This window comes from Pan paniscus, chromosome 3, assembly GCF_029289425.2.
Source record: "Pan paniscus chromosome 3, NHGRI_mPanPan1-v2.0_pri, whole genome shotgun sequence".
In the NCBI taxonomy this organism is placed as follows: Eukaryota; Metazoa; Chordata; class Mammalia; order Primates; family Hominidae; genus Pan; species Pan paniscus.
Window position 1 is genome coordinate 181,208,443 of NC_073252.2, and position 71,815 is coordinate 181,280,257.

Here is a 71,815-nt window from a genome sequence, read left to right on the forward strand (position 1 = left end):
AACACCTGACCTCAGGTGATCCGCCCACCTCGGCCTCCCAAACTGCCTTCCTCTTTAAGACTGATTAATATTCCTTTTTATGTACATACCACATTTTGTTTATCCACTCATCTGTTGATGGACACTGTAAGACTTTCTTAGTATACACCTATAATCCCAGCTACTTGGGAGGCTAAGGCAGGAGAATTGCTTGAACCCGGAAGGCAGAGGTTGCAGTGAGCTGAGATCACACTACTGCACTCCAGCCCGGGTGACAGTGCAAGACTCCGTCTCAAAAAATAATAATAATGATAAGAATAAGAATAATCTTGGGGCAGGGTGCGGTGGCTCACGCCTGTAATCCCAGCACTTTGGGAGGCCAAGGAGGGCGGATCATTTGAGGTCAGGAGTTCGAGACCAGCGTGGCCAACATGGTGAAACTCTGTCTCTACTAAAAATGCAAAAATTAGCTGGGCATAGTGGCGCATGCCTGTAATCCCAGCTACTTGGGAGGCTGAGGCAGGAGAATCGCTTGAACCCGAAAGGTGGAGGTTGCAGTGAGCTGAGATCATGCCACTGCACTCCAGCCTAGGCAATAGAGCGAGACTCTTGTCTCAAAAAAAAAAAAAAAATCTTGGCCAGGTGCAGTGGCTCACACCTGTAATCTCACTTTGGGATTAGCACTTTGGGAGGCTGACCTAGGAGGCTTGTGTGAGCACAGGAGTTTGAGACCAGCCTGGGCAACACAGTGGGACCCTATCTCTACAAAAAAAAAAAAAAAAAAGCTTTTTTTAATTAGCTGGTGTTCTACAAGGGTGTACCAACAATAAACAGAAAATAAAGAATACATAAAATAAATAAATAAATATATAAATTAGCTGGGTGCAGTGGCACGTACCTGTGGTCCCAACTACTCAGGAGACTGAGGAGGGAGGATTGCCTGAGCCCAAGAGATGGAGGCTACAGTGAACCATGATGACAACACTGCACTCTGGCCTGGGCGAAGGAGTAAGACCCTGTTTCAAAATAATAATAATAACAAATATCTTATCAATTGTCAACATTCCCTGGGGCTTTTAAATGCCATTTGGCTTAACTGAGTTTTACAATTACAATCAATGTTCAGTTAGTATATGCTTAATTTCTTAATTTTCACGCCTGTAATCCCAGCACTTTGGGAGGCCGAGGTGGGCGGATCATTTGAGGTCAGGAGTTCGAGACCAGCCTGGCCAACATGGTGAAACTCTGTCTCTACTACAAATGCAAAATACCTACTCACTAGCAAAACAAAGGGAGTAATAACAAATACCAGGTACATTACATATCTTAATGAGAGAGACTTTAAAAGCATTTGGGTGGACAGCTTTTTTTTTTAACTTTGAAATTATGGAGTATATCAAATATACATATATAATATAATACATCAAATCCCCATATAATCATCACCCAGCTTAACAACTATCAGCTCATTGTGAAGCAAATCACATCATGTTGTCTGTATTTCAAATGCCTTCCTGACAGATTAGTAAATGGTTTGAATGTCTTAGCATTTTATGAAGAAGATTTTTTCAGCTGAATTTGGTATCAGATTCATATCTGCAAATCTGTGATATAATATGGTAGAAAGCATTTCATTAATACAAATTTCAAATTGAATATTTTAGAAGGATTTTTACATGCCTGATTATTTCAAGAATGCAAATTTTGAAGGAAAATATTTGTCAACAATTAGTCACTAACAAAGATAAAAATTGTTGGACTACAAGGTGACTATACTTCTTTCAGTAACTGGTGGGGGCTCAGAGACTACGTCCATGGTTCTCCACTTGGTGAAAGAGTCACAGGGAACTCAGTGTGCTTGTTTGTTTTTGAGACAGAGTCTCCTTCTGTCACCCAGGCTGGAGTGCAGCCGCTTTCTGGGCTCAAACGAATCTCCCACCTCAGCCTCCTGAGTAGCTAGCACTACAGGTGCACACCACACATGGCTAATCTTTGGATTTTTTTTGTAGAGATGGGGTTTCACCATGTTGCCTGGGCTGGTCTCGAACTCCCGGGCTTAAGTAATCTTCCTGCCTCAGCCTCCCAAAGTGCTGGGATTACAACAGGCATGAGCCACCATGCCAGGCCCGGAAAGAACTTGTTTAAAACGTAGGTTCCGGGGCCTCATTTTTGGAGATTTCAGGTTAGGTCTGGGCTGAGGTCCAGAAACATGCACTTCTAGTAAGTGCCGACGGTGATTCTGATGGAGGTGGTCTGAGACCCCATTAAGGGCAACACTGGGTGAAAACCCTTTTGCTAAGTTTGGCAGTAATTTGCTCCCTGGCTTTGGCCATTTAAAATTTGGCCTTTTAGTATTCTCTTCAGTGAAGATTTTCATGTACCAACCAGATAAATATACCACAACCCAGCACAGCCTTTCTTTCCATTCTCTGCTTTGAATGATGCACACTCTTCCCACAGCTTTCATGATCATATATTGTCTCACTTGTGAGTATGATTCATTTTCATGGTCTTTGTAAATTCTGATTTGATTTCTTTGTCGGTTTCCAGGAGCAACGAACGGTATCATTAAAATTAGATGGCATTGGCCTGAGCAATTTATAATATAGTGAATATTTAATACTACTGAGGATGAGGAAAAATGTAAGAAAAGATTATCCATTTTGGTAATAGTCATTTCTTTTGCATCAGCTTGTTTACTGTTGGAACACAAAAACAATTTGCCTGAATCTTCTTAATTTAAAAACAGGCCAGGTGCGGTGGCTCTCACCTGTAATCCCAGCACTTTGGGAGGCCAAGGCAGGCGGATCATGAGGTCAGGAGATGGAGACCACCTGGCTAACACAGTGAAACCCTGTCTCTACTAAAAATACAAAAAATTAGCCGGGTGTGGTGGCCCGCACCTGTAATCCCAGCTGCTCAGGAGACTGAGGGAGGAGAATCCCTTGAACCCGGGAGGCAGAGGTTGCAGTGAGCTGAGATTGTGCCACTGCACTCCAGCCTGGGTGACAGAGCAAGACTTCATCTCAAAACAAAAGCAAAAACAAAAACAAAAGCAAACAAACAAACAAAAAAACCCAGAACCTAAATCAGCAATGCTTTTTATTAATTAACAGCAACTAATAGCAATCAACAGCAATCTTCTTAGAAAATAATTTTATGCTACCAATTAAAGTTCCAATTTCACAGCAATAGAGCTAAAGCTAAAGGGAAAACCTCAGGAATAAGTGGCCTGAACATGAGGAAAATGTAATAGAAGAAAGCAAAGAATAAGAGGAAACTGGATCTGAGTTATTTATCGAAGCACATTAAAGAACAACCATAGGCCGGACGCGGTGGCTCACGCCTGCAGTCCCAACACTTCCAGAGGCCGAGGCAGGTGGATCACCTAAGGTCAGGAGTTCCAGACCTGCCTGGCCAACATGGCGAAACCCCGTCTCTACTAAAAATACAAAATGTAAAAATACAAAAGTTAGCCAGGCATGGTGACAAGCACCTATAGTCCCAGCTACTCAGTAGGCTGAGGCAGGAGAATTGCTTGAACCCAGGAGGCGGAGGTTGCAGTGAGCCGAGATCGTGGCATTGCACTCCAGCCTGGGTGACAAGAGAGAGAGACTCTGTCTCAAAAAAAAAAAAAAAAAAAAAAAAAAGCCATAAATTTAAGAAGCTCAGAATTGGCACCCCAAAATATGCCACTTTGCTAAAGCATTATTTTAAACTGAAGGCAACTGTGAAATAGCAGGTGCAGGAAACACTCTCTGTCCTCCCCTTTTCTACCTAAAAGCAGGATACTTTTCCCTTTGTGAAAGTATCCCCCACTCTTGTACCAGGAAGGGAAAAACAGCCTTTATCTCTGGAGATGGAGGTGTACCGGGATGCGGCTGCAGGAATTAACCTTATCTTCCCATGAGTTTCCCCCATATTTTACCTTCCCAGAATTTGCCACCCTAGAAGCTCCACTGCCCTCTCCTTGGTCTTATCACTTCTCTACGTTTTGTTGCCCTTTTTAAGATGGTATTTAAGTGCCCCGAGTTTAACCACTTCTTTGGGTCTTTACTTCGTATGAACGATTTTGAGCACATAAAAAACAATTAAAATATTAACATCAAATACGTTTGTATGCCTTTGTCTTTTGCCAGTTTAATTCACAGGCTCCAGTCACTGAGCTTAAGAGAACACAGGAAAGTTTTTCCTCCCCTACAATATTATTTGGGAACTTAATCCACTGGGCATTTGCTCACAGCCTTCCCTCCCTCCCTCCCTTCCGTTCCCTCCCTTCCTCCCTCCCTCCTTCCTTCCTTCTCTCCCTCTTTTCCTGCTTTCCTTCCTTCCTTCCCTCCTTTCTTTTCCCTCTCGTCTCCTCTCCTCTACTTTTCTCTTCTCTTCTCTTTTTTCTTTCCTTTTCTTTCCCAAGATCTTGCTGTGTCACTCAGGCTGCAGTGCAGTGCAATCAGAGCTCACTGCAGCTTCAATCTCCCTGGCTTAAGCAATCCTTCTGCCTCAGCCTCCCGAGTAGCTGGGACTACACATACATGTCACCATGCCCGGCTAATTTTTTTAAAAAATTTTTTGTAGAGATGGGGATCCCACTATGTTGCTCAGGCTAGTCTCAAACTCCTGAGCTCAAACAATCCTCCTGCCTCGGCCTCTCAAAATGCTGGGATTACAGGCGTGAGCTATTGCCCCCAACCACAGTTTTCTTTTAACTATGAAGGGATACTGGCGTAGGAGAAAGAACTTTGAAGTTAGACAAACCTGGATTGAAATCTCGAACCTATTAGTTAGTGCAAGTTATTTAAATCTGTGCCTCAATTTCTGCATCTATAAAACAAGGATGAGACCTATTTAATCTAACAGCTATTGAAGGTTCAATAAAATGAAACATGTAAAATACTTAGCACAAGGTAGAAGATTGGTAACATTTAGTCCCTGAATTCTGATGTGTATCTCTGTGGCTAAGATTGCTAGAAAGAGATGCATTTAGAAAGCTGGATGGATAAAATGTAAGTCCTGCGTTTTTCTCTTTTCTTTTAGGTGGGGCTGTCATAGCTATATGCAGGGGTCCCCTTGTGCTAGCTGGCAGGCTTTGCACAAGATTTTGCAGCTGAAAGAGGAATTTGAGAAAAATACAAGATCCCAATGAGTATAAAATAAAAGCACAGAAGGACACAATTACCATTGTGGATATTGCCAAATGATTCACAGGGCAGCAAGTGGGAAGGGAAGGAGCAGAATCTGCCCGATTCTTAATATGTAGCAAGAGCTTCTACTCAATAATTCTGCTTTAAGGGGCCTCTGTTAAGGAAATAATCCTAAATACATAAAAACAAGCACATAGGTGGTCATGGGATATTACTTAGCCATTATAAATAATACAACTTAGTATATACATTATCAACTCAATTATGTTTTCTGAAAAGGATACAGATGAACAAAGACTAGAAAGAAATACAAAACAGTACTATAAGTACTTAATTTTTGTATGGTGAATTATGACTGTGGAATTTCAATATTCATTTTAGTTCCTATTTTGAAAATTTCTACCCTTAACAATGTCATTTTTATAATCTCTCTACCCCAAAAAAAACCCACAACAAAAAAATGATCACCATAACACAAAAGTTTTTCAAAAAATAAATGCATGGAAATTATCTGTATTGATTAAAAAAAGATCCAATCACTTCAGGTTTCAGATTTGTAGGTGGCAAGATGAAAATTTCTTTCTTTTTTTTTGAGACAGAGTTTCGCTCTTGTCTCCCAGGCTGGAGAGCAATGGCACGATCTTGGCTCACTGCAACCTCCACCTCCTGGGTTCAAGCGATTCTCCTGCCGCAGCCTCCCCAGTAGCCAGGATTACAGGCACACACCACCACGCCCCGCTAATTTTTGTATTTTTAGTACAGACAGCGTTTCACCATGTTGGCCAGGATGGTCTCGAACTCCTGACCTCAGGTAATCCACTCGCCTCGGCCTCCCAAAGTGCTGGGATTACAGGTGTGAGCTACCGCACCTGGCCGGAAATTTCTTTATGCAAATTAAAGGGCCTGAAATTTGTGTTTCCTATAGGGTGGAAGGCCTCCATGGCTCCACATGGAAGAAGACTGCAGAGGGATCGCAAAAGAGAGTCAACATCTTTTTTTTTTTTTTTTTTGAGATAGTCGCTCTGTCGCCCAAGCTGGAGTGCAGTGGCATGATCTTGGCTCACTGCAACCTCCGTCTCCTGGGTTCAAATGATTCTCATACCTCAGCCTCCCAAGTAGCTGGGAATACAGGCATGTGCCGCCATGGCTGGCTAATTCTTGTATTTTTAGTAGAGATGGGGTTTCGCCATGTTGGCCAGGCTGGTCTTGAACTCCTAGGCTCAAGGGATCCACCTTCTTGGCCTCCCAAAGTACTGGGATTACAGGCGTGAGCCACCGCACCCAGCCATACTTTCAATAGTAGGTTTAGATCTATTGTATTGAGCAAAAAAAGTTCTCAACTACAGCCTCGACATTTTGTACTTGACAGGTGTGGTGGCTCACACCTGTAATCCCAGCACTTTGGGAAGCTGAAGAGGGAGGATGGATTGAGGCCAGGAGTTTGAGACCCGCCTGGGCAACATAGTGAAGCCCCCATCTCAACATAAAATTTAAAAATTCTGCACGTGTGGTGGCCTGTGCCTCTAGTCCTAGCTACTTGGAAGGCTAAGGCAAAAGATTGCTTGAGCCCAGGAGTTGGGGGCTGCAGTGAGCTATGATTGCGCCACTGCATTCCAGCCTGGGCATCAGAGACAGACCCTGTAACAAATAAAAATATGAAAGTTCTATACCTTACAGCATGGTAGAGAAAACCATGGCTTGGATTTTGAGGACTATTGTTTTTTGGGACAGAGTCTCACTCTGTCACCCAGACTAGAGTGCAGTGGCACGCTCATGGCTCACTGTAGCCTTAACCTCCAGGGCTCAAGTGATCTTCCCACCTCAACCTCCTGAGTAGGTGGGACTACAGCTGCGAGCTACCATTCCTGGCTAATTTTATTGTATTTTTTGTGGAAACAGAGTTTCGCCATGTTGCCCAGACTGGTCTCGAACTCCTGGGCTCAAGCAGTCTGCCTGAGTCAGCCTCCTAAAGTGGTAGATTACAGGCATGAGCCACCGCGTCTGGCCCTATTGTTACTAATACTCCACATTACCATAAAAAGACTTTGATATGACTATTAGAGAATGATTCTTAAACAGGACTGTGTTCATATGATTGATCATTAGGGATTTAAATCTGAAAACTAAAATGACTTCTCATTCCTTGGGCCTGGCAGGAGTTTAAAAGTGTTTCTATAGTAAATGCTTTTGTCCTTCAAAGGCCTCTACTAGGAATCTATAAGTGTATTTCCCATGACTGAGACAATGTATTTTCCTCTTGATGACATTTCCACCACTAATAGGATTTTCCATGGCCCACTCCACATGGACATTTTTCTCGTGGAGTCCCATTGTGCCTCTTGGTCAGGATTTTAAATGGCTCCGGACTCTGGGGCCTTCATGTGATCTGCAGGAAATACTCAAGCAACATTGGGCCTGACAAACTCAGGAATGTAGGCTGATCCCAAAATATCGACGACCCCTTCTTCATGCCTGCCTTTTCAGGAGCTAGTCATCTCTTCTTTGTCTTTCTTGATTTCTAGGTGAGATTCGGTTAATGCACTGCCTTTTTAATTACCGGTGAACATATTAGATTTTCTGAAAGGTCCCACTAAGTCCTCCCCTCCCAACCTGAGGTTTTCTGCCCCCTCTTTCCCTGGAAGACTCCACCGCACAGCCATCTCTATAGTCATCTTCACTATCTATTTACCTTTTAAAATACTTAATGGAGACTAGGGGCTCAAGACACATGTATTGGCCAGGCTCTGTGGCTCATGCTAGGTCCGGAATTGGGGGGTTCTTGGTTTCACTGCCTTCAAGAATGAAGCCGCAGATCCTCTCGGTGAGTGTTACAGTTCTTAAGGTGGCACATCTGGAGTTTGTTCCTTCTGACGTTCAGATGTGTTCGGAGTTTCTTTCTTCTGGTGGGTTCGTGGTCTCACTGGCTCAGGAGTGAAGCTACAGACCTTCGCAGTGAGTGTTACAGCTCTTAAGGCAGCGCGTCTGGAGTTGTTAGTTCCTCCCGGTGGGCTCGTGGTCTCACTGGCTTCAGGAGTGAAGCTGCAGACTTTCGCGGTGAGTGTTACAGCTCATGAAAGCAGTGTAGACCCAAAGAGTGAGCAGTAGCAAGTTACTGCAAAGAGCGAAAGAACAAAGCTTCCACAGTGGGGAAGCGGACCCCAGCGGGTTGCCAATGCTGGCTGGGGCAGCCTGCTTTTATTCTCTTATCTGGCCCCACCCACGTCCTGCTGATTGGTAGAGCCCAGTGGTCTGTTTTGATAGGGCACTGATTGGTGCGTTTACAATCCCTGAGCTAGACACAAAGGTTCTCCACGTCCCCACCAGATTAGTTAGATACAGAGTGTCTACACAAAGGTTCTCCAAGACCCCACCAGAGTAGCTAGATACAGAGTGTCGTTTGGTGCATTCACAAACCCTGAGCTAGACACAGGGTGCTGATTGGTGTGTTTACAAACCTTGAGCTAGATACAGAGTGCCGATTGGTGTATTTACAATCCCTGAGCTAGACATAAAGATTCTCCAGTCCCCACCAGACTCAGGAGCCCAGCTGGCTTCACCCAGTGGATCCCCCACCGGGGCTGCAGATGGAGCTGCCTGTCAGTCCCGGGTCCGTGCGCCTGCAGCACTCCTCCGCCCTTGGGTGGTCATGGGACTGGGCGCCCTGGAGCAGGGGGTGGAGCTCGTCAGGGACGCTGGGGCCGCACGGGAGCCCATGGAGGGGGTGGGAGGCTCAGGCATGGCGGGCTGCAGGTCCCGAGCCCTGCCCCTCGGGAAGGCAGCTAAGACTCGGTGAGAAATCCAGCGCAGCGCCGGTGGGCTGGCACTGCTGGGGGACCCAGTACACCCTCCGCAGCCGCTGGCCCGGGCGCTAAGCCCCTCATTGCCCGGGGCCGGGGCCGGCAGGGCCAAGCCCACGCCCACCCGGAACTCCAGCTGGCCCGCAAGCGCAGCGCGCAGCCCCGGTTCCCGCTCGCGCCTCTCCCTCCACACCTCCCTGCAAGCTGAGGGAGCGGGCTCCGGCCTTGGCCAGCCCAGAAAGGGGCTCCCACAGTGCAGTGGTGGGCTGAAGGGCTCCTCAAGTGCCGCCAAAGTGGGAGCCCAGGCAGAGGAGGCGCCGAGAGCGAGCGAGGATTGTGAGGACTTGCCAGCACGCTGTCACCTCTCAATGCCTGTAATCCTAGCACTTTAGGAGGCCGGAGTAGGCAGATAACTTGAGGTCAGGAGTTCGAGACCAGCCTGACCAACATGGTGAAACCCTGTCTCTACTAAAAATACAAAAAAATAGCGCCCCGGAAGAGCCTCGTCCTGGGCAGCGGTGGCGCGGCGGTCGCTGTGATAGCCACGGGGCTGGGCGGCTGACCGCTGGGCTAGGAGAGGGCCCAGCGCCCCGAATCTTGGTGGCCGCTGCTGGAGCGCGGCCTGCGCCATGGCCACCTCCGCCGCCTCCTCCGAGCGTTTCAAGAAGCTGCACGAAATCTTCCGCGGCCTCCACGAAGACCTACAAGGGGTGCCCGAGCAGCTGCTGGGGACGGCGGGGACCGAAGAGAATAAGTCGATCAGGGATTTTGATGAAAAGCAACAGGAAGCAAATGAAATGCTGGCAGGGATGGAGGAGGAGCTACGTTATGCACCCCTGTCTTTCCGTAACCCCATGACGTCTAAGCTTCGAAACTACCGGAAGGACCTTGCCAAACTCCATCGGGAGGTGAGAAGCACGCCTTTGACAGCCACACCAGGAGGGCGAGGAGACATGAAATATGACATATATGCTGTAGAGAATGAGCATATGAATCGGTTACAGTCTCAAAGGGCAATGCTTCTGCAAGGTCCTGAAAGCCTGAACCGGGCCACCCAAAGTATTGAACGTTCTCATCAGATTGCCACGGAGACTGACCAGATTGGCTCAGAAACCATAGAAGAGCTGGGGGAACAACGAGACCATTTAGAACGCACCAAGAGTAGACTGATAAACACAACTGAAAACTTGAGCAAAAGTCGAAAGATTCTACGTTCAATGTCCAGAAAAGCGACAACCAACAAGCTGCTGCTTTCCGTCATCATCTTACTGGAGCTCGCCGTCCTGGGAGGCCTGGTTTACTACAGATTCTTTCGCAACCATTGAACTTCCTGTAGGGAAGGGTTTGTGGACCAGAACTTTCACCTTGTGAATGCATGAGGTTAGGGATGTGGATGGAATAAGCATATTGCTGCTGAGGGCTAACAGTTCAGGCATGCACTGTGTAACCAGGCTGTGGGAGGAGGCAGGAAAGATGGAAAGCCACTTAGATGTGAAGGAACAGCAAGAAGACCAGTATGATATACCAAGGTAATAAATGCTGTTTATGACTTCTTTTAAAAAAAATACAAAAACTAGCTGGGCAAGGTGGCACAGGCCTGTAAGCCCAACTACTTGGGAGGCTGAGGCAGGAGAATCACTTGAACCCAGGAGGTGGAGGTTGCAGTGAGCCGAGATCGCACCACTGCACTCCAGCCTGGGTGACAGAGCAAGACTCTGTTTCAAAATAAAAAATAAAAAAAAGACGCATGTACCTATGCTAAGGTTTTTGCATGATGGTTTATTTGGAAATGACATATACAGACTCATTGCCTCTACTGAAATTTTGACAGGAAGCCTCCCAACTAACATCCTATAACATCCATAAACGCCTGCATATGCGCAGCAAATCTCTGGCTTCTTTTGGGAAGAAACTGGCTCTTCCTCTGGGAAGAGAAGCTGCGGGGGCTGAGGTCAGGGGCAGAACTATATTTATTTTATTGATATCCCTTTTTACTGTTTGCATGTACTATGCGCATGTACTACTTTAAAAAAATTCAAATAAATTAAACAGAAAAATATATAAATAAGGAGAAGATAACTTCTGCATAAATGGATATTAATATTGTGCTCTTGGTTGGGACAATTTGTCATTGTAGAATTGTTCAGTCCTCCAAAGTTAATCTATAAATGTGGTGCAATACTAATAAAAATCCTATCAAGATTTTTTGCAAGAATTTGACAAATAAATGAATAAATAAACCTCTACACACTAGCTAATATAATCGAAAAAGAATTATCTATATTATTATATGTATAAGAATTATATAAAGAATTGAAAAAGAAAAGAGAAAAGAATTGCCTATCAATATAAAGACACAGTATCGAGCCAACAAAATTTTAAATTTCTGTATTTTGGGTAGTGGGCATAGAGAAAGAGCAAGGGAATGGAGAGAGTCAAGGCACAGAGCCAGGAATGGTACAGAACGGAGTGTGGGCTAGGAGCAGTGGCTCACACCTATAATCCCAGCACTTTGGGAGGCCAAGGCAGGAGGATCACTTGAGGTCAGGAGTTGGAGACCAGCCTTGCCAACATGGTGAAACCCTGTCTCTCCTAAAAATACAAAAATTAGCCGGGCATGGTGGCACGTGCCCGTAGTCCCAGCTGCTTGGGAAGCTGAGGCATGAAAATTGCTTAAACCTGGGAGGCGGAGATTGCAGTGAGCCGAGATCATGCCACTGCACTCCAGCTTGCGTGACAGAGCAAGACTCTGTTTGGAAAAAAAAAAAAAAAGAATGGAGTATGCACGATAGCTGAATCACCTGGGGGTGGCATGACAAATCCTAGGGGAAATGGTCATTTAGTGAAAATGGAAAAATGGCTTGCTTCATGGAAGAGAAAATAAATTATGTCTCTACTATATACAACTTATAAAAAATAAACCTTAATTAGGTTAGAAGTGTGAAAGATAAAAACAATATATATATGTATTTATTTATATTTGTTTTGAGAGGGAGTCTTGCTCTGTCACCCAGGCTGGAGTGTGATGGTGCCATCTTGACTCACTGCAACCTCTGCCTCCCAGGCTCAAGCATTCTCATGAATCAGCATCTGGAGTAGCTAGGATTACAGACACCCACCACCCCACCCAGCTAATTTTTGTATTTTTAGTAGACAGCGTTTCACCATGTTCCAGGCTGGTCTCAAACTCCTGACCTCAAGTGATCTTCTGGTGAGATTGAGAATCTCTTTATGAAAATTCCTACTCATAGCCTTTGACTATTTTCCTTTAGGGTTTCCTGTTTTATCTTGCTGATTATCAGAAGTTTTTTTTTTTTTGAGACAGTCTCACTCTGTTGCCCAGGCTGGAATGCAGCGGCGCAATCTCGGTTCACTGCAACCTCCGCCTCCCCGGTTCAAGCGATTCTCATGCATCAGCCTCCTGAGTAGCTGGGATTACAGGTGCCCGCCACCACGCAGGGCTAATTTTTGTATTTTTAGTAGAATGGGGTTTCACCATGTTGGCCAGGCTGCTCTCAAACTCCTGACCTCAGGTGATCCACCTGCCTCGACCTCTCAAAGTGTTGGGATTACAGGCGTGAGCCACTGTGCTCGGCCTGCAGAAGTTCTTTGTAGCTATTTATCCCTTTATTGCTTTTATATGTTGTATTTCTTTCCAGTCTGTTACCCATGTGTTAACATGGTCTATTCTATCTTTCTTTGAACAAAACTATTTAATTTTGGTGTACTCTTATTCATTTATGAATTGAGGATCTTGTTTAAGAATCTTTTCCACTCTGATGTTTTAAAAATATTTTTCTTGTTTAACAATTGGTTTTGGCTGGGCATGGTGGCTCACACCTGTAATCCCAGCACTGTGGGAGGCCAGAGCAGAAGCATCGCTTGAGCCCAGGAGTTTGAGACCAGCTTGGGCAACACAGTGAGACTTCATCTTTATTTAAAAAAAAAAAAAATTGGCCGGGCGGGGTGGCTCATGTCTGTAATTCTAGCATTTTGGGAAGTCGAGACGGGTGGATCACCTGAGGTCAGGAGTTCAAAACCAGCCTGGCCAATGTGGTGAAACCCCATCCCTACTAAAAATACAAAAGTTAGCTGGGCTTGGTGATGGGTGCCTGTAATTCCAGCTACTTGGAAGGATGAGGCAGGAGAATCACTTGAACCTGGGAGGCAGAGGTTGCAGTGAGCCGTGATCATGCCATTGCACTCCAGCCTGGATGACAAGAGTGAAACTCCGTCTCAAAAAAATTAAAAATAAAAATATAAAAATAAAAGATCCTTTTAGGCCACGGACAGTGGTTCATGCCTGTAATCCCAGCAATCTGGGAGGCCGAGGCAGGAAGATCACTTGAACTCAGGAGTTTGAGACCAGCCTGGGCAACATAGGGGGACATCATCTGTATCAAAAATAGAGGTTAATCTAGTGTGGTGGCACACATCTGTGGTCCCAGCTACCCAGGAGGCTGAGGCAGGAAGATGGTTTGAGCCTGGGAGGTCGAGGCTGCAGTGAGCTGTGATCAGACCACTGCACTCCAGCCTGGGCGACAGAGTGAGACCCTGCCTCAAAAAAAAAAAAAAAGATTTTTAAAATTTGTACAGGATAATGGAAGGACTTTTATTGGAAACCAGAAGACCTGGCTCCACTATTCAGTAGCTATCTGACCTCCATGTTAGAATCTGGCCTCTGTAAGCCTATTTCTTCATCTGTGAAAAGCCGCCTACCTCAGTGTCAGTGTAAAGAACAAACCAAAAATACTCAGTGAAATGTAGTGTTATAAACAAAAACCTAAAGATTTATTAAAACTCTTCTTTTGATGTGAAATAGCAGCTCTCCTAATCATTTTCTTAAATGGATTTATAAAACTCAATTCACACAAAACTTTAAAGGGAAACGTGCTATTTAAGAAAAAAATATTTCTTGGTCAGTTACTTTCAAACAACGTAGGAGGTGGAATGTGTATATTAGAAGATTCTGGGGAATTTAAAGATACTAAGGAATGACAGTTGGCTATGAGCCAGCCTTTATTTGCTCTTTAGAATAAACTCAGTACTTCCCTCAGAGAGAAATGTTCATCGTTTCAGGACAAGTGTTATTTATCACATTACAAAGAAACTCGAATATGTAAAATTTTTAATGTATGTTACATTATTTTAACCAGCAAAAAAAAAAAAAAAATGGAAATATAACTTTGCACATAAAAATGATTCAATTATCAAAAAAGGACATCCTATTTCAAATTCACCATAAACATTTTTGGCCAGGCGCGGTGGCTCACGCCTGTAATCCCAGCACTTTGAGAGGCTGAGGCAGGCGGATCACGAGGTCAGGAGATCGAGACCATCCTGGCTAACACGGTGAAACCCCGTCTCTACTAAAAATACAAAATAAATAAATAAATAAACAAAATTAGCCAGGTATGGTGGCAGGCGCCTGCAGTACCAGCTACTCGGGAGGCTGAGGCAGGAGAATGCATGAATCCAGGAGGCGAAGCTTGCAGTGAGCTGAGATCACGCCACTGCACTCCAGCCTGGGCAACAGAGCAAGACTCCATCTCAAAAAAAAAAAAAATTATAGTTCATTCTTCTGCAGGTGTTGAGTGCAGTTAGGTGAGTTAGGTCAAGGTGACTGATGGTTTTGTTCAGCTCTTATGTCTTTACTGATTTTTTAAACATGTTCTATCACTTCCTGAAGAAGAGGTGTTTAATTCTGTCAAATTTTGCTTCAAGTATTTTGAAGTGCTGTTAAGTACATACCCACTTACAATTATCTTTCTAATGTAGTGACTGTTTTATTATGAAATGTCCAGACTGGGCACGGTGGCTCATGCCTGTAATCCCAGCACTTTGGGAGATGGAGGTGGGCAGATCACCTGAGGTCAGGAATTTCACAACCAGCCTGGCCATCATGGCGAAACCCTGTCTCTACTAAAAACACAAAAATCAGCCGGATATGGTGGCAGATGCCTGTAATCCCAGCTACTCAGGTGGCTGAGGCAGGAGAATTGCTAGAACCCGGGAGGCGGAGGCTGCAGCAAGCTGAGATCACACCACTGCACTCCAGCCTTGGCGACAGAGCAAGACTCTATCTCAAAGAAAATAAGTCCCTCTTTTCCCTGATAATTCTCTTTGTCTGGAAATCTACATTATGTGATAAATAGCCACTCCAACCTTCTTATGCTTATATTTTGTGCCTATCGTTTTCCATCCATTTACTCTCAACCTATCTGTTTTTATATTTAAATATCATCGATAGACAGCATATAATTGCCTTACTTTTCAATGCATTCTGACAATCCTTGCATTTTAATTGGAGTTTTTAGTTTATTCAAATGTAATGTAATTATTGCTATGGATGAATTTAGGAAAACCTCTTTGAGTTGCTTTTTTGTGGTTGCCCAAGGGATGACAATAACCAACCTTAACTTTTCATAGTGTTTTTAAAGTTAATATTGTGTCACATCACATAAAAATACAAGCCCCTTGCACTCTACCTGTACTTTAAGCTATAGCTGTCAAATGCATCACATTTCCATGTTATAAATTTCATTACAGGGTTTGTTATAATTTTTGCTTTGAACAGTCCTGTATTTTAAAGAAATTATGAGGAAAAGGAGTCTTTTATACTTGCCCACATATTTACCTTTCTGAGCCTCTTCCTTCCTTCCTGAACATTCAGGTTTCCATCTGGTATTATTTCCCTTCTGTCTAAAGAACTTCATTTAGCATTTCTTGTAGCACAGGTCTGCTAGTGACAGATTCTACGTTTTAAGTAAAAATGTATTTAATTTGCCCTCATTATTGCATGATATTTTCATTTCATCTGTATGATTATTTCCAGATAAAGGGTTGATTTTTTTTTCCAGAACTTTAAATATGTCATTTCACTTGATTCTGATGAGTAGTCAATGGCATTTCAAATCTTTGTTCCCCTCATAAAATGTCATTTTCCTTTGGTTACTCTAAAGATATTCTTTTTATTTTTTCCTTTTCAATGGTTTGGCTCTGTTTTGTTTTTGTTTGTTTTTTGTTTTTGTTTCTGAGATGGAAGTCTTGCTATGTTGTCCAGGCTGGTCTCAAACTCCTGGGCTCAAGTGATCCTCCCACCTCAGCCTCCTGAGTAGCTGGGACTACAGGTGCACGCAACTGTACCCAGCCTCATTTTTGAAATTTAAATACAAAAAGTGAGCACTGGCTTTTTAAAAACATACACACAGGCCGGGCATGGTGGCTCACACCTGTAATCCGAGCACTTTGGGAGGCAGAGGTGGGTGAATCACCTGAGGCCAGGAGTTTGAGGCCAGCCTGGCCAACATGGCAAAACCCCATCTCTACTAAAAATATAAAAAATTAGCTGAGCATGGTGGTGGGTGCCTGTAATCCCAGTTACTTGGGAGTCTGAGGCAGGAGAACTGCTTGAACCTGGGAGGTGGAGGTTGCAGTGAGCCGAGATTGCGCCACTGTACTCCAGCCTGGGCGAGGGAGCGAGACTCTGTCTCAAAAAACAAATAAAACATACGTACAAGTCTAACAGCCAAAATGCACAGAGGAAATGATCTCCTACTCTGTCCTCCAAGGTTCCCATTCTGTGGCTGAATTTGCTGCTGGCCTTCCTCCTTTACAACATGCATAGAAATCCACAGCATCCACTTTACACTACAGCTGTAATGCATTTTGTCTGCTTCATGCCATGTGCACATCCTTCCTCATTCTGATTGATGGTCAAGGATACATCCCTCCACTAGCATCAGTTCCTGCCCTACGATGGGATAGCGAGGAGATCAACCAGTTAGGAAAAATCTAGTCAAAGGGGTAGGGTGGCTAGAGATGGAGTAGCCCTCTGCACTGATGAACTGTGGTATCTGAGTGAGGAGAGAAAAAATGGGGCAGAAAAGCATGGAGGGCACAGTTGAAAGTTGGGAGTCTCTCTGTGAAACGCTGTGAGGAGGATTCTTCTGACCTGCTTTAGATAGATCAATGTGCCAAAGTAAAGAAAAATAATCCGGCCGGGCATGGTGGCTCATGCTTGTAATCCCAGCACTTTGGGAGGCCGAGGCGGGCGGATCACGAGGTCAGGAGATCGAAACCATCCTGGCTAACACGGTGAAACCTCATCTCTACTAAAAATACAAAAAAATTAGCCGGGCGTGGTGGTGGGTGCCTGTAGTTTCAGCTACTCGGGAGGTTGAAGCAGGAGAATGGCGTGAACCTGGGAGGCGGAGCTTGCAGTGAGCCGAGATCGCGCCACTGCACTCCAGCCTGGGCGACAGAGCGAGACTCCGTCTCAAAAAAAGAAAAAAAGGCCAAATAATCAGCAGTCTAGAGACTTGAATTTCAAACTTCTCCCACCAGGATGGCTCATATATGGCAGTAACAATCTAGATCTCTCCAGGAGTGAAGGGAGAGCCTGTGGCAGGCCCCGTGGTAGGCCCTAGAGAGTATCCACTGCTGCTTCTAGTTGCTGCTGTTGTTCCACTTGTGACTTAGTCTCCAAGACAACAGAACAGCCAGGAGTATAAAGAAAGTGGTTGCAATCCACAAGGCTGTTCTGGAAAATCCGTATATCTTTTGAGCCATGAAGAGGGAGAGATCAGAAATGGTTCCAGCTACAGACCAGAGTTCTTTGGGAGCATCTCCATTTGGCGCCATTGTCATGATGGGTCTCATTTAGCTCCTTGTGGCTCCTATTCCACCCCCTCCTCAGTCTCCTCTATGTTGCCTTTTGGGCGCAATTTGGGGACAGGGGTACCCCCGTGCCATGGCAGCAGCAAATAATGGGCATCCATTTTCTCTTTCCTTTCTGGAACCCTATACACGTTAGATCTTTTTGTATTGTCCTGTCTCTTAGGCACCATTCCTTATTTTATTTTTCTCTCTGATCTTCAGATTGAATTAATTTCTATTGCTTTACCTTCAAATTCACAGACACTTTCTTCCGTTATTTCTATTCTGATCTTTTTTTTCTTTTGAGACAGAGTTTCCTCTTGTTGCCCAGGCTTGAGTGCAATGGAGTGATCTCTGCTCACTGCAACCTCCACCTCCTGGGCTCAAGCGATTCTCCTGCCTCAGCCTCCTGAGTGGCTGGGATTATAGGTATGCGCCACCACATCCAGCTAATTTTGTATTTTTAGTAGAGACGGGGTTTCTCCATGTTGGTAAGGCTTGTCTCAAACTCCCAACCTCAGGTGATCGACCTGCCTCCACCTCCCAAAGTGCTGGGATTACAGATGTGAGCCACCACACCTGGCCTCTATTCTGATCTTAAGGCTATCCAGCAAAAATTTCATTTTAAATATTATATTTTCAATGTTAGCATTAACCTTTGGTTCTTTTTTATGGTTTTTCTCTTCTGTGATTTCCTATCTTTTCATTCATTATGAGTATATTTTCCTCTAAATCCTTGGGCATAGTTTTGACAGCTGCTCTAAAATTTTTGTCTCTAATTCCAACATCTGGTTCATCCTGGGATAACTGATCGACTTTGAGTCACATTTTCTTATTTTTTCGTATGCCTAGTAATTTTAGATTCTATCCTGGACACTTGGATGAACTCAAACTTCTCAGTTCAGTTATTTAAGGCTTATATGGGCTGCTTGGAGTCTGCTGTGCACATGTGTAGTTTAGGTTCGGCAAGAAATTTGGGCATCTTCTATATAGTCTTTGAGGCTCCTCCTTTGTGAATCTCTCTTTTCTGTGATTTCTCCTCTACTTCCCATTGCTGTGCGTTTGCATCCCTCCTCCTCGCCTCTTTGGTGAGGGAGGGATTTCTACTGTAAGGCTATGGGAATAGGCTAAACACAACACAAGACACTACACAGATGAGACTGACAGCAGTGTACTAGTCACATATACTCACAGCCTAGCAGAGAACACCCACTCCACACAGGGCCAGGTGGGGCCTGCACTTGGAAATAGAGAACAACCAGGGGTGCAGGCTTTGTAGTATCAAGAGGATGAGGTCGCTCCTGGTTCCTGAGGGAGGACGTGACTGGTGTGGATGAATAATTCCATAAGCTGTCAGGGAACTAAAACCTGTGACTCAGGAATAAGCAGGAAATGTGCCTGATCCTTGAGCTAAGGAGCGGAGTGTGGACAGCAACTTGTAGTTAGGCCATTCAAGGGCCTCCTGATTTTACCAGATATCAAGGTAATACATGGTATTAACTTTAGACCATACACCACCTGTGGTTGTCCTGGACTCCAACCTCTGGCTCTTCAAGCCAGTAAGTCTGCAAGTTTGAAAGTTATAGTCATTCCACATGGTACTGATGAGGGCCGGCCCCCAGGCTAAATGACATTCTTATATGATGAAACTCATGAACTGCTATTTCCTTCTTCCAAGTGTGGACTCCCATCCAGAATTTGCCTTCTTTTTCTTGCTCTCCAGTGCCTTTTGGTAGATTTTTAAATTCTGTTCAGAATGTATAGCTGTTATTTGCAGGAACACTGATCTGACAGGAGCTATCTGGCCATTACAGGAAGCAGAACCTTCAAAGTTCCTTCTTAATCTTGGCTGCTTAGAGTCTGCCCTGCACATGTGTAGTTCAGGTAAACTGCTTTGGACACGAGCAGCTTAACCACACAATTGAAGGAATTATCAGGTGTGACTAATTATAACAGGACTTGGCATGGAGTCTCTGGGATAATAACACATGAGAACATTATCCCACAGCTGAAATCCGTAACTGGAGGGCTCATAAAAAATTGTTGCATAAAACACTTAAATTTTGATTTAGTACAAATTTAGATTCCGTACAAATAATTCATCAAACTTGAGTTGAGCTTGGAATATATCAGATAAAATCCAAGAAAAAAGTTTTTTGTTTTACAGTTTTTACATACTGCTAAAGTACATATGGGGGAAAATTATGGCTATCATTTGATAATGCAGTCCTATATCTCTTCTTAAATACCTACCATCTTTCATTAGCCTTGCTTGATTTTTACCAATTTTAATCTCTCTTTAATTCTGCCATCATTGCCAATTTGCTTTTATTTATACTTATGCTTATAAGCATTTCCCTAACATGTGTCATGTCCCTATAAAGACTATAAATGTCTCATGGACAAAGACCAAAGCCTTGATTTCATTTAAACCTCGACACTGCAGATACTCACATATGTTCATTATTCTTTTTCAGTGAATCCTATCAAGACTCAGATGGACAAATTGGGCTTTTAAAAAAATCTCTTCAGTACTAGGTATATGGTTGTTTCCTTTGGTGATCCCAGAAGGCCTCACAAGACTCAATAGCAGGTTATATATTAATACGTGGCTAAGATTAACGACAGCAAAGGATACAGAGCAAAAGCAACAGGAAAAGATGTATCAGTGGAGTCCAGAGAGGTCCAACATAGGATTCTGTTGTCCTTTGTCTGCAGCTACACAGGAATTCTGTCTCTCTCTCAGCAAACTATAGACACGTGTGGAATGTCTCTGCCCACAGAATCCCACTTGACTCTCAGGGTCTAAGGCTTTTGTGGGAGGCTGTTCATGTACGCATACTCTGCTATGGAATTGGCTATGGCAACCAAAACTCAGGGGCCCAATAATAAAACCAGGTGCCTATTTATCAGTCTTGGTGGTTGTGCAACGCAACCTGGCGAGCCAGTATGGAATGGTCCAATGCTCCAGGTGTATACAACAAAATCATCATCACTAACATAAAGAACACTCCAAGGATTGCAATCCAGGGGTTGGCCAAGGTCAAAGATGGTTCCCCTGGAGACATGCAAGGGGTAAGCATCCAGAACTGCTACAGTAACTCTTTTCCTCACAAGGCCCTGCGCATCCTTGCTTATCACCTAGTACTAATTCCTGGCTTACTAATAGGAATAATACAAAGCTAATTAAGTCTGGGCACGTGAGAAGATATTTAAACCTATTTTATTGCTAAATCATTCCCTCTAGTCTCTCTACCCTACCCAACATATTCTAGCCTCCAATTTCTATCCTGGTAGATAACATTACATTTGCATTTTGTTATTCCAGAAGGTGCATAAAGTTCTTTGTTTTTTTCTTCTCTTTTCTTTTTTTTGAGATGGAGTCTTGCTCTGTCGCCAGGCTGGAGGGAAATGGCATGATCTCGGCTCACTGCAACCTCCGCCTCCCGAGTTCAAGCGACTCCCCTGCCTCAGCCTTTATGAACAGGCAACATGTAGGCAGCAGTAGTTTATGCTGCTTAGAAGAGGAGGCCTAAGAAGGATAGAGCTCAAAGTTGTAAAATCTACAGGGTTCATATCCTTGTATGATTTACATTTGTATCATTTCCCCCACACACCTGCGTTACCTCCTGGATTTTCTATTTCGTACAGCCTTAACAAGATCTACCTGTGGCCCAAGCCAAAACCCTAGATGATACCTCTTCTCTCCCATCCTCTAAATACAGACACTAAACCCAATTGATATTAGCTCTTAAAGACGCCCTGATCTATTTCCTTCTTTCCAGATGACATCATTTTCCTCTTAACTGCTCCTTTCTCTTGCTTCTCTCCCCCTCTCCCCCAGGCCATTATTCATGTCAGCAGGGTTCTCCCTCCCATTCTTTCCTAGAAAGCCAATGCACCACACACTGAAGAATAATTTTCTGAAAAAGATGTCTTAAGTAATGAGGTATTATTACCACTTACCTCTATTTTCGATTGTTTCCTGTATGTCATAGATCTACTAATATCTATTTTACTGGAAAACAAATTAATTATATCTCAAATTGAAAAAATATGTCCTTAGGATAGAATCAATTGCTTGGAGTTCTCTGAGCCAAAGTGCAACAGAAATAATAAGAGCTGCTTCCTGTGCTTCATCCTCTCTTTGCTTTACGACATCTGGAGTCTTCTCCCAATCTTTCTTTCTCAACTGCTATGTTCAGATTCCTCTTCATTAAATATTTCTGCCAGATTTCATTCCTACAGAAAAGCCCACAGTCAGAAAAGGATTCCTTGGCTAGTTAATATTTCATAGGTCCCTTCCGAGGGTGTAGGCAGATGTTATAGACGGTGTTAACATATAACATCAATCTAAATTTGAATTTTAAAACATCTGATTCATAAAAGTGATAAGAATTGTTCCATCTGAACCTAAAATACTCAAGTGAGATCCTGCAAAAATTGTTAAAGCTCTTAGCAGCAAGTTGAGGGCTATACTGAATGAGAAGAGGGTTACCTACAACTTCTCTTAAACTGCTAAAAATTTTTCACAAAAAATGTGTTTCTAAGCCAAAACTGCCTAGATTAATTCCTAAAGTGAGAAGTCTTCAGAAGCTTCAAATTTACCAACTGTGGTACTTCTTCGTTTTAATTTGTGTAATAATTTATGTGTTATTAGAATGCTGGTATACAAAGATCAGACATGACTAATAAGTAAAAAAAATTATCATAAAAGTGAACTAAATCCAAATATTTGGTGTATCTACTTATCTACTCTTTTCCTGGTAGATAATATTACATTTGCATTTTGTTATTCTAGAAAGTGCATAAAGTTCTTTGTTTCTTTTCCTTTTTTTTTGAGACGGAGTCTCGCTCTGTCACCAGGCTGGAGTGCAATGGCGCGATCTCGGCTCACTGCAACCTCTGCCTCCCGGGTTCAAGCAATTCCCCTGCCTCAGCCTTCCAAATAGCTGGGACTACAGGCACGCACACATCACGCAATTTTTTGTATTTTTTTTAGTAGAGATGGGGTTTCACCATGTTGGCCAGGATGGTCTCGATCTCCTGACCTCATGATCCACCCGCCTTGGCCTCCCAAAGTGCTGGGATTACAGGCATGAGCCACCGCACCCACCCAGTTCTTTGTTTCTTTTATATTTTAGATGAAGCATAGATTTTTGTTAAAATAATACATATACCAAAAAAAGAAAAACAAATGTGCAAAAGGATAAATGAAGCCTCTAGATATTGCCGGACTATTTTTCCAGAGATATTTAATCTGAATACAAAGTTAACATTGTTTAGGATATCCTAAATGTAATATCATATAAGGAAGTCACTTGGCTTTTTGAAGTTATTTTTTAATCAACATACCAATTATCAAGTCAAAGACTAGGTTAGATATGCTATTGCTCTAACCCTGTATTACAACTATATATACACACACACACACATACACACATATATATATGCACACACATACACACACACACACACTTTTTTTTTTTTTTTTTTGAGACAGTCTCTCACTCTGTCACCCAGGCTGGAATGCAGTGGCGCGATCTCAGCTCACTGCAAGCTCTGCCTTGTGGGCTCAAGCAATTCTCCTGCCTTAGCCTCCTGAGTAGCTGGGATTATAGGTGCCTGCCACTGCACCCAGCCAAGTTTTGTATTTTAGTAGAGGTGAGGTTTCATCATGTTGGCCAGGCTGGTCTCAAACTCCTGACCTCAAGTGATCCGCCTGCCTTGGCCTCCCAAAGTGCTGGGATTACAGGTGTGAGCCACTGCACCTGGCCAGCAACTATATTTTTTGTTATTTAAAAAAAGTATCACAAATAGTCTCCATAAATAAAATTTGTATATCTCAGTCCCTAAATTTTAATTTTAATGTTCTACCATCATCAGTAATGGCTTAAATAGTCATTTCTTTCTCTGATTCTTCTATTTCCCCTTAATATATAGCTTTTTAGCTTCTAATACTTCCCATATAATTTTCCCCCATATATTTTATATCTTTGTTTTTAATCTAATTTTCGTACTTACTTTAGCCAGATACCAGAAGAAAACATGTGTTCTGTCACTTCAGGCACTTTTTCGAAGTCTTTTCCCTGAAGATATCATTTCTGTGATGAAAAGATGTTGTACTAAAATATCTGCAATATACTGTATAGTTAGAACAAGAAAATGAAAGTACATCTAGACTGCAGTTAATGAACACTACCTATGTTTTCTCAAGGTAACAACAGAGAAAAATAAAGATAAATTATTTGTATTAAATGAATATTTTCATTTTCAAAATTTCGGTCTCATTTTATAGAACTGGCACATTTAAAATTACCTGATTTAGCAAAATAAGATCTAAATACAATTTTCCAGAAATGTATGTATTGTGTAAAGTGAGATATACTGGTTTCATGTATAAAACAGTCAGAGAATGTCAATTTATGGAAATAAATAATTTTTAAATATCTGTTACCCTTACTGGGCATGGTGGCTCATGCCTATAATCCCAGCACTTTGGGAGGCTGAGGTGGGCAGATCATGAGGTCAAGAGATCGAGACCAACCTGCCCAACATGGTGAAAACCCATCTCTACTAAAAAATGCAAAAATTAGCTGGGTGTGGTGGCGTGCGCCTGTAGTCCCAGCTACTTGGGAGGCTGAGGCAGGAGTATTGCTTCAACCCAGGAGGCAGAGGTTGCAGTGAGCTGAGATCACACTACTGCACTCCACCCTGGTGACAGAGTGAGACTCGTCTCAAAAAAAAAAAAAAATCTGTTACCCATGAAAGATAATCAATACCTATCAAATATTGGATTAAATTAACCATGCTAAGAGCAATTAATGTAACAATAGCTCCAATAAGACCTCATTAAATAATCAAGTACTTCAAATAAACAATAGATTTAGCAAAAAGCACCTAGCCGACAGCATTAGTTTCATTTTTAAAAGACTATTCTTTAGCTAGTGCTGAAAGCATAAGGCATTGATCCTTTAAAATAAGAATAAAGGATACACAGTTTCTAGTACTTTTGACTGGGTGGTTACTTGAAACATTATTCTCCAGGAAATTCTAATTTTCCTTCAGAGATGTTAAATTTGCTGCGAGACTTCACAGAAAAATATTTTGTGATATCCGAGTTCTTAATTTTTTCCCATGGGCCTGCTTCTCCCCTCAATAATTGTCAGCCAGAAAAAAGATAATTATTTGTTTAACTCTTAAACTTTTAGGTATATACTTATTTTATGGATTGTTATATGACACTGGGCAAGCTAACTTCTCTGCGTCCCAATACTATCACCTGTAAAAAAGCTGGTCTGTAGGTGATCTGTAATAGTGATCTCCATCCTCTTCCCCATCCTTACATAGATGATGGTTAGGATAAACCACCATCAGCAGCACTGGCTCCTCCAGCTACCCAGTTGAGCTGCCTGTTGCCTGCTCTTCCTTCCTTTGGAGAAATCGTTGATCTAAGATAACTTCAGCATTAAAAAATTACGAGTCTAGAGTGATCATGAGATTGAAAACAACTATCTGAAATCATGCAACCTTGAGATGCATTTTCTTTTTGAGACAGGGTCTCACTCTGTTGCCCAGGCTGGAGTGCAGTGGTACGATCCTAGTTCACTGCAGCCTCAAACTCATGGGCACAAGGGATCCTCCTGCCTCAGCCTCCCAAGTAGCTGATACTATAGGTACACACCACTGCACCCTGCTAATTTTTTAATTTTTTGCAGAGACAGGATCTCTCTGCTACTTAAGCTGTTCTCACGTTCCTGTTCTCAAGTGATCCTCCTACTTTGGCCACCCAGAGTCTGGGGTTACAGGTGAGCCACAAGGCCGGCCTTTTTTTTTTTTTTTTTTTAAATAAAAACATCTTTTTTGTAAGGTTCTTAGTAAAAATAATTATAATAATAATACATATAAAGGGTGAAGGCTGTGCCACCACAACTTTCAATACATTCCCTTCCTGCCACTCACTTCCATTTGATGAAATCAATAGGAAAATTGCTGTACAACAAAAGAGTAGCATCTGACAGGCACTGTGCCAACCTTTACCTCACACTTTCAAAGACCGGAAGAGTTCAAGGCTTTAGTTTACACATGGTTTGGCTACTCTCAGACGCTAGGCAATTGTTGGGTTTCCTGATTACCTGCAAAAACATTTTTGGGTAACAGCTCATTGAGAAAAAGGGATATCTACAAAGACAGAATATGTCATTTTTATGGATCTAGCTATTATGTTATTTATATAGGTTGAATAATTTATATGTACTATATCAACTATTAAATTTTGGACAAATTTTTAGGCTTTGCCAGCAAAATTAGACCAAAATTTCAATTTTGAACAGAGTATAAATCTCTCTTCTCTAAAGTAAAAACCCTTTCCCCTGCTTTTAGAAAACATAATTGCATAATTCAAACTCCTTCAATACTGTGACCTAGTTCCCCCTCTTGATGTTATAAAGGGCTCATGTAACTATGGTAACTAACCAGGGAAAATTTAATGTTTTTCTGGTCAGCAATATGCAAAGTATACCATATGTGCTATTTTTTCTCTTTGGGATAGCTAAGGGGATATTACGTTTGCCTTTTTTCTTGGTTATGAAAATATGAGATCTTATTATACCGAATTTCCTCTTCACTACAATCCCAGTCATTCACACGGTCCCTTCGTTAAAACGTTTTAGGATCATATTTTGCTTTTAGTAGTCATCCTAAATGCTGAATAGTACTATAATCTAAAGCAGTAGGATTGACTGTATACACCAGTTAAATCTGTGCAGTCTAGCACATAAACTCCAAGTACAGGGTGATATTGCTCAGATTTCTAATATTCCTTCTACAGAATCTGATATTTTCTTAACTTTGTCCTTTTTTTTTTTTTAAATGAGACAGAGTTTTGCTCTTGCTGCCCAGGCTGGAGTGCAATGGCACCATCTCGGCTCACTGCAATCTCTGCCTTCCGGGTTCAAGCGATTCTCCTGTCTCAGCCTCTGAGTAGCTGGGATTACAGGCACATGCCACCACGCCCGGCTAATTTTTGTATTTTTAGTAGAGATGGGGTTTCATCATATTGGTCAGGCTGGTCTCAAACTCCTGGCCTCAGGTGATCTGCCCACCTCGTGGCAAAGTGCTGGGATTACAGGCATGAGCCACCACACCTGGCCTAACTTTGTACTTCAATCCTAGCCAAAGTGTTTTCTTAAAGCAAAAGAACTGCCAAAATGGAATTACATCTTGGAGTATATTTAGATATTGAGAAGAGTTATCTCCAGTTTGTAGTGACTTTTATATATCTTTTTATTTCTATTTAAATTTTTCTACAATAATGTGTATTACTTATGTAATAAAGTAATAAAAAATGCTTTAAAACTGAGTTCAGTGGAGACGCACACTATTAGGTTTTTTTTTTTTTTTCTTTGAGACGGAGTCTCGCTTTGTCGCCCAGGCTCGAGTGCAGTGGCATGATCTCCGCTCACTGCAACCTCCGCCTCCCGGGTTCATGCCATTCTCCTGCCTCAGCCTCCCCAGTAGCTGGGACTACAGGCGCCCGCCACTACGCCCAGCTGATTTTTTGCATTTTTAGTAGAGACGGGGTTTCACCCTGTTAGCCAGGATGGCCTTGATCTCCTGACCTCGTGATCCGCCCGCCTCGGCCTCCCAAAGTGCTGGGATTACAGGACTATTAGGTTTTTCTTTAGTTGCTTTTTGTACTAATGAATTGATTTAAAGTTTTAGGGTTTTTCACTATAATTTAAGATGCTTCACTGGACCTTCTAGAACAAATTACAGTCTAACACAGCCTCCTAGATTATTAAGGATTTATTTATTTGCATCAGGTACAATTACATTTCTTACAACACGCTATCAATTGGTGACTTTTTCATATGAAGATTTCTTCTTGAATTTCTCCATATTTAAAGCAGTGATTTTAAACTACTTAAATATCTTCCTCAGAAAAACATTGCTCTCTGCTTCACTGAATTAAACAGGGAATTAACTGCCTGTTACTGGTTTGGAAAAGACCTCAGTAACCAAATAAAATGCATGGGATTTGCTGGATCCTGTTAAACCAAATGTGAAAGATTTACTGAGACAATAGGAAAATTTGAATTGTGTAGTTATTAAATGATAGTAAGAAAATTTGGGGAGGCAGAATACATGGTATTCTGGATATGCTTAAAAAACTGTTATCTTGGCCAGGCGCGGTGGCTCACGCCTGTAATCCCAGCACTTTGGGAGGCCAAGGCGGGCGGATCACTGGAGGTCAGGAGTTCCACACCAGCTTTAACCAACATGGTGAAACCCCCTCTCTACTAAAAATACAAAAATTAGCTGGGCATGGTGGCACATGCCTGTAATCTCAGCTACTTGGGAGGCTGAAGCAGGAGAATCGCTTGAACCTGGGAGGCGGAGGTTGCAAAGAGCCAAGATCGCCCCATTGCACTCCAGCCTGGGCGACAAAAGCAAGTCTCAGTCTCAAAAACAAACAAACAAAAAACAACTATTATATTTTACCTATTCATATTATTCATATTTAAAGTATTTACAGATAAAATGATAAAAATCCAGCAAGAGTGAGGGAATGTGAAGGGCTATAGATTAAATAATCTTAGCCATATGTTGCTAAATGTTGAAGCTGGGTAAACGGTATATAAGGATTTATTGTAGTATTACTTTTGCCTTTGAAAATTTCCATAAAAGTTTAAAAATATTAAAAAGTAGAAAAAAGAAAAGGATTTCAGTTATTTGATCTGACTCAAACAGAAGCTGAATTTTCTCAGCAGGCATCTTTAGGAATCTTTCACCATTACTTGCCAGTTTGTTTTCAACCAGTTTGAAGTTGTTGCTCTCCCCAAGAGATAGGTACGGAGGCATACACATTTCCTGCCAGGGACCTCTTAAAGTCAGACTTAGAAATTCAAGGTAATCCCAGACTAATTTGGGGAGATCAGTTACTTATCTTTTTTTTAGGGGTGCTTTATGGTAGATAATACACTGTAGAGCAAATAAAATGCCTTTTTGCTTTATTCACAGGATTAAATACCATAAATTAATTTCTAGTTGCTGAGAACGGGAGATTTTAAATTTTGCATTTAGAAGACAAGAAATTCAATCTGAAGAGGCCCCATATTTCCAGTTAAGTGACCACTCAGAAGGGAAGGACAGCGCTCAATAACCAAGGTCAAGAGTTGGGTTTAGGGTTTGTGGCGATTTTTTTTTTGGGGGGTGGCAAGAATAAGCCGTAATCTCTTAAAATAAATATGGCAAGAAAAGCATGCCTAAAATAATTCATACATATACATATATTATCATATTACAGTGTTTTACAGTTTTAGATCAGTACCAGCTAAAATATTCTTTGGATTGTTTTTGCTTTTTTACCAGCCTGTTCAACAGAATTATAAAAGGTGACAATAATGCTGTAAATGTCTCCTATCCCATGCTCATCCCTCCTCTCATCTTGCTCTGTTTCTGGAGTACTCTAGGTATTCTACATCTTTGCCTTTTTCCCCTTCTAGTTTCTAAACACATTTCTTATCTACTTGCAGATCACTTATCAGACTGAATAAAACCCATAGGTACATTCGGTGTCTGACCTGTAACAAGGCACCCCACATTATTTTGCGCCTTTGATAAAGACCAGCTTATTCAAACTTGTGAGAAAACAAAAATAGCAGGGTTCAAGTAAAAACCAGTAAAATTCAGTTCTTCACAGCGGCGGTTTTTTGACAAGACCCGGCCGAAAGATTTCACGAACAGTAAAATCCCAGAATGTTCTCAGAAATACTATCCACTGTACTGTCTGGGTTGCTTAAGACTGGCCCAAACCTCAGTGTCCTAGGATAATAACCCAAGACAATTTCCCAGTCCTTTGAAATAGTTGACGTCCCAAGATGTCAAATTGCCTGGAGTGCTTTATTTTGGTTTGAAATTTAAAATTTCCTCTAGATAAAGATCTAGATTTCTCTTTGCAAGTCAAAGGCTAGTTACTATTAACAGCTGTTTCAAAAGTGCTCTAAATAGGTCACCATTCAGGTGTACCAACGCTGCAAACTGGATCTAAGAAGATCCAAATTTGTCACCACTCACTCACATTTTAACTCAAAAGTAGTACTCACAATTGGGCTTGTTTACATAGGCATTCCATTAAAATTATCCATGCGTTCATTCTATTTGCACCCATTTCTTTCAAAAATGTCCATCTGTAATTAAAATCAGCTCCTCTGCCTGACATCTCATTTACACTACACCGAAATTAAACCCCACTAGGAGATCACGTAGATTATGGGGCCGAGGGCCCGCCCGCTGACTAGGTTTTCACTCGCGTCTCCTCCATGCCCCAGGTCCCCTCCGATTGCAGTCCTGGGGCAGGACTGAGCAAAAAGTCCCGTAAAGCTGGCGTGTGCCCCACTCCGCCAGGAAGCCTCACCGACGTCCTGTGCTTAAATGTTCTGACACCCCCCAAAAGCAGTTGTTTTTAAAGGCTGTCTGTGGGACCAATGCGTTGTCAAACAGATGCCGTCCCGCATCCCCTCCCCCTAAATGACACAGAAGATTCCAGCGTAGGGGAAGGGCCACGAAACCCGCAGGGCACACGACGCCGGGGGCCGGAGGGAGCACCGCCTACCTCCCTGATCAAGCCCCGCGGTGCCGGGCGAGCCCGAGGGCCCGGCAGGAGGCGGGCGGCAGCCCCAGGCGAGCTCGGAGGCGGCGGGAACGCAGCCGCCGCGCATGCCGGGAGCCGCCCGCCGCCCGCCGGGGCGCCCAGTCCCGCAGGCCTCGCTCCAGGTCGTCCGAAAAGGAACCGCCTGCTGCTCCTTTGCAGGCTCGCGAGGAGCCGCACTCGGACCGCCTGATGGGGAAAAAGCCGGTGTGGCCGGGCGGAGCGAGCCGAGCGGAGCTGGAGCTGCCCCTCCCAGCGGGGAGGACGGCACGAAGGACCGAGCCGCCTCCCCTCCCGGGTCCCATTCAGACGCGAGGCGCAGAGACTGGCTCCCCGGGCTTCCCCTTTAAGGGGGGCGGGGCGCGGCCTGCCGTTTGGCCGCCCCCCACACCCTCCCCCCCTAGCCCGGAGCCGGCAGACCAATCGCCCGGGCGGCGGAGCGAAGGCGGGAGAATGCGAACCCTCCGGTAGGCGGTAGGGGCGGGCCCCGGCCTTATTCGCAGGGAGCGCTGCGCAGGCGCAGAGGCGGCCGCGGGCGGAGGGGCGGGGGCAGGCTAGCGGGAGGCTCTCCGTGAGGCACGGAGGGTGACTGGGGACAGGCGGGCGGCGACGGGCTTGTCATGGGGATCCGGGCTGCGAGACGGCACTCGTAGCATCTGGGGACTCCGAGGGGGACAGGAAGTGTCAGCGCCCGGGACCCCGGCGCCGGCCCCGCCGAGGGGATCCCCACTGCTCCGGTCCTGGAGCGGGAGGGGAGAAAGGAGGGAGCCCTGGTTTCGCCCCGCCCCTGGGCTGGTGCTGCGGGGGCGGGGAGTGAGGGCTGCTCTAGGGGGAGTGGAGATCGGGGAGCGCGGCCGTGCCCTCTCGAGCGCCTGCGGGGTCCCCGCGGCGCCCGGCTGCTGAGCTGAGGGCCCGCGGCGGCCGCGGCCGGTGCATGTGCGGCTGCTGGATGCGGAGGCGGCGGCGACGGCGCGGATCGGCAGGATGTTAGGGCAGCAGCAGCAGCAACTGTACTCGTCGGCCGCGCTCCTGACCGGGGAGCGGAGCCGGCTGCTCACCTGCTACGTGCAGGACTACCTTGAGTGCGTGGAGTCGCTGCCCCACGACATGCAGAGGAACGTGTCTGTGCTGCGAGAGCTGGACAACAAATATCAAGGTAGGGGCCGCGGGGCTGCCGGCCTCGGGAGCCGGTGGCGGGGAGCCTGTCCGGGGGAGTGCCACCTTCCCTTTCTCCCGTGACAGTCTCCCCGAGCGCACCGAGGGTCTGCCGAGCGGGACTGGGAGGACTGGAGACCGGGTTGGCGGCCCTCCGTTGCCCCGCGGTGGGCGAGTACTTCTCTGGGGTCCCCAGAGTGGGGGTGGGGGCCGCTTGTCAGCCCCCGCTGCAGACCCAGCGGCTGCAGCTGCCGCTGAGGGGAATCAGCCATTTTAAGCAGCAAGCATTTGTTCAGGCGCTGGCCCGCCCCGTGCCGCAGACCCTGCCGCCCCGGCCCGGGACTGCAGCCGGGCAAGGGTCGGAGGGAGTGAGCGGCCGGGCTCCCGCTGGTCTGCGGGGCGCGCTTCCCCACCTCACTCGCCCCCACCCCGGAGTGCGGGTGCTTTGGAACGTGCGGGGGGAGGGGGCGAGAGGCCGCGGAGGCGGACTGAGGGGGCCTTCCTCCGCGCTCCTGCCCCGGCCCGGAGGAGAGCAGTCCGTTCCGCTCTCTCGCCCCGGGAAAGTTCGCGGGCGCCCCGCGTTGCAGCCCTAGCCCAGTTCTTTCGGCAAAATGGTTAAGAGGGGAGGGGTCCCCCGCGGGAGAGGAAGAGAGGGGCGTGTGTGGCGGGGAGGGCCCCGCGCCGGGGGCGGGGCCTGCGGGCTTGACGAGGGGCGTGGGAGGGGCGCGGCGCGCGTTCCCGCGGGCCTGGAAAATGGCTGGTCGCGAGAGGGGCGGTGGCGAGCTGGCTGCTGGGGAGGGAGTCGGGGCTGTGCGGGGGCGTTGGTTCGGCCCCAGCGGAGTCCGAGTCGGGGTTTGCAGCATGTTTTGCGGTGATGTTTCCAACCTCTTTCCCAACCAATGGATCAGGACGGCGATCAGCAGCTCGGACCGTCGCGGATCCTGGCTCCGCGTAGGTTCCGGGACGTGTCACTTCCGGGCTTCAGGAGGAAGTGGGTTGGTTGACTGGGCAACCGCCTGGCGTCCCCGAGCCCCTCCTTCTCCGACTTTAAGTGTGGAGGCGAAACCACCCTTTGCGGGCCGACCCGGGAACCCGGGACAGAATCGACCTTCCTTACAGTGTTACCACCTACTATCGGTGGTGCTACTAGGAGGGCAGTTTAAAAGGGGAAATGTGTTGCGCTTAATAACCTTGAATCGAGGAACAGACCTTGAACATAGTATGGAAACAGCCATACGAACTTTAAAGATAATTTCCTGGACCCATTCTCTGTTTTTGTAGACACGCCAGTAATCCTATAGTTTAAAAGTCTCTAAGGAATCCACTTCTTGGGTGACATAAGTGTCTCTGATGTTTTTTAGTTTATAAATTTGTTTCTGTTTTCTGAATCCATAGGATTCATAGGACTGATCCGTGTTTGGGGAGGGGGTGGGGAGGGAATTAAAACTGATGCGCTGGGTCCAGACCATTATATAAATATTTCTTTTACAGATTACAAAGAGTTCAAGTAACTCGTCCAGTTAATTCGATGTAGAATATTTGGCTCCAGAGCCTGCTACTGTAGGTGCATATCTTTGTTTTCAAACAATTTAAATTTTAATAAAAACTGTCCAAGGGGATTTCTACAGATATGGAGCACAAACATGAATGGTAACCTAAAAATGATACGTGCTTAATAATTGTATATGGAACCTTTCTAGTTTTTCAGATAACACCAAAGTTTGTAAAGCTTGTAGTTTGTGTTGTTGTTTTAGATAGAGCCTTGCTCTGTCCCCTAGGCTGGAGTGCAGTGGCTCGATCTTGGCTCACTGCAACCTCTGCCTCCCGGGTTCAAGCGATTCTCCTGCCTCAGCCTCCCGAGTAGCTGGGATTACAGGCAACTGCCATCACGCCGGGCTAAGTTTTGTATTTTTAGTAGAGACGGAGTTTCACCATGTTGGCCAGGATGGTCTTGAACTCCTGACCTCAGGTGACCCGCCCGCCTCGGCCTCCGAAAGTGCTGGGATTGCAGGCGTGAGCCAGCGCGCCCAGCAAACTTGCAGGTTTTTACATTTCTTTGAAGGCACATGTTTCCTTTCACAAGAGTTAAGCTATTTGAAGTTGGTGAGGGATACTATAATTTGTTGACAGGGAAATCTTTCGGATCATCTATAATTGTCAGGTATTAATAGCTCTGGTAACATTAGTAGTATAGTAGGCCTTACAAGATTGAGAGATTATACAAATTCTTAGCTCTATGAAGTTTGTGATTAGTGATTAAAAACTCATCTAGTTTTCACTCTGCACGTGGTTACTGAGCTCAACTTTCACAGTTTTATGTTTATGTATATTTTGGGTTCAGATTTCATGTTTTTTATATCTTCACTAGTGCTTAAGTATTTTCTGGTTTTGGATCTAATATTTCTAGCAATATTTAGTGATATAAATTATATAGGCAGTCAAATTTCTTTCTAACCTACTTGAGACACTTTCAGAACTGCTGAAAAACTTATAAAATGAGAAATAAAGAAGAAAACAATTTCACAATTGAAGTACTTATTATGGGATAGGGTTATTAGAGAACCTTTATTTTCTAGTGTTCCCACTCATAATTTCTTAGATAAATAACAACCTTCAAACTAAACTTTGATACTTAATTTCAAGTGCCTTTCATATAGTTTATAGAAAGTGCTTACACTGCGAGGTCAGACATACAGATCTGGCACAGTTCAAAGTCTGGGGTTCTTATCTCTTGAGTTGCAGTTTTTTTTCACAAGCAGAAGTGATGGCTTCCTCATGGGGTTGCTGTGGAGATTAACTGAGAAAATCTTTACCACATAGAAGGGGCTGAGTAAATGTTAATTTCTTGTCTTCTTTCACTATATAATAAGGTATCTTACAAATTTTTTATCTCATCTATCAATGTGCTGGTATGATAGATACTGTACTTAGCCTCTAACACCTGATTATTAGGTACAAAATATTTGAAAAGAGGTTTGCCTCTTTTTTTTTTTAATCCTCAATTTTTTATGTGTCTGAGGGAACCAGTTTCCTTATTTTTCCTGTAGGGAAATGAGGTTCTTAAGAAATCTGCTTAGATGCCGAGCTGAGCAAATGGAATAGACATGAACTTTGTTCGAAAATATGCTATGCAGGTATAAGTACTCTGAACTGTGTGGTGGCACTTTGTTATATATTCCAAGTTAGACAGTTGTACATCAAGTACGAGTACCTGCGATTTCCAGGGAGAAGCTAATTAATGAGTTCTGTTGAATATTTGCTTTTGTGTGCCTTACTTGCAGACAGCCCCAATGTATATATCTACTTGCCTAACATTTCTGTTTTTAATAATTATAATATTGGAATATAAAACTAGTATGCCATGTGGTATGAAAAATACCATGCGGACAGAACTCTTTGAGATAGCATTACATCTTGTAAGAATAAGAAGTAAAACAGATTTGAGCAAAACTGATCTTAAGTAAATTTTTGGTGACATCTGAAATTATATTTTCAGATTTTTGGATACCTTCTAGTGACTCAGCTATTTTTATTTGATTTAAGTAAGTGTATTCCACGTGCCATACAACTAAATCAGCAGTTCAGAAAGCTCAGAACCAACTACTGATTTATCTACAAAGGCAGAATGATCGAGTGCTGACTTTATTGTAATTTTGTTAGTGGTTTGGTCAGTTGATGCCAGAACCAGAACCTACTCTGGAAATAGTTTCATTTTCAGAATTTCCCATGTGAGGCTAAAGTAGAGCCATTAAAAGTAAGATGATGGGAAGCTAAGAGTTGCTTATGCCTTCTTTGTTAAGAATGTATGATGTGAAAGTGAAGCTATATCTCCGGAGTCATGTCACAAGTCATTGTCACAAGTCATTGATTGGACTGTAAATCCTGTAAACACAGTTGGGCAGTAATCTGTAGCCTAGTCCTGTAACCTTTTCAAGTTTTAGAGCTGGACCCCAGCCTGCACATTTTATATATAGGGTTGTTTTGAAGGTGTTACAGTACTTAGTAGACTAAAGTGGCATTCAGTGTTCCTGCCCATGAGAAATACTTTTGATCATTAATTAGCCAAACATCTCTTATCCTTTTTTTTTTTTTTTGAGACGGAGTCTTGCTCTGTCTCCCAGGCTGGAGTGCAGTGGCGCGATCTCGGCTCACTGCAAGCTCCGCCTCCAGGGTTCACGCCATTCTCCTGCCTCAGCCTCCTGAGTAGCTGGGACTACAGGCGCCCGCCACTGCGCCCGGCTAATTTTTTTTGTATTTTTAGTAGAGACGGGGTTTCACCGTGGTCTCGATCTCCTGACCTCGTGATCCACCCGCCTCGGCCTCCCAAGGTGCTGGGATTACAGGCGTGAGCCACCGCGCCCAGCCTCTTTTTAATATAGATTAATGAGTATTAGTTTTGTGTTCTTTCTTTTCATTACTTTATTTCGAACTATACTTTCATATTAGATAATGTTGTCTTTGTATGAAATAGTTTTTAATGTATATGTACCAAAGAGGAGTATGGTTTCATGGTTTGAGTTCTAACTTCAATTCTGTAAAAAATAACTACCTTGGAAATGTTGTGTCTGCTAACACATGATAACGTTCTCATTTTTCTTTTCCTTTTTTTAGAAACGTTAAAGGAAATTGATGATGTCTATGAAAAATATAAGAAAGAAGATGATTTAAACCAGAAGAAACGTCTACAGCAGCTTCTCCAGAGAGCACTAATTAATAGTCAAGAATTGGGAGATGAAAAAATACAGATTGTTACACAAATGCTCGAATTGGTGGAAAATCGGGCAAGACAAATGGAGTTACACTCACAGTGTTTCCAAGATCCTGCTGAAAGTGAACGAGCCTCAGATAAAGCAAAGATGGATTCCAGCCAACCAGAAAGATCTTCAAGAAGACCCCGCAGGCAGCGGACCAGTGAAAGCCGTGATTTATGTCACATGGCAAATGGGATTGAAGACTGTGATGATCAGCCACCTAAAGAAAAGAAATCCAAGTCAGCAAAGAAAAAGAAACGCTCCAAGGCCAAGCAGGAAAGGGAAGCTTCACCTGTTGAGTTTGCAATAGATCCTAATGAACCTACGTACTGCTTATGCAACCAAGTGTCTTATGGGGAGATGATAGGATGTGACAATGAACAGTGTCCAATTGAATGGTTTCACTTTTCATGTGTTTCTCTTACCTATAAACCAAAGGGGAAATGGTATTGCCCAAAGTGCAGGGGAGATAATGAGAAAACAATGGACAAAAGTACTGAAAAGACAAAAAAGGATAGAAGATCGAGGTAGTAAAGGCCATCCACATTTTAAAGGGTTATTTGTCTTTTATATAATTCGTTTGCTTTCAGAAAATGTTTTAGGGTAAATGCATAAGACTATGCAATAATTTTTAATCATTAGTATTAATGGTGTATTAAAAGTTGTTGTACTTTGTCTGTGACCTTAATTTTCTGCACTGAGTTACCAAATATTTCCAACCAGGTAGTCTTCAGATCACCTGATGAAAGGAGCAGGGAACAGGAAGAGGGTGGTGTAAACATTATAAAAATTTCACAAACGATGCCTATTTCATTTTCACTTAAAACTGCAATGTTATTTTTTGGGTAAACACAAAAGTTTCACTAGCATTTTAGTTATACATGCTTAAAAAAATGTTAGATGTAGTGGGATTTCTCTTAAGCATCAAATGATCTTGGGTACTTTAAAATACAGACACTATGCCATTTGAGCTTCTTTTTCCCTAGTCCTATTTATATGTTGGCTTGTTCATCTCTAGTCTTCTAGGAGTTTAAGGAACTGGAGATAAGAGTAATTTGGGATTCCACGTGGAATAATGTGCTCTTATGAGAGTACGTGCTGCTGTCTTTTGCTTAGTAGCATTTTGATCCACTGTCAGTAGCCCATTTGTCAATGCCTTGCTGCTGCTTTGTAGATATACTTAGTCTAGTGCTTAATAAGGGAGTTGTTTTGTGTTTTCTTTTAATTGGGACAGGTAAGAGTAGTTAGCATACCAAAAATATACATTGGCTTACATTGGCAAACTTTGGGTTATATAGTATCACGGCTCAAGGTTGAACAATTTAAAAATACATCTTAATTAATAGTATTTTCCATGTGACCTGCTGCCAGGATGCCTAGCCACAGGCCTATCAGTGGAAAGGGGCATATAGTAGTCTTTACATATTGCCTTTATGTCAGAGAGTTGTTTTAAGTGGTTTTGCTAGTGGTTATTGTTCATTTCTGTCCCAATCAGTGACTATTTTAAATAATAGTGTATTTACCGTCTTAACTTCTAGTATTGGTGCTGTTTGATGTTTTCACATTTAATTAACTTATTTCATCATCATAATGCAATTAATGTATTTGTAAATTGAATTTTCCAAGATTCTGATATTTGAAGGGTAAGCATCTTGATGGATATATGTCCATATGTTTAGAGAAGGTTTTGGTTTTGGGGGCAGCAGATTGACTAGTTCTTTAAATCTATGTGTAACATATGTTTTATTCCTCATTTCTTCCTAATCTGATGATCTTGATTCTTTTTGATTAACATGAAAAATCCTGTCTGCTTGTTTTGGGGAAAAAAAAATGCTTTTTTTCTCTTCTAGCTCTCCTGTGTGACTTTTAGGCATGTCATTTCACCTTGTCTGGGTGTCAGGTCATTCACCTGTAAAATGAGTTGGCTTAAATATCTCCAAGATTCCTTGGAAATTTCTAGTATTTGCACTATAGTGAGGATTTTAATAATGACATGACTTCTCTTTCATTAATTTTGTCCTTCATTCTGAGGTATAAAGATAGTTTAAAGGTGAGTTTGGAGATGGGTAAATGTGCAATATTTGTTAGCTTCTGTCCTAAGAATATTTGGATTCATGACTGGAGCTAGTTGATTCTATTACCTTTTGAGTGAGAAACGTTAGACAGCATGATTAAGAATTTAGCAAATCCTTTCTCATCACCATAACTTAGCTGAGTTGTAAGGAAATCCTTTTGAGAATATGGCATTTTGTTTTAGTGATTACAACCTTGTTACCAGAATGGAGCTTTTTACTTGACACCATTAAAAATATCAGTATGGACAAAACCCCCAAAGCCTTCAGATGCGACTTACATAGAAGTCACCACTTTTTCATACGTAAATCTGCCTTGGCAGATGGGAGAAAAGAAACGACTTCCTAATAGAAATGCCAAAGTTTGGATTAGACTTGATGGGAAAACGAACCTGGAAAATCCTGGAAGGTGTGCTCTCTTTAAGACCTAATATCTGAAACAGTTTTATGACTTTTTTGTTTTGTTTTCTACACATCTTGGAAGTAGAAGTCTTAAGCATGCGTAGCATTAGGACTGGAAATTCTTTTGTTGAGTATTCTGGATGTCATATCATGGTTACCAACTCATACTGTATACACCAGTGGTTCCCAAACTTAACGTTGGAATTACGTGGGAGTTTCAACAAATACTGATATCTGTGCCCCACCCTCAGCAATTGTGATCTAAATTCATTTGGAATGTGGTTTAAGCATTAGAATTTTTTAAAGATCCCCATTATAATATATGGAAATGTTTTGGAACCACTGCCACATTTCACAGTTTTCAACTTATTGAAAGCTGCTGTGGATTATCTACATCCAGATGTATGCAAATCTGAAGCAGATACAGATGCTTATACACACATGAGAGCATCTCCTGCCCCCAGTGGCTCCACCACCAGTGCCTGAATACTCAACATCTGAGTGCTAATTAATGTGCCAGGCACCGTTTTAAGCAGTTGTGGTGTAAAAAGGAAATATCCCTGCTTGTGGACGATACATTCTAGTGGAGGAGTCAGATACCTAAAATGTCAGGTAAATTGCTAAAGTGAAAGGAAAACTGAGTAAAGGGCTGGAAATGAATGGAAGGGGGGGTGGCGAGTCTTTTATTTATGGTAATTTTAAAAGGTGTCCCTAAGGAAGTAATCCTTAGAGCTAAGAGCAGAAATAAGGCAGGCAAAGATTTGAGGGAGGGAGGAGGGAACAAGCTTGGCAGGTTGACTAAAGCAGGGCATTAGAGCACAGTGTACAAGGGGCTGGGAACTGGGGACTCTTGGAAGCCATGGTAGGAAACTTGGGAAGCCATTGAAGGATTTGAGCCATGGTCTGACATAAAGGTCACTCTGGATACTGTGTATACAATATTATAGGGAACCTGGGTGAAAATAGATTTAGGAGAAGCAACTCAGAAGATTTAATAGCAACTCAGAAGTCTTCACATCGAGTGTTGGTGGCTTAGCCTAGGGTGGTAGCAGCAGCAGTAGTGGCTAGTGGTAGGACTCTGTGTACTAAAGGTACAGCCAACAGAACTTTGGCCCAGGGATTGGAAGGCAAAGAGATGACAAGGGTGACTCGGGTTTTTGGCCTGAAGGGGGAAAAAGAATAAAAATTTATGGTTTGCACTTAGGTTTGAGATGCCTAATAGATTTCCAGTAGAATCCAGCATGGAGCCCCGCGTATGACTCTTAGGGTAATAGGAGGTGAACATTTTGGAGAGTCATCTCTATGGCATTTGAAGCCATGTGACTGAAATTACTCAGGAAATTAGAGCTTCTCAAATGTTAATAAGCATGTTTGGTTAAGATCCAGATTCTGCTTCAGGAGATCTGACGTGGGGCCCGAGGGTCTCCATTTCTAGCAAGCTTCTCAGTGATGCTGATGCCGCTGGGCCGGGGCCCGCATTTTGAGTAGCAACCAAGTAGATGGGGAGGAGAGAGGGTCAGCCCTGTGTCACTCCAACATCTAAAATGGGGAGGAGCCAGCAAAGGAACCTGAGGAGAGCTCTCCGTGATGTGAAATAAAGTGTTTCAAGAAGGGAGTCGTCGGCTCATTCAGGTGCTGTTGAAGGAAGATGAACACAGAACTAACTGTTAGATTGCGGGGATTGTCGTTAACAAGCTGCACGTTTGGAGTCTGGATTGTGAGCAGAAGGGGACTGAAATAGAGATGGCAACTGCAGACAAGCCTTGCAAAGGGGAACAGAGATGGGTTATAACTGAGGCAGAGGTGAGCTAAGGCAGGACTTAAGCTATTCGGGAAATAGTATGGCCTGATTGACCATATGCTGGAGGAATCCCGTTAGGAGGGGCAAGTGAATGCTGTTGATGGGGAAACTGAATAGGCAAGACGGAGTGGGATGCAGGACTCAGGAGAGGCTGGTCTCAGTAGGCAGAAGAGGCAGTGCCTTGTCCATGTCCACAGGGAGGGCAGCACTTTTATTCACTTACTCAAATATTTATTGTGCACCTATTTGCAAGGCATCGTTTGTACTGGGGATAAAGCAGTGACCAAAATGAGACAATCTGTAACCTTGTGGAGCTTAGATTCTGGAGTGAATGGGGCGTATATGCAGGTAGGTTGCTAACCTTGTTATTGGGAAAATGATAGCTTCCACTTTCCCAGCTGAGGAAGTGATGGGGAAGGGAGTTGCAAGTCTGTAGGAATGAGAGGTGTGGAGCATCACCTGGGAGAGTAGGAGAGTGAATGGCCCCGGAATGCCAGGACTGTGGCCAAGCTGCAGGTTTGGATCAAAACTTCACATGAGCTGACTACTCATTTTGTTGCCTGGATGCAGGCATGAAAAAATAAACAAAAAATAACAAATTTTCAAAATCTCTACAGTACACCAGAAAAATTGCATCTCCCCAGTCCTTTTCATATACCTATTAGGTGGCTTCCTCTGGGGTTCTGTCCTCATTCCCCCTCCTGAAATGGAAGGAGCAAATTTTCAAGGAGCAGTTAACGTAAGTAAGCTAGACGGCTAGACGGCTCTTCGGCGCTGTCTGAATCAAGTACTTAGTAGTTTTATGTTGTTCAAAATACATTTTAAGTGAAGTTAGTTATTTTGGGACTTCCTTTACTATATTGCCTGAATTACATCAATCAGAGAAACCACAGCTCCTTCATCGTCTCCTATTTCAATGCGAGGGAAGTGGTCTGGACCAAGATTCCAGAGACGCGGACTCAACCTGTGATCTTGGACAGGTCACTCGTCCTCTTTGGCCTGCAGTTTGTTCAGCTGGAAAATGGCTGATTTAATATATGGTTACCTAAAGGTGTGGCTGTGATTCATATCTTAACATTAGTCTGAGGAAAGAGGTCGCCTGGTCGCAAACTTACTAATTGGGTAGTTTATAAAATAACAGCTTTAATTCACGTGCGTTGTAAGTAGACTTTAAAGCAGGGCTTTCTACACTTCAGACACCACAGACAGATCTTGATGGATTTTGCCATTTCTGCACACCATTCTAATTTTAGATTTAAAACTACTATGTGCTTAGTACTTTTAAAGTCAACTCACTGTTTGATGTAAATTTATTTTAAAAAGGAAGCATATCACTTTGGCAAATGGAAAATTAGTATCACTTTCTGCAACTAGAAGACTACCTTAAAATGTAATAAAAACAGTGTTATTAAACTCTAGCTATGCAGTACGGCCAGTGAAGAGAGCCCAAGTCTATCCTTTTTTTAATTAAAAGGCGTGATTAGTAAGTAACGTTAGGTAAGGGTAAAAGACACGTAAACACCAAATTGAGTCTTTCTGCATGATGTGATCAAATGGATTTTGAGACTTTTCTTGAGTACTTACCTTACCATCCTACTCTGGAAAACACTTTTAACAAAAGGTTAACCAGTGCAGTTCCTTGACTATCAGTATAAAACAATATTAACATTTCTTAGTTTAACAGCACTTGTCTAGCTGCATGCAGATGGATGTTGCCTCTTAATTAAGGTTTCTGTAAACCTCATAAGGTATTTGCCAACATTGTCTATATCAGTACTAGAGTGACATTATCCTGACCCCAAAGGAGTTTCTAGTCTTACCTCTTTTTTCATCTGAGGATTAAAAATGGCACCTTCTCAGTGCATCTCTCTCTTTTTTTTTTTTTTACACGGAGTCTTGCTCTGTCACCCAGGCTGGAGTGCAGTTGTGCGATCTTGGCTCATGGCAACCTCCGCCTTCCAGGTTCAAGCAATTCTCCTGCCTCAGCCTCCTAAGTAGCTGGGATCACAGGCGTGTACCACCACGCCTGGCTAATTTTTATATTTTTTGTACAGACAGGATTTCACCATGTTGACCAGGCTGGTCTTGAACTCCTGGCCTCAAGCGATCCGCCCCGCCCCCCCGCCCCCCACTTGGCCTCCCAAAGTGCTGGGATTACAGGCCTGAGCCGGGCCGTAGTGCATCTCTTTGGGAGCTGAGAGAGGTTTCCTGGGCCAGCCTTGCAATACCATCACTCTTGGGCCCAGCATTCCAGACCTGAAAAATCCTTAGAATTACCCAGCTAATTTCCTCAGTTATCCACTAGCTAGTGGGTTCTTGATTTAGCAGTCTCTATTATCAAAACAAAAATTCCAATTTCCTTACAAATTGGATAAAAGCAACATGTCCATGTCATAAACACAGGAGGAATGAGATTTTTGCTGCAGCAGCATATTTTGGTATTTTGGATAGCTGTGTACCTATAAGAGCTAAAAGTAGTCTTTCAGATTTTAATTGTATTGGATAAAAATTTTCCTGCCTTCTTAAATATGTCCTTAAATTCTTCTTGGCATATAGTAGGACAAACAAACATTTAATGTATTCATCCTTTGACTCAACACCATGTGATTATACAGTGATATTCTTAAATCTTGCTCCAGTATGGAGGACCATTTGCCTCTGTACTTGCTTCCGAGTGGTTTTTAAAATAAATTTGGCTGCTTTTGATGTTTTTCATGCTTCCTTGCTTCTAAAACTGTCTGCCTTGTAGTTTGTATCCCTCTTAGTTTGTTGTGTGTTGGAAAAGCATTTGGTTGAATCTGTGTCTAGCTTCAGAATAAATAGATTCTAAGAGAGTATCTAGTGCTTGACTTCAATGTATGGTTTTTTTTGTTTGTTTTTTTTTGGGTTTTTTTGAGACAGAGTTTCGCTCTTGTTGCCCAGGCTGGAGTGCAGTGGTGTGATCTTGGCTCACCGCAACCTCCGCCTCCTGGGTTCAAGTGATTCTCCTGCCTCAGCCTCCCGAGTAGCTGGGATTACAGGCATGCACCACCACACCCGGCTAATTTTGTATTTTTATTAGAGATGGAGTTTCTCCATGTTAGGCTGGTCTCGAACTCCTGACCTCAAGTGATCCATCTGCCTCAGCCTCCCGAAGTGCTGGGATTACAGGTGTGAGCCACCGTGCCCAACCAGTTTTGGTTTTTTTAATATGTGGATTGTTTTTTCTCCCCTGTTCTTGTGGTCAGATAGCAGTGTTTCGCCATCTACTAGCTTTGAACAGCAAGATCTAATTGCTTTGTTTGACAAGAGGACTTAACTTATTTATACAGTATTCTAATCTTAGAAACTTCCCACACAGAAACAGGTGTTAGGCCAGCTGGCTAGTTTTCTCTCCAGGTGTTCAGGTTTTAGATTAGTAATATGGAATCATATACCCTTGGTGGGAAGTAATCTTTTTGATTCTAATAGAAGAATGTGGTTTACCAACTATATGAAATGGTAGAACATAGCAATTTCAAGCCTTTTAGACAGACTTCCATTGCTTTTCTGTGCCTTCCTGAGATGTGATAACATCTTCCAAATTTCAGAAATTTTCTTCTGTAATCTTAGAACACATTTTCCTTTTTGGTTACATTCATTTCCCATCAACTTGAAAAAAGTAAATTCTCATAGATTAAGCAATTATAAAGCACCGTAGCAAAATCGTGACTGGGAAATTCAATTTTCACAGCAAAAACTTTGCAGTAGCTTTGGCTTTGAGTTTATAGTGTTTGAGTATTGCATAGACTATTTTCTTCATCAATGTCATTGTTACTTCAGGATAATTCTGACTAAGGTGCAACTTGGTGGAATTGACAACCCAGCACTTTTCTAATTATCCAGTGACAAATAAGGACATTTTCCTGTGCCCAGTTAAGAGAGGGAGAAAAGCTAGAGTTACCTAAAGTATTCTCTCTCTCTTTTTTTTTTTTTTTTTTGAGACAGCCTCACTCTTGCCCAGGCAGGCTGGAGTGCAGTGGCGCAATCTTGGCTGATTGCAACCTCTGCCTCCCAGGTTCAAGCAATTCTCCTGCCTCAGCCTCCCAAGTAGCTGTGATTACAGGTGTGTGCCACCACGCCTGGCTAATTTTTTGTTGTTGTTGTTGGTTTTTTTTTTTTTTTTTTTTTGAGATAGAATTTCACTCTTGTTGCCTAGGCTGGAGTGCAATGGCGCAATGGCACAATGGCACGATCTCGGCTCACTGCAAACTCTGCCTCCCAGGTTCAAGTGATTCTCCTGCTTCAGCCTCCCGAATAGCTGGGATTACAGGCATGCACCACCAGGCCCGGCTAATTTTGTATTTTTAGTAAGACGGGGTTTCTCCATGTTGGTCAGGCTGGTCTTGAACTCCCGACCTCAGATGATCCACCCGCCTCGGGCTCCCAAAGTGCAGGGATTACAGGCATGAGCCACTGTGCCTGGCCTTGTATTTTTTTTTTTTTTTTTTTTTTTTTTTAGAGAAAGTCTTGCTCTGTCACCCAGGCTGGAGTGCAGTGGCACAATCTCAGCTCACGGCAACCTCCACCTCCGGGTTCCAGCAATTCTCCTGCCTCAGCCTCCCGGGTAGCTGGGATTACAGGCATGCACCACCACACTGGCTAATTTTTGTATTTTTAGTAGAGATGGGGTTTCACCATGTTGGCCAGGCTGGTCTCCAACTCCTGATGTCAGGTGATCCGCCCCCTTCGGCCTCCCAAAGTGCTGGGATTATAGGCGTGAGCCACCTCACCCGGCCTAAAGTATTCTCTTTCTATTTTAGTCTTCACTGTATTAAATTTATTTTAAATTAGATTTCCCCTCCTAATAGTAGACTAAATGCTTAATTATCTGGAATTGATTTTAAAAATTTATATCATTTTCATGTCACTTGAAGATCTCAAAACGAGACTTTTATCCATTTAAGCTAACAAGAGTGAGTCTGGGTTCTTTGTAAAGCACTTTTGTAAAAAAGTACCTTATGTGTGAGAGTTTGCAGTACCTCCCTAAGTATTTCAACAAGTGGCTAGTCCAGTGAGTTGCAAATAGTAGCTAAAAGTAGATTTTTATACTACTTTACATCCAGGATTAAGGTAGAGGGTTTACTATTTTGTTTTGTTTTGTTTTTACTAGATACTTACATCTTTGTTTTACTTGTTGTGCTCCACTGAGGTCTGTCCTACCAAAGGGACAAGAGAAGCAACCGTTATGCCATGAAAGGAATTTTCCCATACATAAGCATTCGTAAATAATCCCCAAGTGTAAACACAGTGCCACTTGTTTCCTTAACATTTTCTCAGACCTGCCACATCCTGACTTTCGACATTGATATGACAATTCAAAGATAAGCAGAATGTGAAAGATAATTTGCAAAAGCATGCCATGTAGAACGTGGAGAGGAATCCTGTAGTAACTAGGCGACGTCCCTCGGCTTGGGGTGAGACTGTGTTCCAAACTACGGCTTCCCAAAGCGTTCCATGGATCCTAGAATGCTAACTGGCCCAAGAAAGCTGGGATACTTTGCATATAAAATTCTTCCTCTTGGAGATTCAGAAGGCACATACATATTAGAGGTTCTGAGAAATACTGCCACTTTTCCCCCATAATACCTTACTATTCTGAGGAAGTAGGGTCCTTTCAAATGGTTTGAAAATGTTGCCCTACACTACACCATGAAAGGATGGATCATATTCAAATCTACTGAGTAATCCTACTGTAGGGGGACTTATACCCCAGCTCCCTACTTTCCTATATCCAGCACTATGGTCTTGGTGCCATTTGTACCATTGTTTAAAGACAGCAGTCAGGCATAAGGACCGGTATCTTCTTTCTACTAGACAGTACTGCTCAATTGGGTGGAGGAAGTATAAGTGTTTAAAGCCTCCCTAACCAAATCTGGTGCAACAAGTAACAATACTGTTCAAGAATTGTGTGTCAAATACAATTGGGTTATATAACCCACTAGCTCAACCTTGAAAATAAATTAACTTGTTTGGCTTCTTAATTGGTAGAATTCGTATACGTTCATAGTCACACATGGATAGTAACCTTCATATTTGATCAGAGGAACTCCCAGAAAGGACCACTGTTTGTCTTATGTCCCTTTCTGAGAAAGAAAGGACTATAAAAGGCAAGTGATAAGGAGGGTCTGAATTCAAGCCACATTCTATTGTTACCATGAGGGTCAAGTAGATGTGAGAAGTGGCCCTAGGCAACGATCTTGTGCTCCCAGTGGGCTCCGAAGTTTATTCGAATTTAACGTCATGATGCGCCTTTGGCTTTATAACCTGTAAAGATCAACTAAACTGTTTTCCTAGGAGAGTCCCGTTGTCATTTTAAAGTAATTGTTTCTGTAAAATGCATTTACAGAAAGTCAGATTTGCTTAACCAGTGTCACCATCAAAAATTTCTATTAAGGGTGGAAAAATACCATCTGTAGATAGAATTAAAACCTGAATTGTGCATGAGGCACAAGATCTCTAGAGAAAAGGGGTAGTTAATTGCCCAAGAGTAATAATTCCAGCAGAGTCATTGACGGGGCTCCAAATTTGCCATTTCTAGCATGTTTTAGTGAGAGAGTAGGAAATCTGTCTTTCTGTTTATTTCATCTCTTAATTAGTTGAAGTCTTCAGGAAAATCAGCAGCTATGAAGGATTAAATGATGAATTTATTCCTGGAGCCAGAAAATTGAGTTACAGCAGTGTTTGATGCTCTATATACTGAGAGGTAACAGGCTCTCTGTCACTCTGTGTAAATTTTTGTGGTAAAGCTATTTTGAGACTAGTTTACTGTTTATTCTGAAGAGAATAAAATATGAAGTCCAAGGGAGGAGGATGTGCAAAGGGAGAATTTCCCTTCTCCCTTTTCATAACCATCCTCTCATCTTACCATAAAAATGGGGGCCGGAAGCTCTGACCCTGCCACCATATTGCTGTGATGCGTTACCTGAGTTCCACAAACTGCTGGAGCCATACGTTCTAAAACAATGAACACCAACCAGCTTTTCACTTTCATGGTTTCGTCACGGTTCTGAACACCACACTACACTGGAGAGCATACCGTTTAGTGGCTTCAGATTTTAAAAGCTTATGGGCCACCATAGGGAATATTTGAAATACTGACACTGGGAAACCTTTTCTCAAAGCACCATAAAGTTTCCCCCCAAATCCTTGTCATGTTTAATACAAGTTTATGAATTTTAACAATTCCCAGTGTTCATGTTTCAATCAATTGGGAACTAATAATTGCAATACTAAATTCAGAAAAAGTTTTTAACTTTGAGAATTATATATGCTTTTGTTTGTTGCAAGAAGTATAATAGGGTAATCAAATGACTCGAGAATAAGAATACATCATTAGGATACTATTTTGTGGGGGAAGTGGAATGGAAATACAATTTTAGGGGAAAAGCAATGTTAAAACTCTTATTGTAGGTATTTAAAAAAATATGTGGTATAGCACTTAGATTCCGTTGAACTTATTTGAGCCATGTAATATTTAAATTTTTTATTTAAAAATGACAGTATAGGCCAGGTGCAGTGGCTCACAGCTCTAATCCCAGCACTTTGGGAGGCCGAGGCAGGTGGATCACTTGAGGTCAGGAGTTTGAGACCAGCCTGGCCAACATGACAAAACCCCATTTCTACTAAAAATACAAAAATTAGCCAGGTGTCATGATGCATGCCTGTAGTCCCAGCTACTCGGGAGGTTGAGGCAGGAGAATCGCTTGAACCTGGGAGGTGGAGGTTGCAGTGAGCCGAGATCACGCCACTGTTCTCCAGCCTGGATGACAGAGCAAGACTCTGTCTGAAAAGAAAAACAAAAAAGACAGTATAGACAATATACCGGAAATTACATTTGTTGTAATCATGGAAGTTTATAGCAAAACATTTTAGAGGTCAACTTATATATGTGAGAGGGTACGTAGTATTTCAAAAATATTTTAAGATATGTGAGAGCAAAAACATTAGAAATGGACAGAAACAATCTGTTCAATATTCTGGCCTTGACTCACACCTTAAATCCTGCCTCAGCCATCTACCTCCTTGGAGTTACCTTAGACTTTGCAAGTACCAAACTCTACCTACCACCAAAAAATACACTCTCAATTTGAAGCATCCCACCCTCTGGCCAACATTGTTGTTCACTCCCTCCTCTACTCTCACTGAACAGTTGTTCAGCACCACCATGACCTCCAAAATATTTCCTCCAAACCCTCCTTCCTACCCTTCCACCTTCCCAGGTTGGCCTTGGCCTCTGCCTGACTCAGATTGTGTGGCTGTCATGTTAATCACCCGCTGGTACACATTTTCAACCCCCTCCCTCCTCCCCCTGCCTTGGCCCTGTCGTCTAAACCCAGCTGTCAGCCTCCTCAGCCGCTGCAGTCAGGCAGCTAGTAAGTGGCCAGAGTAACACACAACTATGCTGACGGCTCATTTGTTCAATTAGCGACAGAGTTCAAGCAGGCCCTTCAAGTTGCCTGACAATCCGCCTACATTTTCTTTTTTCCTTTTCTTTTTTTTGAGATGGAGTCTCGCTCTGTCACCCAGGCTGGGGTGCTGTGGTGCGATCTCAGCTCACTGCAACCTCTGCCTCCCAGGTTCAAGCGATTCTCCTGTCTTAGCCTCCCAAGTAGCTGGGATTACAGGCACCCACTACCATACCCAGCTGATTTTTGTATGTTTAGTAGAGACAGGGTTTCACCATGTTGACCAGGCTGGTCTCGAACTCCTGACCTCAGGTAATCTACCTGCCTTGGCCTCCCAAAGTGTTGGGATTACAGACATGAGCCACCACGCGTGGCCCCCCTACGTTTTCTTAGTCAAGTTACTCTTTCACCTCTGAGACCATGATTCTACTTTTTCTTCTTTCCTCAAACCTTCAGTACCCAATATCCCTCTCCCTCCGCCTTCACAGGGTGATTAACTCAATTCTTATTTTGTTAAAAACAACAAAACAAAGGTCTTCGGAGCCCTCCCCCTGTTTCTACCATAACTGCCGGCCCACCTGCCTTCCATCTCTTTACAGTGGATGATTGTCTATTCTTAGGGCCAACCCTTCAACCTCTCCCTATGCGCAGGAACTTCACTCCCGCAATTATTCCCTCCCTCAATCATCCATGTTTCCCCTTCCAGTGGACCTTTCTATCGATATGTAATGTTGTTACAGTGCCAATCTTAAAAAACAACAATGAACAGCTAACTACTGTCCCATTTTTTGTGTGTTCACCTTTGTGGAGAAACTCCTCAAGAGTTGTCTATTCCATTTTGTTGTTGCTGTTTTTCATACCAACATTTATTAAGACTTATTTTTCTATGGTCCTCAATCACAGAACAATTAAGCAACCATATAAAAATTTAATGTACCTGAATATGAGATGTTGCTTTTTTTTTTTAAGACAGGATCTCGCTCTGTTGCCCAGGCCGGAGTGCAGTGGCACAGTCTCGGCTCACTGCAGCTTCAACCTCCTGGGCTCAAGTGATCCTCCCACTTCAGCCTCCTGAGTAGCTAAGACAACAGGCATATGCCACCATGCCTGGCTAATTTTTTTATTTTGTAGAGATCGGGCTCTTGCCAATGTTGCCCAGAGTGGTCTCGAAATCCTGGGCTCAAGCAGTCCTCCCACCTCAGCCTCCTAAAGTGCTGGGATTACAGGCATGAGCCGCCACGCAGAGCCCAAGAGTTGTCTATTCTTGTCTCTGCTTTCTTTCCTTCCATTCTTTCCAGAATGGCTTCGTCTCAAACACTCCAATACAACTGCCTTAACATTAGTAAATTCAATTGTCAATTCTCTGTCATTATCTTTTCCTGCTCTCATTTGACACAAATGATCACTTTTAAAATGCTTTTTCTACTTCGCCTCCAGGGTACAAAGTACACCTGCTCTAGAATCTCCTCCAACCTCAGGGACTGTTTCTTTTCTATCTGCTTTGCGGAATCTGCCCCTTCTTGCTGTCCTCCAAATACCGGAGTGTCCTAGGTGAAGGCTTCAGAAGTCCTCCTCATATAACCATTCCCTAGGGGCTGTCATCCTGTGCACTGGCTTTAAACACCTTTTATACTGTGGTGACTCCCAATGTCTGTCACCAATCCAGGACTCCGATCTAGACGGACATACTCAGTTGCCCCCAGCATTTCTGTTGGTGTGTCAAGTGAACATCTCAAACTTCACGGGCTAGTTCCTAGTTTTCAACCACCCTCCCAGCACGAGCCTTCTCTTCTTCCTTTCATGGTAAATGAAAATGAAAATTCCATCTTTTACTTGTTCAGGCCAAAAATCTTGGAGTCATCGTTGACTCCTTTCTTTCTCCCCACCCACTGCCCCCCTCACCGTCTCTCTCTTTTTCTTTTTTTTTCTTTCTTTCTTTTTTCTTTTTTTTTTTTTGAGACAGGGTCTCACTCTGTTGCCCAGGCTGGAGTGCAGTGGCATGATCACAGGTCACTGCGGCCTCAATTTCCTGGGCTCAAGTGAACCTCCCACCTCAGCCTCCCCAGTAGCTGGGACCACAGGTGTGCACCACTATGCCCAATTAATTTTTGTATTTTTTGTAGAGATGAGTTTTTGCCGTGTTGGCCAGGCTGGTCTTGAAGTCCTGGGCTCAAGTGATCTGCCTGTTTCAGCCTCCCAAAGTGCGGGGATTACAGGTGTGAGCCACCACACCCGTCTCTTTTTTTCCCTTATACTCCAAAACCAATTTGTCTGAAAATTCTGTCAGTTTGGCCTTCGAGATATACTCAGCAGCCTGCTGCTCTGCTGCCCCTTGCCTCCCGTAGACCACGGTCGCCTCTACCAGGGCTGTTGGAACAACCTCCTCATCAGTCTTCCTGCTTCCACCTCTGCCTTTATGTTTATTGTCCGTAAAGCAGATAAAGAGATTCAGCCACATCCATCTCTCCTATGCCTAAAATCCTCCAATGGCTTCCCGTCTTACAGTAAAATCCAAAGTCTTTATGTTGGCCTAAAAGGCCCCGTGTAATCTGGCTCTGAGCTCTGACTTCTCCTAGCACTCTCTTTTTGCTTACTCCATTCCAGACACATGGGCCACCTTGCTCTTCCCTGGACACACCCGACACTGTCTAGCCACGGGCCTTTGCACTTACTCTTCCCTCTGCCTAAATGCTTGTCCCTTGTCTCAGATTTCCATTTCAGTTGCTCCTTTTATCGCATAGCTGATCCTGCAATGCCTGTTTTATATTCTAGAATGCTGTTTGTTCCTCTGACCCATCAAAACCCTTCTCCAACATCATCGAAGTTAAAATGAAGATCATAACCTATGAAACTCTAACTAAAGGAAGGTTTTCTGAACTTAACCTTTTCAGATAATTTTAATACTGCTAGTCCAGCTAAAGTGATATTAATCCAAACAAATCTTGACTTTGTGTAAATCTGAGGCAGTATACAAAGACATAATTCAAATAGAAAAGAAATAACCCCTATGAAAAGAGAAAGTGTTCTAATACCATGTTATCAATCCCATCACTTTTTTTTTTGAGACGGAGTTTTGCTCTTGTTGCCCAGGCTGGAGTGCAATGGTGTGATCTCGGCTCACCGTAACCTCCACCTCCTGGGTTCAAGCGATTCTCCTGCCCCAGCCTCCCAAGTAGCTGGGATTACAGGCATGCGCCACCACGCCCGGCTAATTTTGTATTTTTAGTAGAGACGGGGTTTCTCCATGTTGGTCAGGCTCGTGTCAGACTCCCGAGCTCAGGTGATCCGCCCAGCTAGGCCTCCCAAAGTGCTGGGATTATAGGCATCAGCCACCATGCCCATCACCTTTTCTTTTTCTTTTCTTTTTTTTTTAATTTTTTTTTTTTTTGAGACAGAGTCTCACTCTTGTCACCCAGGCTGCAGTGCAGTGGTGCGATCTTGGCTCACTGCAACTTCTGCCTCCCAGGTTCAAGGGATTCTCCAGCCTCAGCCTCCCGAGTAGGTTACAGGCACGCACCACCACGCCCGGCTAATTTTGTATTTTTAGTAGAGATGGGGTTTCATCCTGTTGGCCAGGCTGGTCTTGAACTCCTGATCTCAGGTGATCCACCCGCCTTGGCCTCGCAAAATGCTGGGATTACAGGCATGAGCCACCGCTTCTGGCCCACCTTTTATTTTCTTCATAGCATCTGGTTATTGGACTGTCTTCTTTCACTAAAATGTAAGCTCCTTGAGAGCAGGAACTGTGTGTGTTTTCTTCACAGCTGTATTTTTAGTGCCTAGAACAGTGCTGACACCCAATATGTTATGTCCTTAATAAATACATTTTGAATGGATGTCATGAAACTTTTGTTGATCCAATCCAGTGTCTTTGGTTTTTAAACCTATCATCCCTTCTCACTAGGCCTGTTTTCTTTCTTTCTTTCTTTTTTTTTGAGACGGAGTCTCGCTCTGTTGCCCAGGCTGGAGTGCAGTGGCACCATCTCGGCTCACAGCAAGCTCCGCCTCCCTGGTTGACGCCATTCTCCTGCCTCAGCCTCCCGAGTAGCTGGGACTACAGGCGCCCGCCACCACGCCTGGCTAATTTTTTTGTATTTTTTTAGTAGAGATGGGGTTTCACCGTGTTAGCCAGGATGGTCTCGATCTCCTGACCTCATGATCCGCCTACCTTGGCCTCCCAATTTTTTTTTTTTTTAATAGAGGCTGGGTGTGGTGGCTCATGCCTGTAATCACAGCACTTTGAGAGGCCAAGGCAGGTGATCACTTGAGCCCAGGAGTTTGGATAGAAAGAAAGAAGAAGAAAGAGAGAGAGAGAGAGGAAAGAAGGAAGGAAGGAGAAAGAAAAGGAACAAGGTAAGAAAGAACGAGAAAAGGAAAGAAAGAAGACAGAAAAGAGAGAGAGAGAGAAAGAGAGAGAGAAAGAGAGAGAGAAGGGGAAAAAGGAAAAAAGAAAAAAGAAAAAAAATAGAGATGGGGTCTCCCTATGTTGCCCAGATTGGTCTCGAACTACCAGGCTCAAGTGATCCTCCCATTTTGGCCTCCCAAAGTACTAGGATTACAGATGTGAGCCACTGTGCTTGGCTTCACTAGGCCTGTTTTCTTAGGATAAAGATGTTGAGTGGATTAAGTGCTTGTACCTATTACTAAGTAATATTAAATAATTCTGGTAGGAAATCTACTTCTCAGGGCATCATGGGAGCACTTAGTTATTGTATTTTTTCCCCTAAATTTAAAAGCTGATGCATTTTGTCCAAGTGGGGAAAAACCCAAGAATGCTTTTGGTTCCAAAGCAAGAAGCAAGATTTGATATTAAGTAGGGGAAATAAGAAATTAATTTTAAAAATGCTTACTTCGTCAAGAAATAGTGCACAGCACAAACCTGTTATAGAAGCATTAAATGTACAGTCAACCATCACAAAATACTAATTTCCTATTGAGCAGCTTGGTCTGAGTAAAGGAAGATGGGGCTCTCTGAAGTTTTACTTGAACTCTGCTCTGATCTCAGAAGCAAAATCCATCAGATTCTGTGATGGTCAAGTCACACACACAGGGCTTGCTGCTTGTCCATTGGGAAAGATGAAGAGTCGGCTTGTTACCCTTGCTCTCCTATGTCAAATTGTAGACAACCATCTTCTGTCATCCAGACACCAAAATTAATCAGGGAGGACCTTTTGCAGGGCTGTCTCGGTCAGTGTACAAAAGCTTCCTTTTCAGAGTGTTGTTCTGCACCTCAAGAAGCTGAAGACAAACAGTAAATGTGCAAGGTCACAGGTATATTAGAAGAAATGTTCAAAATGTGACATCCCAAGATGATACTTGCTGGCCACAGTTTCGTATGGTTCAAGGACAGGGAGGTGGAGCAACAGCAAATATTTGGCAAGAGTGCTGTCAGTTAGATACCCATGCTGGACATAGCTCATATTTTTCACGGTACTCTTTACTTGCTGAACTGCAATGACCTCCAAAGTTCTTCTCAATATAGATTTTAGGGAGCCACCATCAATTGATTGGCATTAACACTGAAGAGCAAACCCATTTGTTTTTTGCAGTTCTGATGGAACTTTCAACATTCTTCACAGGCAGGCACTCTGCTTTCTGATTGTCATTCTTTGTTGACAATTTTGCAAAAGATGAAAATCTGTCATTGTTAGTCAACTCATCACCGACTGGGTTAAACAGGATCCACAGAGAATTTGCCTTTTGCTTGCTGGATTCCAAATGTGGGTATTTTTCACCTTCTAAGTATGTAGTGAAGTACCTTGAGATTTTCAGGCTGCATTGAGCTGGGAAAGCAGAGATCAGCACTTCTGGATTAGACCCCATGTTAAGCATGTAACACAGGCTCACCACCAACAGACTGCAACGGGAATGGTATGCATGGCTTACCTCTAGCCATTATTTTGCCCTTAAGAGTTGGGACTCAAAAAAAAAAATAAATAAATGAGAGTTGGGACTCATGCCTGTAATCCCAACACTTTAAGAGGCTGAGGTGGGAGGGTGGGAGGATTGCTTGAGGTCTTGAGTTCAAGACCAGCCTGGGCAACAGAGTGAGACCCATCTCTACAAAAAAAAATTTAAAAATTAGCTGGCTGTGGTTGTGCATGCCTGTAGTCCCAGCTATTCAGAAGGCTGAGGCAGGAGATTCGCTTACACCCAGGAGTTCGAGATTGCAACAAACCGTGATTGTGTCATGCACTCCAGCCTGGGTGACAGAGCAAGACCCTATCTCAAAAAGAAAAAAAAAAAGTTAGGACTGTTAAGACTTAGTGGTAGTGTAGTTGAAACATTCTTAGTAGGCTGATGTCTTTTCTACTTCTTTCTAAAATGCCTCCCATTCTCTTTAACCTTTGTTGTACTCAACAGTTTTGTCATTTTTAAACACTGTCTGATTGTGCCTCCATTGAAGCCATACTCTCTGCACTTGCTTTTTACATCTCTGACCCCTTTGTGTATCTGCATTAGTCCCTCTTCTTTCTCTGGCTCTTTAGCTGGGAGTGTCTTCTGTTGCCCAGCCCTGGCCTCCTGTTACTTTCCACACACTCTTCTGAAATCTCAAGCTTGGGTGGGAAAGCAAAGGTGTCATTTATTCACTCCCTAAAACTTCCACACTTAGTCAATAATTGGTCCTCAATAAATAGTTGTTGAGTCATTAAAGAACTTTTCCATTGTACAGATTCTCCCCATCCCATGTTATTTGGCTTGGTCCAGGAGAGGACCCATTGGAATTGCAGACTCAAAAGCCAAGTGGCAAGTGATAGGCTAGTATGGGGTCTCTGGTAGAGGGAACAAGTCAGTCAGCTTGTGTGCCAGATTTCTTGCACAGAACCTTGTCCCAGAAGTCAGGGTGTCTAGCACAGCACAGGTGAGGTGAAGTTAGGGCAGAACTTTCCCTACAGACTACACCACTTTTGAGCTAAAATTGAAAATGGAAAATTTCCGGTAACTGATCACTAAAATCTCTCTTGGTGTTTATTAGTTGCTCCTTGGAAGAGAGGAGTGGATTAGACATGTTTTATCCATAATAAAACAGAGTTCTGAAAGGTGGCAATTGAAAGAGTAGAAGTGGTCACAGAGGCGTTCTCTGCTGGTAAAATCTGCTGGCTGGATTAGGACAGGAGTGGTGTAGTCTTCTTTCTAGTTGTCTTTTTTCTTCCATTTTCCTATCCCAAGAAGTCCAAAAAGCTGAAGCCATACAAGGGATTAAGGAGAGGGAGAGGAGAGTGGCCTATCCATACAAATCCAGAATTTGGAGAACGAGGCCTATTATAGATCACAGGTATTGATATAGTAAGCTAAATTAGCATCTCTTCTGCCCACTCAGGGATAGATAGGATGAATTTAACACCTTTATTTCAAAATTGCTATCAAATGTATCAAACATGCATGTGAGGACTCTCAATATAAAGAACTGACTTGGTGGACCACGAGGTCAGGAGTTCAAGATCAGCCTGGCCAACACGGTGAAACCCTGTCTCTACTAAAAATACAAAAATTAGCTGGGCATGGTGGTGGGCACCTTTAATCTCAGCTACTCAGGATGCTGAGGCAGGAGAATCACTTGAACCCTGGAGAGGAGGTTGCAGTGAGCCGAGATTGTGCCACTGCACTCCAGCCTTGGCAACAGGGTGAGAATCCATCTAAAAAAAAAAAAAGTAAACAAATAAAAAATAAAAAAAACAAAGAGCTGACTTGATGTGGATCCGTACTTAGCAATAGGGGACGGTGACTCTATCTTGGTCTTTAACCTTTGAGGAATGCTGTAATTCCTAAATCACTCCCAATTTTGTTTCCTTCCTAAATTTGGAATAATCAACTCACCGTCTTCATTCCATAACACAGGATAGTTCTGCTTCTTTGGATTCTCAGTTCCCAAGGGATTTAAAATTCTCAGGATCCAATTTTGGGGTTAGTTACTACATGGTCTTTGTAGAAATATCAAGAGAGAGACTCACTGCTCAGGGATTATTTGATATTTCAATTTGATATATGTTTGCCCACTTGATGGAAAGGACTACCAGAAGAACAGGATATTTACATGGTGCCAAAGTAAAACCTCGCACCTTGTTAACCAACTTCAAAGGCAAATGTACCAGGTCAGTGGAATTATCTGGCGGTCAGCATCGTAATCAAACCAATCATTACTAACGGTGAGACAGGTCACTGTTGTGTATACCCACGATGCGATCTGAGATACCCAACATCACCTATGAAGATTTTTGCCAAAAATGTTGACTCTTAAGTCAAATGAGATCTCTCTAGATGTAACATCTAGAGGGGATAGACAAGTTAAATTACAACAAGAAGAAACAATCAGAAAAATCCAGAATGTGAGATAACTGGCATGGATGTTTAAAAAGTCAATGTTGGCTGGGTGTAGTGGCCCATGCCTATAATCCCAGCACTTTGGGAGGCCGAGGGGGCGGATCACCTGAGGTCAGGAGTTCGAGACCAGCCTGGCCAACATGGCAAAACCCAGTCTTTACTAAAAATACAAAAACTAGCCCGGGCATGGTGCCTTGTGCCTGTAATCCCAGTTACTTGGGAGGCTGAGGCAGGAGAATCGCTTGAACCCAGGAGGCGGATGTTGCAGTGAGCCAAGATCATGACACTGTACTCCAGCCTGGGCAACAGGGTGAGACTCTGTCTCAAAAAAAAAAAAAAGTCAGTGTTTTTGGGGGAAAGGAGGAGGGGAGAGTATTGTGGATTAAAAGAGACACACCCAAATGTAATGCCTGAACCATGATTGGATCCTGTCTTGAACAAAAGAGGCTATAAAATACATTTTTGTAATAAATGGGGAAATTCGACCATTTCTTATGGTCAGTATTAGATGATATTATGACTAGATAGTAGATGATATTATGAAATTATTGTTAATTTTCTTAGATGTGATACTAGTATTGTGGTTCACAGGAGAATGTCCTTACACTAGGGAGATGCAGGCTGATTTCACTATGTCTGCAACATATTTTCAAATGGTTCAATAACAATAACAAAGACAAGTAAAATATACACATACATACAAATACGGCAATTACTAGATCTGGGTAGAGGATAAGAAGTTATTCATTGTACTATCTTTAACATTTTTTCATGTATATGAAATTTTTCTAATAAAAAGTTGGAGGAGAAAAGTTGATAAAGCAAAACCCAAAAAGTGCAGTCAGGTAGCTGTGGTAACACTTCAGAAAGATAGCCCTTTCTTTTCCCAGCCTAGTCAAATCTTGCCACACATTTGTGAATTTGTTTTTGCGTGAGATCTTATTTATAGTGGACCATAGGAAGGGCTTAGTACTGCCCAGACACCAGTGATTCTGAGACCCTTATTGTGTAAACACATTCATTCTGTGGAGCCAAAGGAGCTCTCCTAATAGAGGCAGGAATAACAGGAACTAGTGTATGCCTCTGATTTGTGCGTAGCATGCTCTGTTGTTATATTTAAAGTACGATTGCTAAATTCATTATTTGGGAATTGTTACAAGATGTGGTTTCAAACCTTGAGAAAATAGTATGATATTATTACAAAGAATGCCTAAAACAACCTCCATTCTGCTTTCCAGCCTACTATGGCATATCTTTGTTTCAGCTTTCTGGCCTGGAAACCTCTTGGTTTGTGGAAACCCATGGAAGAGACTCAAAATTGGCAGATACGTGAAACTGGCAGATGATCCCCTCAGCCAGGTCTGGGGCTTACCCTTTCAATTCAGGGTGTGGAATCTGCTTTTGGACACCTGGCATTTTCCTTAGCTGGGCCCAGAAAACTCATTCGGTGTGACTCTTTATGGGTTGCCCAGATGCTGACCCTAAGCCTATCCAGAAACCAGGAATGTTTTACTGTGGTAAAAGAATTCTGGTTAATGAGGAAACCTAGCTATTACTCAGCTGGAAAAAAGCCAGACGGCCCAATCCTGCTAAGAGTTAGCTGCATCACTCTCTGTGACACTTTTCTCTGAGTACATGGAATACATGCGTTAAGGAAACCCTTGCCTTGTGAAACTGCTATGTGTTTGCTTCAAACAAAAAAACTTCGGTACTGCTTCCAACGTCGGTACTGAAGGGGAGCGGGGAGAGGGGCTGCAGAGGAAAATGTCCTTTCAGAGCTTATTACCTCACAGGGGAGATGGACGCACACACATCTGCAGAGAAGCCATCAGGGACGCTCTCATCTTCAAATTGCCTGTGCCTTTAGTCCCACGCTCTGTCTGCCTTCCTGTCCACCCCTTTCTGCAGCCAACCATTTCCCTTGCGTCCTGACCCCACCCTGGCCTTGTTAAAGACTTGCTTCTTCAGGTGTCCTTCTCTCCTCCCTGCCTCATTTCTCTTTTTTTTGCGGGGGGTGGGGGTGGCTGGGGGAGGCGGAGTCTCGCCGTGTCGCTCAGGCTGGAGCGCGGTGGCGCGACCTCGGCTCACTGCAAGCTCCGCCTCCCGGGTTCAAGCGATTCTCCTGCCTCAGCCTCCCGAGAAGCTGGGACTACAGGCGCCCGCCGCGAAGCCCGGCTAATTTCTTTTGTATTTTAGTAGAGACGGGGTTTCACCGTGTTGCCCAGTCTGGTCTCGAACTCCTGAGTTTAGGCAATCCGCCCACCTCGGCCTCCCAAAGTGCTGGGATTACAGGCGTGAGCCACCGCACCCGGCCCCTGCCTCATCTCTTATCTCTGCGGCACCATTCTCAGTAGCCACCGGGGTCTAATGACATCTCGTCTTTAAAAGTAACAGGCCGGTGCGGCGGCTCACGCCTGCAATCCCAACACGTGCCTGCAGTCTCAGCTACTCCGAGGCGGGGGCAGGGGGAGGGCTGTGGGGGTTGTGGGGGAAGAACGGCTTGAGCCCGGGAGTTCAAGACTGCAATGAGCTATGATTGCGCCACTGCACTCCAGTCTGGGCAACGGAGTGAGATCCTGTCTCTAAAAAAACAAACAAAAAAAAGATAAAGAAGAAAATAATTGTACACCTCGCCCCCCAGATTCAGTCGTCTTCTTTCCCTTCCAGCCATGGTCGCGTTCTCTGCTGCTCCTCCAGCAAAATGACTGTCATCATCTAACCGCCGAGCAGTTTCCATCCCCGCTCCCCCTCCGAGGCTGCTGTTGTCCATGTTTCCAGGGACCTTGAAGTTGTTGGCTTCCATGGGAGCGTCTTTGTATTTCTCACGCTTGGCAGGATTCAGTCAGTTCCCCACTCTCCTCCTTCTTGAAACAATTTCTTCTCGTATTGCCTGACAGCAGGCTCTTCTGGTTTCCTCTCCACCTTAAGAGATGCTGCCTCTCACTCTCCTTTGTTCTTCCTTCTCCATTTGACTTCTAGATGTCAGGGGCCCCATCTGATGTCCGTCTACATACTCTCCTGGCTGACCTCATCCAATCCCATAGCTTTCGATACCTCCATATCCTGATGACTTCCAATCAGTGTCTCCAGCCCTGACATCTCCCTGGAATTCCAGATTTATAGAACCAACCACCTACTTGATTAATCAACTGATAGATTTATTTAATTAAAACATTTATTATTTTTTGAGACAGGGTCTCGCTCTCTCGCCCAGGCTGGAGTGCAGTGGCATGATCATGGCTCACTGTAGCCTCAACTTCCCAGGCTCAAGGGATCCTTCCACCTCAGCCTCCTGCGTGGCTGCACCACCACGCCTGGCTAGTTTTTTGTGTTTTTTGTAGAGACAGGGTTTCGCCATGTTGCCCAGATTGGTCTCAAACACCTGGGCTCACGTGATCCTCCTTCCTCAGCCTCCCAAAGTGCTGGGATTACAGGCAAGAGCCGCCACAGCTGGTTGATAGATTTATTAATTCCATGAATATTTATCGATTACCTATAAATGCCAGATACTATTCTAAGTTTGGAGGATACTTACATCAGTTAAAGACAGATAGCAATCACTACCCTGGAAATAATGAACATCATAAATAAGTAAGTCAGACACTATGTTAGAGGCTGGTAAGCACATAGAGAAAAATTAAGCAGGGGAGACAGATAGTGAGTGCCAGGAGGAGAGGGTACTACAGTTTTAAAGAGGATGGAGACAGAATGTCCTACTGAGAAGGTGACACTTCAGCAAAGACTTGGAGGAGGTGAATGAGTGGCCCATGTGGCTCATTTTAGGAAATAACAGTGGAGGCAGAAGGTACAGTAAGTTTCAAGTCGCTGTGGCAGGTATGGCTTTGTGTGTTCAAGAAACAGCAAGGAAGTGAGTAGAGTGAGGGAAGAGTCGCAGGACAGAGGATCAGAGAAGAAACGGAGGGTACAGGTGTGGATCCCATGGAGCATGGTCAGCCGTAGGAAGGACTTTGGTTTTTGTACCGAGATGGAGATCTGCCAACCGTTTTAAGCAGAGGAGTGACATAATTTGTCTAACTGTAAAAGCTCTCTTTGCCTGCTTTGTTGAGAATAGCCTCTAAGGGACAAAGGAAGAAGAGCTGGGAGGCTATTTTAGCCGTTTCAATGATGATAGTGTCTTGGCCCCATGTAGTAGCAGTGAAGATATATAACAAAAAGCTTCAGATCGTGGATATGTTTTGAAGGTAGAGCCAATAATATTTGCTGACAGAATGGATATGGGATGTGAAAAAAAGAGTGAAGGAGGACACAAGTATCTCTGGCCTGAGCAATTGGAAGGATGAAGTTGCTACCAGTTAGGACAAAGAAGACAGTGGGTTGAACATGGTTTTGAGTAAGGTTGCTGGGTTTAACAACAAAAAATCAGGAAGTCCAGTTAAATTTGAATTTCAGCAAAACAACAGACACTTTAGTATAAGTACATCCCATGCACTATTGCTTATACTTATTATGTGCTGTTATTCTAAATTTACTGGGCATCCTTTATTTTATCTGGCAATCCTAATTTGAGAGGAAAGTTTGAGTTGTGTGTTAGAGATGTTGAGAAGGCAGTTGGATATATAGGACTGGATATCAAGGTATAAGTCTGGCCTGGAGATTAAAATTTGGGAGAGAATAATAATATTTAGGTAGCCTATAAAGCTATGAGATTAGAAGAAATCCCCAAAGGAGTGAGAATGGATAGATGACTGGCCCAGGAAAGGAGCTGGGGCCCTCCAATGTGAAGAGATTGAGAAGATGAGGAAGGAGCAGCAGAGAAGAGGGAGGAGAAGGAGCTAGTATAGTAGGAGAGAAATCAGTATGTCTACTCTGACAGAGATCCTGAGGGAAGCAGCAATTGGTACCTACGACTCCTGACTTCTCCACACGCCCCCTCTCAAATTCTGCTTCCACCCCTATACTATCTCAATTCGGGATAGAACTGCATCTGTCCAGGAACAAAGACCAGAGAGACAGGAATTATTTTTAATTCTCTTTCCATCACTCTTGTCTGTGTTCAATCCAATAGCAACTTCGGTCTCCTCTCCTTTCAAGACATGCTCTGAATTCATCCAGTTCTCTTCATCTCCACCACTACTACCATAGCTCAGCCCTCATCATCTTTCAGCTCAACTCGTACAAAGCCTCTGATTCCCTTACAGTCATTCTCAACATGGCAGTCTGAACCATTTAAATATGTTCTATGTATGTGTGTGTGCATATATACACACATATATGATATACATTATTTTTTTTTTCGAGATGGAGTCTCGCTCTGTCGCCCAGGCTGGAGTGCAGTGGCGCGATATTGGCTTACTGTAAGCTCTGCCTCCCGGGTTCACGTCATTTTCCTGCCTCAGCATCTCGAGTAGCTGGGACTACAGGTGCCCGCCTCCACGCCTGGCTAATTTTTTGTATTTTTAGTAGAGACGGGGTTTCACCGTGTTAGCCAGGCTGGTCTCGAGCTCCTGACCTTGTGATCCACCCGCCTTGGCCTCCCAAAGTGCTGGGATTACAGGAGTGAGCCACCGTGCCCGACCAATATAAATATTTTTAATATACATATACATACAGTGGACCCTCGAACAACACAGGGCTAGGGATGCCAGCCCCCACACAGTTGAAAATCCACATATAACTTTTGAATCCTCAAAAATTTAACTACTAGGCCTGACATGGTGGCTCACACCTGTAATCCCAACACTTTGGGAGGCCAAGGCAGGAGGATTGCTTGAGTTCAGGAGTTCAAGACCACCCTGGGCAACATAGTGAGACCTCATCTCTACTAAAAAAAAAAAAATTTCAAAAAAATAGCTGGATGTAGTGCCACATGACTGTAGTCCTGGCTACTTGGGAGGCTGAGGTGGGAGGATTGCTTGAGCCCAGGTGGTCGAGGCTGTAATGAACTATGATCATGCCACTGTCCTCCAGCCTGGGTGACAGAGTGAGACCCTGTCTCAAAAAAAACCCCAAACACCCCAAACTTAACTACGAATAGCCTACTGTTGACCAAAAGATTTACCAATAACTTAAACAGTTGATTAACACATATTTTGTATATATATTATGCACCATATTTGCATAATAAATTACAGAAAAGAAAATATTTTTAAAATCATAATGAAGAGAAAATATATTTACTCTTCATTAAGTGGAAGTGGATCATCATAACGGTCTTCATCCTCGTCAGCTTCATGTTGAGTAGGCTGAGGAGGAGGATGAAGAGGCGGGGTTGGTCTTACTGTCCCGGGAGTGGCAGAGGTGGGAGAAAATCTGCATATACACGGACCTGCGTAGTTTGAACCTTTGTTGTTCAAGGCTCAGCTGCTTGTATGTGTGTGTGTGTGTTTGCGTGTGTGTGTGTGTTGAGGTAAACCCTCTGCTTCAAATCTTGCAATAGCATTTCACTGTCAGTGTCAGTACAATGAAGCTGAAACTCATTATCATGGTCCCTGTTACCTCTGACTTTTCCCTGTAACCCTCTCCCACTCACCCCCTAGGATTTGACCACAGTGTCTTGATCATGCAGGGATAACCAAAGGCGTCCATTTTAATAGTTCCAGCAAAGAAAGGGGGCATGAGCAATGGGGGTACATAAATATCAGAGAAAGCTCAGAAAGAGACACAACAAATAGGTATTCCTGGCTTTCTACCTTTATTCTTTATGAGTCTCGATTTTAAATCACAGATAATGATGAATTATCTGAAAAGGCTTAAAGGAAAACCCGAGTCTGGGTAATTTGTGAAGAAAAAGGCTTTATTGGCTCGTGGTTCTGCAGGCTGTCAAGAAGCAGGCACCAGCATCTGCTTCTGGTGAGGGCCTCAGGAAGCTTCCACTCATGGCAGAGGGCAAAGAGGAGCGGCATCACGTGGCAAGAGAGGATGGAAGAGAGACAGCTAGAGAGAGTGGAGGGAGGTGCCAGGCTCTTTTTAATAATCAGCTCTTCTGGGGTCTAATAGAGGGAGAGCTCATTCATTACCATGAGAACAGCACCAAGCCATTCATGAGGGATCCACTCCCATGACCAAAACATCTCCCACCAGGCCCCACCTCCGACACTGAAACCACATTTTAACAGGAGACTTAGTGGGCCTAACAAACCATATCCAAACTATAGCAACCAGGTTGTGACTGTTGTCTTTCAGAAATGAAGAATTGGGGGCCGGGTATGGTGGCTCACACCTGTAATCCCAGCACTTTGGGAGGCAAAGGTGGTGGATCACTTGAGGTCAGGAGCTCAGAACCAGCCTGGCCAACATGGCGTAACCCTGCCTCTACTAAAAATACAAAAATTAGCCGAGCATGGTGGCGTGTACCTGTAGTTCCAGCTACTCGGGAGGCTGAGGCAGGAGGATCACTTGAACCTGGGAGGTGGAGGTTGCAGTGAGCCAAGATCATGCCACTGCACTCCAGCCTGGGTGACAGAGTGAGACTCCATCTCAAAAAAAAAAAAAAAAAATTGAAGAACTGGCTTTCTGTTGATTATTCTAAATGGTGGCAGTTGCTTATTGAAAACCACAAATTCTGAACAGCCATGTTGTGAGCTCTTCATTTGTTTGTAGACACAGAAATTTTAGAAAGAAAATGCAGATGTTGGATACAAAATATTGAAGGAAAGCAGCAATCAGGCTGCAATCTGCTTTTTCCCACCTGCCTGTAGATCTTCTCAGGTTATTGCTATTTAGCTTTCATGAGAAATTACCTGGGCAATACTAGGTATTATTCAGTCAGTGTCCACACAGGCGTTTGTGATCACAAGGAAAAAATGGCAAAAATGAATTTTGCTTTTGAGACAGGGTCTTGCTACGTTGCCCAGGTTGGCCTTGAACTCCTGTGCTCAAGCTGTCCTGTCTCAGCCTTCTGAGTAGCTGGGAATATAGGCATGTGCCACCATGCCTGGCTCAAAAATGCATCTTAAATAATTTTAAAATATTGCCCTTTAGGGTTTGTCCAAAAGGATACACAAGAAACCAGAATCAATGCCTGCCTCTAGGGAAGGAAACTAAGGGACTGGAGGTCAAGAGTAGGAAGAGGATTTACTTTTACTGTATATCTTTTCATGTATTTTGAATTTTATATTGTGCTTTTGTACTACCTACTTATAAAAAAAATTGACTGGGTGTGGTGGGAGGCTGAGGCACTTGGGAGGCTGAGGTGGGAGGATGGTTTGAGGCCAGGAGTTTGGAACCAGCCTGGGCACATAGTGAGACCCTGTCTCTACAAAAAATTTTTTAAAAAATTAGCTAGGCATGATGACGCTCGCCTGCCTGTGGTCCCAGCTACTCCGGAGGCTGAGGTGGGTGGATCACTTGAGCAGGAGTTTGAGGTTGCAGTAAGCTGTGAGTGTGCCACTGCACTCCAGCCTGGGCGTGACAGAGTGAGATCTTATCTCTAAAAAGAAAAAGAGATTAATTTTTATAAAATGACAGCTTAAGAAGGCCAGAAACAAATCTTATTTGTTTATGTTTTCTGGAATTACATATGTACATTTAAAAAATTTTTCCCAGCTATTCGGGAGGCTGAGGCAGGAGAATCACTTGAACCCAGGAGGCGGAGGTTGCAGTGAGTTGAGCTCGTGCCACTGCATTCCAGCCTGGGTGCGACAGAGTGAGACCTTATCTCTACAAAGCAAAAAGAAACTCATTTTTATAAAATGACAGCTTAAGAAGGCCGGAAACATCAAATCTTATTTGTTTATGTTTTCTGGAATCACATATGCACATTTAAAAAATTTCCCCAGCTACGCGGGAGGCTGAGGCAGGAGAGTCACTTGAACCCAGGAGGTGGAGGTTGCAGTGAGTCGAGCTCGTGACACTGCACTCCGGCCTAGTCAACAGAGCAAGACTCTGTCTCAAAAAAAAAATATATATATATATATATATATTTTTTTTTTTCCAAAATGGGAAAATGGTTTGCAGATTATAGAATTATGTGCGTGGCCCTGGGCATAGCACTGGGAGCCTGGGACTGAGGGCAGTGATGCCTGACTTTGGAGCTATCCAGACCTGGGCAGGTCCTGCTGCTACCGTGCATTCTACTGCTCTCAGCTGTCAAACATGGGACCGCACGGGGTGATCTCTGTGGCCGCCTGCAGCTCAGATACTCCATGAATGTCTTCGCCCATGCATTTCACAAAGTGGAAAAGTATCTTTTGACCTATGAGAGGAGCTGCTTCAATCGGTCTTGCGCATGAAATTTCATCTCAAAGCCTGGCTGAGGGCTTGATTTCAGAGCTGAGCCCCACCAGCTTTTCACACCTGCGAGGTTGGTGGATTTCTTGATCAGTTGAGACTCGCACGGCTGCCGCTTGCCTGTGATCTACAGGCCTCCACTTGCCAACCCACATGGGTTGAATCTGAATCTGAACATTAATTCCACCCTCGGGAGCCAACACATATGGAAAATATTAATGCTTCCTTCAAATGGAACTTTTTTCCCTTTAGAAACAGATTTTTAAAGGAGATTCTAGGTACTGTGCTACCAAAAGAAAAAAAGTCATATTTCCAAATGTGCATCGCGTCATTGTACTGTAAAGAAAAAAATAGTGTTTCCTTCAGGGAAGAATGAAAACCGAGTCAAGCTTTTTCCGTCAGCGCTACAATTGTTAGCTTTAACAAACAGAGCGTGCTATCTCCTTGAAACAAACCCAAGAACATCAGTGTCCATGGGACCCACGTGTTGTTTCATCCCTGCCGAGTCTGCTGGGCTGAAACACAAGCCTGGCTTCTTCGCCTCTGACCCTTACGAGCCTTCCAGTGCATTAATTTCAAGTGTGGAACCTGGGCCAGCGCTGCTCAAGCCATATCTAGTTAAAAATGTAAACACAAAGTCTCTGAGACCAGGAGGGCATGTTCTTGTGGTAACCGCGGGCTGCCTTTCTTTTCTCTCTGAAGTCCTTAACTGCTTAACTGATGTGCAATGGACGTGAGGGAGTCTCCTTAAGGGAGGGTCTTTCCAGAGGCCTTTGAAGGCATTTACATTTAGAAATATTATGCCTATCAAACCATATCTAATATTTCTGTCTCTTGTTGCCCAAAGTCTAACAGTCTAACAAATGTAGTCCATATAGTTAGGCAATGCTGGTTCCTATGTTCCTTTCCCTTTTGCTGTGTGGGGCTGGTTTGTCCTGATCTAGACTCTTAGGTATGAAGGAAAAGAGTGAAGAGGATTTACTCTAGCATTGATGGGGCTAATTGGGATAAAGCTCAGAATACCTCAATTAAGGGGCTCTTCAAGAGGCCGGATTTGTTGCAGACAGCTTCAAGAATGTGGAATTCAGCCTTCTGCATTCCCCTTGCACAGCCCCCGAGCGCCAGAAGGAGAATCCACTGGCTCCTCAGGGAGGGTGGCCATGCAGAGAGCAGCTCAGGGCTGTGTTTGCTCCTGTCAAAGCCACAGACCTGGCTTGCTGGCTTATAAGGGATTGGGGGCAGCCAGAACAAGGGTGTTTGAGAAAGGAATATTCAAGAGGAAAAATCTATTCACACAAAAACCCACACGTTGTGCACATGTACCCTAAAACTTAAAGTATAATAAAAAAAATTTTTTTAAAGAATACAAACACTCAGAGTATAGCAGGTGCTTTCCTGTCGCCCTTGGCAAGAACCCGTTGGGGGCCATGAAGAGTTTGGGGTCCTGAATGACCCTCTCCCCCACTGTTCTCCAATTGCTCTCCTTGTGAAAAACAAATCGATAAGTAAAACAGCAGCTCTTTCCAACCCAGGCGCCTCCATGCTCTGTGAAAGGGACTCCAGAAATCTGAGTTTTGGGACAGCACTTTTCTGTTTCTTTTTACATGTCGTGGAAGTCCCTTTCACCTCCCAGGCTGAGGCACAGGTCCATTTTCCCACAGATCTGATTCTTATGCTAGGGTAGGGAGCAAAGCCTTGTCTTGTGTATCGAAAGTTATCTTGCTGCTGTGCTGAATTCACTGATGGTGTGCACAGCATGAGCTATCAATTATACACTAATTATATGGCTGACTTCATTATCTCCCTTCTGAAAATATGCAGTCTGTCCCAAACAATTAGCACTGAATTATTTCCCTATATTGTTTCCTAATTTTTCCATATGTTGGTTTTTACTCTTCAGCCAGACTACACACCTCCGGAAGGCAGAGACGGGGACTTGAACTTCTTTGAACTCACAACATGGCAATATTTATTGGTCCTGATACTGTCACTGGCAAGTTTGGTGTTTTAGGGAAGAGATGATAGTGTAAGTATCAACTAATCTGAATTCTTTGGGTGAAGGCTGAGCAAAGCTGAAATAGTTTTAAGAAGAAAAAAACAAAACTGCAGGATGTTTAGTTAATTTGTTCATCATTCAAGTTCCCAGAGAACAGGGATCACGTCTGTCTCTTGCAGTGTTACATCCCCAGCACGCAGCCCACAGTTTCACAAGCAACAAACACTAACAATTATTTTTAATGAATGAGTGAATGAATACATTTCTTGAGCTTCTGTTATGTCTAGGTCTTGCGCTAAGTGAAGATACAAAGATGGTCTTCTCTCTTCAGAAGCTTTCAGTCTGGGAAAGAAGAAAGGCAGAATTGAAAACAATTGCTATAAAACATGAAAGATGCAACTCTGGGCGCAGTGGCTCACGCCCGTAATCCCAGCACTTTGGGAGGCCGAGGCAGGAGGATCGCCTGAGGTCAGGAGTTTGAGACCAGCCTGGTCAACATGGTGAAACCCTGTCTCTGCTAAAAGTAGAAAAATTAGCCAGGTGTGGTGGCGGGCACCTGTAGTCCCAGCTACTTGAAGGGCTGAGGCAGGAGAATCGCTTGAACCTGGGAGGTGGAGGTTACAGTGAGCTGAGATTGCGCCATTGCACTCCAGTCTGCCCAACAAGAGCAAAACTCCATCTCAAAAAAAATAATAATAAAATAAAATAAGAAAAATGCTGTCTGAATTCCATTCAAAGTGCTTTGGATTCAGAGGAGGAAGCTGCTGACCATTTAGGGGAGTCAGAGAAACTTCATGTTTAAAAGCACAGGCACAAAAACATTGGATGGATTTTGAAGGAAGACTAAGCATTTGCCAGCTGGAAAATGTGAAGACATTCTAGGCAGAGGGAACCGCTGGGGCCAGGTCAGACAGCTGTGAAAGGCTGCATTTTCTGGGAACCCTACAGCTGTCCCAAAGGCTAATAAGGTGTTTTGAGGCAGGTGGATGAAATAGGACAAGTAAGTTGGGGCTTGTTTGCAAGGGTTTTAGGATTGACACTTGAGACAATGGGGACCTGCAAAAGTTTTTAGCAGGGAATTGATGTGAATAGATTTGGATTTGGAGAAATCACTGTGGACAGCGTAGAGAGGAGACTGGAATGGGAGAAACTGGAGTTGGCCACCTCAGGGTGATCGTGGCACCTTGGATTAGAGGTCGTGGGATGGGGGATGGAGGGAAGTGGACTAATTTGAGAGCTATTCAGAAAGTAGAGTCATCGGAAGACCAAGAGGCTAGTCGGACGTGGGGAAGTGGGAGGTAGGAAGACAGGAGTCCAGAAGAATTTCTAGTTTCTAGAGTAAATTAATCAAGAACCCAGAATAAGCAGCAGGACTGGTGTGATGGGGAAAAGAAGTTTTCATTTTTGACTGCAACGAAAACCTCTTTTGCAAAAGCAGCGTCTTCTCTGTTTGTGCTGACTTGGGATATGCTGTTCTCGTTCAGACTGCAGGGGAGTTCCCCACTTTGTGGGGAGGGAAGAGAGATTTCCCTGATGAGGTCAGGCTAGGACATGAGTCGCATGGGGCAGCCATTTTGGAAGGAAGACATTTGTCCACGTGGAAGCTGTAATTCAAAATGTGGACTTCAGCAAGAGGAAACACCTAGCTCTCTCTTGAATCCGGGTTTCAAGAAGCACTCACCAGATAGCTGCACATCAGACTGCAGGTAGATTGCAGCCTGTAAGACTCAGAGGAGGACATATTTTATAAGCCAAATAATGTAGTTATATTGTGTCATGTGCTTTTTTTGTTTTTCTTAGTCTTGAGCAGAGAATTATAAAAATACTCTAGTCTTACTGTTAACTGTGCTATTATGTCTTCGAGAACATAAAATGAATGGTATAATTCTTCCTTCCTTCAAGCCAGTGAGAAATAATAACAATTAGGGGAGATCTCTGCAGCACAGATGAATTTGGGACAAAGGCTCTCTTGTAGAGATTCTGCCCCCAATGCCAACATTAAAAGATGAGGCTTTATTTTGTTAAGGTAGGCATATATGTTCTTAAACAGATATGTTGTTTGAGATGCCTCAGCTGCATCATTCAGAATGTCTACTAGCAAATACCATCTCCTGCCTGCCCTCAACTAAAAAGAAATAAAACATCTACATCATTTAACTTATCTTGCCCCAGTTCTAAATAGTGACAAGCTTGTAGTAAATGGATTGTCAAATGGGTCTCCAGCCACCCCACCCAGCTAATTTTTTAACTTTTTGTAGAAAGGGAGTCTCCCTATGTTGCCCAGGTTGGTCTCAAACTCCTGGCCTCAAGTGATCTTCCCGCCTCAGCCTCCCAAGTGCCTCAGCCTCCCACTGTGCCCGGCCAGTTTTTTATGAGTAGGTAGTACAAAAACACAATAAAATATTCAATACACATAAAAGGAGCTGGGCTCGGTTCCTCACGCCTGTAATCCCAGCACTTTGGGAGGCCAAGGTGGGCAGATTGCTTAAGGTCAAGAGTTTGAGATCAGCCTGGCCAACATGGTGAAACCCCGTCTCTGCTAAAAATACAAAAATTAGCCGGGCGTGGTGGTGGACGCCTGTAATCCCAGCTGCTTGGGATGCTGAGATGTGAGAATCGCTTGAACCTGGGAGGCAGAGTTGCAGTGAGCCGAGATTGTGTCACTGCACTCCAGCCAGGGCAACAGAGCGAGACTCTGTCTAAAAATAAATAAATAAGTAAATAAATAATAAAATAATATGCAATAAAAATAAATCCCCTTCCAACTCTTTTTTTTTTTCTTAAGATGGAGTCTCACCCTGTCACTCAGGCTGGAGTGCAGTGGCACCATCTCAGCTCACTGCAACCTCTGCCTCTTGGGTTCAAGTGATTCTCCTGCTTCAGCCTACTGAGTAACTGGGATTACAGGCACCTGCCACCACTCCTGGCTAATGGTTGTTTTTTTTTTTTTTTTTTTCGTAGAGACAGGGTTTCCCCATGTTGACCAGGCTGGTTTTGAACTCTTGACCTCAAGTGATCCGGCCTCCCAAAGTGCTGGGATTACAGGTGTGAGCCACTGCGGCTGGCCCCCGTTCCAACTCTTGACCTCTTGTCCCTGGGTTCGTTTCCCTAGAGGCAGGCATTGATTCTAGTTTCTTGGGTATCCTTTTGGACAAACCGTAAGGGTGTTCTTAGTCTGTTGAGAGAACCCTTATCTAACAATGCTAACCCCATCCCAACATACTATCCTTTTTCTTTTTTTTTTTTTTGAGGTGGAGTTTCACTCTTGTTGCCCAGGCTGGAGTGCAATAGTGTGATCTCAGCTCACTGCAACCTCCGCCTCCCGGGTTCAAGTGACTCTCCTGCCTCAGCCTCCCGAGTAGCTGGGATTACAGGTGCCTGCCACCATCACGCCCAGCTAATTTTTTGTATTTTGAGTAGAGATGGGGTTTCACCATGTTGGCCAGACTGGTCTCGAACTCCTGACTTCAGGCA

General features: G+C 43.7%; 2 protein-coding genes across 3 annotated transcripts; both read left to right on the forward strand.

Moving 5' to 3' along the window:
- The first annotated feature begins 6,711 nt into the window (after positions 1-6,711).
- LOC100970143 (vesicle transport through interaction with t-SNAREs homolog 1B-like) lies at positions 6,712-21,519 on the forward strand. Its single transcript, XM_055112032.2, has one exon. It carries the CDS (start codon positions 9,547-9,549, stop codon positions 10,240-10,242), a length of 696 nt encoding a protein of 231 aa, XP_054968007.2. The 5' UTR covers positions 6,712-9,546; the 3' UTR covers positions 10,243-21,519.
- Positions 21,520-30,751: 9,232 nt separating this feature from the next.
- Positions 30,752-36,808, forward strand: ING2 (inhibitor of growth family member 2). Of its 2 annotated transcripts, none has more exons than XM_003823453.6 (2): positions 30,752-31,383; positions 35,994-36,808. In XM_003823453.6, exons 1-2 carry the CDS (start codon positions 31,212-31,214, stop codon positions 36,662-36,664), a joined length of 843 nt encoding a protein of 280 aa, XP_003823501.1. In that variant the 5' UTR covers positions 30,752-31,211; the 3' UTR covers positions 36,665-36,808. The 2 variants fall into 2 exon arrangements, with proteins under 2 accessions (XP_003823501.1, XP_008975345.1); XM_008977097.5 differs by lacking the exon at positions 30,752-31,383 and adding an exon at positions 32,090-32,333.
- The last annotated feature ends 35,007 nt before the right edge of the window (positions 36,809-71,815 follow it).

What these genes read in the sequence shown, in the direction of transcription:
- LOC100970143 (XM_055112032.2), top strand. Translation starts at nt 9,547, where the DNA reads ATGGCCACCTCCGCCGCCTCCTCCGAGCGTTTCAAGAAGCTGCACGAA.
- ING2 (XM_003823453.6), top strand. Translation starts at nt 31,212, where the DNA reads ATGTTAGGGCAGCAGCAGCAGCAACTGTACTCGTCGGCCGCGCTCCTG. An exon ending in GCTGGACAACAAATATCAAG is followed by an intron (nt 31,384 to 35,993) that starts GTAGGGGCCGCG and finishes TCCTTTTTTTAG; the next exon opens with AAACGTTAAAGGAAATTGAT.